The sequence below is a fragment of the Rhinolophus ferrumequinum genome, chromosome 9 (genome assembly GCF_004115265.2).
Source record: "Rhinolophus ferrumequinum isolate MPI-CBG mRhiFer1 chromosome 9, mRhiFer1_v1.p, whole genome shotgun sequence".
Classification (NCBI taxonomy): domain Eukaryota; kingdom Metazoa; phylum Chordata; class Mammalia; order Chiroptera; family Rhinolophidae; genus Rhinolophus; species Rhinolophus ferrumequinum.
The window spans coordinates 39684044-39756132 of record NC_046292.1 but is presented as its reverse complement, the minus strand read 5'-3'; positions in this window follow the sequence as shown (position 1 = coordinate 39756132).

Genomic DNA, 72089 nt, shown 5'->3' with positions numbered 1-72089 from the left:
CCTCTCTTGCCTAGTTCAGTGGTTCTCGAACTTAATCCTATATCGATAGACTGGTGAAAACACTGATTGCTGGGCTTCGATACCCAGAGCTTTGGATTCAGTAGGCCTGGCATGGGCCACAAAAATTTGCATTTCTCACAATTTCCCAGGCAATGCTAGTACTTCTAATCTAAGAACCACACTTTGAGAACTACGGCTCTAGATAACTCGGGCCTGCCTTTCAACTCAACTAAAGCTTCATTTCTTCCAGGAAGCCCACCCTCACTGGCCTCCTTCCATATTGTGTTAGGTTCCTCTTCTGAGCTCCCTCACCCCCGGTTATTTCCTCTGTCCTGGCATATAAAGGATTATCAATGTGTCTATATCCTCTCTCAGTTTTAAGTTCTTTGAGACTCCACCTCAACCATGCCTTATGCAACCCCATATTCCCAATACCTTACCAGGTGCTAAGTATATAGTAGAAGCTCATTAATGAGGGGGAATATTATCACCGTGGTCCCATCCTCTCTTACTTTAAGTACTGCCTCAATCTCCTCCCCAGTCTCCAGGCCTCGGTCTGAACACCTTCCTTCCATCCCCCACACTAACTCTGCCACACTCTTGCTTAAAACTCTTCCATGACCCCACATGGCCATCAGGAAAGACCAAATCCCTCATCATGGCAGTCAAACCCCCAGGTGTGTGCTCCAACATAATTTTCCAGCCCCATCCTCATACACACTATGTTTTCAATATCCAAAATTGCTTTATCGTTCTGTGCCAGTTTCTCTGCAAAGAATGCCCTTCACTTTTTTCTTCCTATTCATGCTTCAAAGCCCAGATCAAATATCACCATTTCTATAAAGCTTCTCCTTGATTACTAATGACTTATTCTCCTAGTCTGTACTTCCGTTTGTTAAAATACATATACAAGTAAACAACCCTCTCTGTGGCCCAGGAAACTGTCCCAAATGACTGTGTGTTCCTAAAAGACTGCTTCACATCTGTTTCTCTAGCCCCCACCCGACAGCCTGGTATATAGGAAGGTGCACAATGACTATTTTATCAATCTGACCCTGAGGAATATAAAAACAAATGGGTTTTACGGACTCCTTCAAAATTCCTTTAGAATCTCCACCTCACCAAAAAAACAGTTTATTTATATTTAAAAGTAGGACAGGTCTCCTTACAACCTGGGGGGTGGTGGGGGGGAGGGAATATGGTCCCTGCTTGTTCAATGCACAAACCCAGTAAGATCCAGTTCTCCTTTTCAGTGGGACCAAAATGTGTTTACATAATCAAATAATCAGAAGAGGAAAATCTTGTAAAACCCTCTAACAAGCAGGGTGGCCTCAGTGTCCTCCAATAGACTTGGGTGAAGAGTAGAAATTCCAGAGGTCTTTGTCACCCTCCACTTTGTGCACAAATGAGCAAACATTCTGTAAAGAGAATTTGAGAACAGAGGAAGACAGACATGTCTATACCAAGATACAGGGAGAGACAGAAGGAGAAACGAAAAGACAATAGCGAAGTGAGAAACGCTAAAAAAGAAAAAAAGACAGAAGAGCAAGTACAGTGAGAGACAAGGCAGACAAAAAAATAGAGAAAGGTGTAGAGATGAAGAAGAAGGAGAAGAATGGAGAAGGAAAAGAGAATGAAGAGAGATGTTGGCCAAGAAAAATAAAAAAGATACACACACATGCATACACATATGCAAATGAAAGACTCAATGAGAAAGAAGGAAACAAAAGCAGAAAGACAGATTTAAAAAAGTTTGACAAAGGCCGTCCGTGTCCCTGACTTGCTATACTGTGACAACTGGTCCACAGTAGGTTCTACCAAATGTTTTTGAATGGTGTGGAATGAAGATAGGGAGGAAGAGATACACAGATGGTCAAAGAGGAAATAGGATAGAGTTCAAACTTGGTGCCTGCTCTTTTCTTACCACATACCCTATAAGCAATGGAAAAATTACAAATCAGCCAAGAGCGCGTCTGAGCGTGAGGTCTCTAGTTTCGGCAATGGCCTCCAAAACTTTAAGGGCTCATCAGGGACCCAGTGTCTTCTAGGCCACGAAGGGCCAGGCCAACTCTGAAAAGAGGCTGAACAGATCATGAAATGCTTCTCTGAGAACAACATAGCAATTAGTTGTTTATTCAATCTTTGATTCCATCTGTGGAGCAGGAAAAAGCACGCTGCCCAGGGAGCCTGAGCACCTGGCTTCGGGGCTGGGCCTTGCAGCCAACTGAAGAATCAAGTTGGACAGGTCACTGGCCTTCCCTGGGCCTCAGTCTTCCCAATTATAAAGGGGGCAGGGGATGGTAATTGGACCGGATCACTTTTTCCATCTTTTTTTTTTTAAGAATTCTTTTTTTTCCCCTAACAAAGTCATAGGCAAAACTCCAATGTATAAAACTGATTAAAAATTAAAAATGGAATTTCTCTGGTTCAAGTTAGATGAAAGCTCAAAAGAGCAAAGACAAAGACAGTTCCACTGAACAACAAGGTACCACGGAACTCAAAAATCATCTAATCCAGAGGTTTTGAAAGGGGCGCTACTCTTCTCTGTGTTTCCATATGATTCTGTTGCGTAGAACCCATATGTCTTTTGTTCAAGAAGCCTCAACGACTGGTTTGCCTAGAACCACCCTTAATCCTGGGTGAGAGGGGTCCCAGGCATAGACCTATGGGTTAGAGGGTACACATGCCCTCTCTCTCTTCCCCTCTCTCTCTCTCTCTCTCTCTCTCTCTCTCTCTCTCTCTCTCTCTCTCTCTCACACACACACACACACACACACACACACACACACACACAAAACTCATTAAAGAACACACGGGCACCCTGTCATTGAGGGCTGGGCTCAGCACTGGCACAGTGCCACCTATAACACAGTGGTCTCCAGACTAAAACTGTCAGGCTCTAGAAAAGGCTTCCTCTCTTTCCCTCTGTCCTTGAATCAAAGAGAAACTGAGTCCAAACGCTGTAAGAGTTTGTGCTGCCGATACCGGAGATAACCCTGTTTCTGAGAATATTGAGAACTGAGGGGCAGAAGTGCCTAGATAAGAGCAAAAGACTCATTAACTGGTCAATTGCTTCCACTCAGGTACTAGGAATGCAGTCCATTCCTACGTAGCGAAGGATGGCTTTCCAGTAGTGCTAAGACCATTTTCTTACTACTTTTTTAACATTCCAATTCATAATTTCAAAGGTATTTACAAATGATCACCATATTCACAGTAGCTAAGAAACACTTTGTAATATTATACAATTCAATTGCTTAGAAATGTGTATATATGTAGGTCTAGATGAAACATGAGTGAAGTGTGATGACAATTCTATGAAAGCATAATTAGATGGTTGTTGAGTTTTAGAATTTTTAATAGTTATTTTCAAAAAGTATTTAAATATTCTTAATAAAAATTTCAAAAGCATAAGTAGAATTTTACCTTTAAATATTTTATAATTTTGATATTCATTGAATATAATTTGTATTTTGCCTTTTGATTTGAATATCTTACAAAAATAACTTTTTTGAAAAAAATACATGAAGAACATTAATTTTTATCTTTGCATTTAGTAATGAAAATGTTCAATTTATATATGCTTGAATACCATTTTATTTTTAATCCTTTAGAATAAATTACTGAGAAGGGATCAAGTTGTGATCATGAAAGAAATACAAAATATGAAAGTGAAATTCAGAAAAGAAAAATGGCTTAAAAAAAAACAAAGAAATAGGAAAACTTAAAAAGGAGGTCTACCAATTTTTTTTTTTTTAATTAGAAACAGTGGGGGGAAAAAAACTTTGAAATTCCTAAAACTGAAAATAAGGCTTATAAGGGCAAGATTTCTACAGTAACCAAAAGGGTAAGTGATACTGGATATTGGCATGATGTTTTAAAGAATAATGTTATTTGACTAATATTTAGCTGATCATAATGATATTTTACATGAGACTAAAAGCACAACAGTTACAAACCACAATGGAAAAATTTTAGAGTTAGTTTAAATGATTTTGATATTTGATGCTACAATAGCAGAACTTGCAAATTTCATTTTTTAAATAATGAGACAAATGATTACTCTGCAGTACGAAGAATTCAAAATAAAAATTGGAATTTAATGAGGAATAAAGTGGGAAGAAAGATTTTTCTAAGATTTAAAATAATATCAATATTATAACAATAAATACTATTACTCGGTTCAATTAGTTTGTAGCTGGTTTAAAAGTTATGTGAAACAACTGGAAAACAAAGTGATATTAATGAGTCAGATTAGTGTCACAGCTCTTCTAAAATGTACAGATTTTGACTTTATTAAAGAACCGAAAAAATCAACTTCGGTTTTAGGCATTGATTTAAACGACTGTGTCTCTTGTTGCACTGTAGTGGCTGCTTCAATGTCATGAAATCAATTCAAACCATGTACTTTTCATGGTCATTTTGACTTTGGGGAAGAGCCAGAGGTCACACGGTGCCAGATCCGATGAAAAAAGTGGATAAGGACACTGTAATGTTTTTATTTGAAAAAAATTGCTGTACCAGAAGCGATGTGTGACACAGAGCGTTGTCATGATGGAGGATGAAGTAAAGACACTCATGAAAGAGGACTTCCAGAACTGCTTCAGAAAGTGGCAAGAAAGATGGGATAAGTGGGTTCGAAGTGATGGTATTTTGAGGGAGATTAATGGCAATGTGTCTTTTACTGTAATTTTTTTTATTTAAACATTCACCGTATCTTTTGATCACACCTTGTATTCCTGGGATAAACACAGGATACTGCTGGAAAAGACTTGCTAATATTTTGCTAATGTTTTGCATCTATATTCATGAGGGATATTAATCTTGGATTTTCTTTTTTTGTAATACCTATGTCTGCTTTTAGCATCAGGGTTATGTTAGGCTCATAATATGGGTTGGAGAAGATTCTGTCTGCCTCTAAAGAGTGTAAGATTGGCATTATTTCTTTCTTTTTTTATTGGGGAAGGGGAGCAGGACTTTATTGGGGAACAGTGTGTACTTTCAGGACTTTTTTCCAACTCAAGTTGTTGTCCTTTCAATCTTAGTTGTGGAGGGTGCCATTCAGCTTTAAGTTGTCCTTTCAGTCTTAGTTGTGGAGGGCGCGGCTCAGCTCCAGGTCCAGTTGCCCGTTGCTCATTGCAGGGGGCGGAGCCCACCATCCCTTGCGGGACTCGAGGAATTGAACTGGCAACCTTGTGGTTGAGAGCCCGCTGGCCCATGTGGGAATCGAACGGGCATCCTTTGGAGTTAGGAGCATGGAGCTCCAACCGCCTGAGCCACCGGGCCGGCCCCGGCATTATTTCTTTCTTAAATATTTGGTAGAATTCACCAGTGAAGCCATATGGGCATTAATATGTTTTTTTGTTGTTGTTCTATGGGGACATTTATTTTTAACTTTTTATTTTGAGATAATTTTAGACTTACTGAACAATTGTAAAAAATAGTGCAGAGAATTCCCGTATATCCTTTACCCAGCATCTCCTAAGGTTAATATCGCAGGGGTTACTGAGGCTTTTCACATCACCATCTAAACTGTTTCAGCTTTCTTTCCCCAACTCAAAGTCTAGAGCCAAAATCTTCGTGACCCAGTTCAAAATTTCACTCATGTTCTGTCCTAGAATTAACAATTCCCAGAATGACTCATAATGGAATCAATTAGTCTCTTCAAGAGAAAACACTACCCTGCCTACCAGAATATAGCCTTGCTTATTTAGTCCCAATAACAAAATAACAAAATAACTTAATATTGTATAACCAAACCTTGGGAAATGTGAATCTTTTCCATGTTTACTTTGTTATAATTCTACATTAGAAAAGCCATTGGACGATTTTTTTAATTTTCTTTCTCCTGTCAGTGTCCTAATGCACCATTAAATATAGGTGCTTTGCAGACTGGCATTAGTCTGGCATTTCTGTTTCTCTTCCACAGTCATCAGACCACACCACCTCCTGTGGCCTGAAATTAGCCACTGAAGAGATGCTTCCTAACTTCAAGGAGGATGGAAATCTTGTAAAAATCATATCTACCATATTTGATGGTTGCAATAATTACACTTAAGAGCAACAGAGTAGATAGAGGGAATGAGAGCTGGGCTCTAATCCCAGCTTTGCCACTAACTAACTAGTGGTGTAGCCCAGAGGTATCACTTCACTCCCAGGCCTGCTTTTGCTCACTGGTCAAGTGGGGACCCAAACACCGGTTGTGTAGGGCTCTTAGGGGATTTATTGTAACCATATGTACTACAAAAGGACCGTATGTAATACAAAGAGCTGTGCAAACACTAGCTCTTTTCCTTATTACTAACCATGAAATAGATGTTATGGTCACTATAAAATTGGTGATATTATTTTTCATATAAATTTTTAAATATTATTTTTAATATAAAAGAGGTTGTGATATGCTGTCACAAATCACACTCTACTAGTAAGTGGCAGAGTCAAGATTTAAACTCAGAATCCAGTTCTGATTCTACACTCAGCAGGAAGAGAACACTTACAATCTTTTGGTATCTGGCGGATAGAAATAAGCACACTTTCTTCTTTTATTACATGAAGATTCTGCTACTTCTAATCTGCTGCATAGAACCTGAATGCTAAGCATATTAGAACTCTGCATAACAACAGGCTATGAATGAGGGTCTAAAAGGACACACGATTTTTTAAAATTTGTTTTACATTCACAGACCTTTTTTGGCCTATTTCCCAAGTTCCACATATTCATTCCAAAAATATTTATGTGATGATACAATAATAGTAGCCATAATAATAATTATTATTTTTACAATAGTTATCATTTATTGAACAGTTACTCTGTGCCAAGCAATGGAGAAAAAAGACATGGTGTAGCTGAAGGTTTTGAAGCTAGAGACTAAATTGTAGGCTGTCAGATAATGACCTCCAAACAAGTCAGGAAATAATTAAGAGTGTAACCCCTGTAGAAAATAAAGGCCTTGCTATGGCCTAGGTGTTTATACTCGTCACTAAGTGCACTGGATGGATTTTTCAGAATGGGGCTGTAGTCGGGGGATAAAGGTTTATAAGCAGCAACTCCCTCACCTAAAAGAAAAGGAAAGAGAAATCTGGATTGGAGAATTTAAAACACAGAACCCGCTGCTTTCAGCCGAGTGGGTGAGATGCCTAACGTATGCTTTTTCCCCTTTACTTGGTAAATGATATATTTTTATAATTAACACATTGCAAGGAAATCCTCACTATAGCTAAAAGAGGTTTGAAATACTAGCAAACTAACTTAAATTCTGTGTGGATTGTAAATTCTTATTTTTATTCTTTCCAGTGAACCTCTCAGAAAGGCAGGCTGGAATACAGGCAGGAATGGGTATTTGGGTGGTGCCATCATTTCTGAGCGGCATAGACACAATAAGACAGAAAAATGGCATTGCTGTTGAGACCTAAAACCAACTTTTCTCATTTTACCTAAACCAACTTTGCTTATTCTACCAACCAAATCTGAGCCTCTTCAAAGAACTGAGTGTCTCATTCATATTGTCCCGCTTGTGTTTTTTAAGAGTATAAACATTTCTGCTTGCTGAGCAAAAACAAAAAAAGATTTAGTAAATATACAATTCATTTGATCAACACAGTCCACGCAAGGCTCCAAGCTGGTTACTCAACATAGATTTGGTCTGGACAAAAATGCAGCGTTCAGATCCTCTGTAACTGGGACCCCCTCTATCTACCTGGTATAAAGAAGCAGCAGATGGAAATGACAGAGCCTAGACTGTATATAATGTCAATCTTAGACAGATATAATGTCAATCCCAATTCAACCGCTTATAGGCAGAAAATATCCTGTCTATATTAGTCAGGATATTTAGTCAGCATTCTCTAGAGAAACAGAGCAAGTAGGCTATACATGTAGACACATTGAGAGAGAGAGATCTAGCCTAAGGAACTGGTGCCCATGATTGTGAGGCTGGCAGGTCCAAAATCTGTAGGGCAGAAAATTCTATTAAGAGTTGATGTTGCAGTTGAGTCCAAAAGCAGTTTGAAGGCAGAATTCTCTCTTCCTTGGTGGCCTCAGTTTTTTCTATTAATGCCTTCGACTGATTGCAGAGACCCACTTGCATTATGGAGAGTAATCCCATTTACTCAAAGCTGACTGACTTAAATATTAATCACATCTAAAAATTGCCTTTATTGCACCTGGACTGATGTTTGACCAAACAACTAGGCACCTAGCCTAACCAGGTGGACACATTAAATTAACCACCATACTTTCCAAGCCTTGATTTCCTCATCCACAGATGAAAAGCATGCAAAGTGCCTAGAAAAGTGCCTGGCGTGTGGCAGGCAGCAGACAAATGCCATGCTAAGGAGCTGCACAGTTCTATAAATGTCGGTAGGACATCTACTCTCTGCCAGGCACTGTCCTGGATGCTGGCGATTCAGAGATGAGCAGGACCTAGCCCTTGAGGAGGTCACCATCTAGGGATGGGAACAAATGCTTCATCTATCTGTATGGGTGATGTGGGGGTCCAAAGACGTGGACCCAACACAGCTGGAAGAGACAGGGAAAGTCTCCTGGAGAAAGTAATGCCAGAGCTGAATCCATAGGAGTGAGAAAAATTTAGCCAAGTCCAGGAAAGTAGGAAAGACATTCCAGGCAGCAATAAGAACATAGCCGAAGGCTTGGAAACCTGAAACAGCACCGCATATGCAAGAACCAGAACTGAAGGAGAGGGAGGCTGGTGAGAGGTGTGAGATGAAGCTGGAAAGGTAGGCGACGCCCAGTCATGAAGAGCGTTGCTGCCATAACAAGGTGTAATAGTTTTCTTAGGGCTGTTGTAACGAATTAGCACAAACGCAGTGGCTTAAAGCAACAGAAACTTATCCTCTCACAGCTCTGGGGGCTAGACGTCTGACATCAAGGTGTCAGCAGGGTTGATTCTTTCTGGGGGCTCTGAGGGAGAATGTGGTCCCTTTCTCTTTCCTAGCTTTGGAACTCACATCACTTCTATCTCTGCCTTCATCTGCACAGGGCGCTCTCCCAGTGTGTGTCCGTGTTCAAACTTCCCCTTCTTATAAGGATATTATAAGTCATTGGATTAGAACTCACCCCAATCTAGTATGACTTCATTTTAATGTGATTACATCTGTAGAATCCTTTTTCCAAATAATGTCACATTCACAGGGACTAGGGGTTAAGACTTGACTTTATCTCCTAGGGGGACACAACTCAATCCACAACACAAGGTAATGGGAGTGATGGTAAGAGTTTTATTTAGGAGGATACTTTAAGCACTGATGGGAAGAAGAGATAAGACTAGAGATTTCTTCTGATGGTTCAATGACTTTGGTCATGAGGAAGATCAGGCTCAAATGTGTAATGCCTGCACGCACGCATCTTTTAGGGGAGGCACATGTACAAGGCACTACAATTTGTATTTCCTGTATGAACATCATTTCTGACTGCCTCTCATTTTTTTTCTATCCTTATGAATGTATTAGAGTCCTAACAGGAAACAGATGGTGCACTCAAATTAGGGTTATTCAAAAAGGGTTTATTTATAATGGGAGCCTTTATAGAAGTGTGGTCTGGAGGGACGGGAAATCCAAAATGACCAGGGGCCACTGACAATGGAGTCTATCAGTCCTAGTCTGGGGGTACGGAGCAGTACCTGTCTAGAAAGAGCCTTGTTGAGAAGGTCACCCTGAGGGGATTAGTGTCTTCTATGGAAAGACACAGTCTGCCCAAAGCAACCAACACCCTCCCACTCTGATCTGCTGGCCATCCCCACAGAGATCACCCAACAGGGATTTAGCGGTGGTTCACAAGGGCAGAGCCCCAGGGCAGGGAGCAGGATGGAGAAAAGCGCAGGCAGGATGGAGAAAAGCGCAGGCTGGGTCTGCAGGGGCAAACAGAAAACCCCCAGCAAACCTTATATTCACTTCATCCTGATTTCCTCATTTATTTTTTATTCTTTTCTTTTTATACCTTTTGTGTTTGGTTCAGCCATGTCAAACTTTTCTTTTTTATAATAAAAATGGGAATAATCACCAAAAAAATATAAAGTAGAGGCAGAGTTTCCTGCCCCCTTCACCAAGGTGCTCCCTGTCCCACAGGGTTTGCAAACTGCGTGCAGTCATTAGCTGAGTTACACTGAACCGTCACACGAGGCTGACCCACTGTGGAATCAGAGTACTTTGCGCACATTCTTCTGGCCACTCACGGAGTTACATAAACTCCGGCAAGCTCCCTTATCTCCAGGGCTTTCCAAGGACATACTTAAAGCAAGAATCATCCTGGCACCAAGTGCTCTGACAGATGTTGCAGACTGCCATGCGAGAGAGGTCCAGATGGAGACTGGAGGGGGCACAGCAAGCCCTGGGAGGGTACGCAGGCTCTTTGTCTCAAATGGAGAACACTTCAAATAATACTGTGCATGTGTTGGGAAGATCGTCTTTCCTCCCTGAGCCCCAGCTCACTTTAGGAGTATTTGGAAGCAGGCACAGATGTCAGAGCTGCAAGGAACCCTTGAGGCCACTGTGGTGCAAGCCCTTTGTAATACAGATATACATACAAAGGAGAGAGAGGGGTAGGGGAAACCTGTGGCATGGCTAGGGTTTGTTGAGTGCCTGCACTTCTACAGGCAGTGTGCTGTGTGCTGTGTTCATTCATTCATACTGCTACTCATCAGAGGTCTGCTGAGTACCCACCACATGCAAGGCACCATGCCAACAAATGGAGATACCTATGGGGCCAAGGCTGGCATTACCCTGTCTTCGTGGACTCTACAGAATAATAGGCTTTCTACCACTATTGCTCACCCTTACCACAACCGGGCAAGGTGTGGGCAGGTTTTGAAGACCAAAGTGACCCAGCCAAACACGTATCCCTTTCAAGTACTGGAAAAGTGAAAGAAAAGAAGTTTGCCCTTGTACGTTAAGTATTAACAACTTCATGGAGCATCATAGAGCTGGGGACAGTCATGGAAGGAGGTAGAAAAGGCTTCCAGAGCTGGGGGCCTTGATTGTAATCTAACTGAAGATACTGGTGTTTCTCAAGAAAGGGACTGTGCTCATCTTCAGGGATCTGGGTCAGACATGAAGGCAAGAAAATGGCTAACAGAGGCTTCGGTTTAGGAAAAGGTCAGCTTGTAATGCCACCGCTCTTTTGTGGGTTTTCTCCCTGTTTTTTATTGAAGGAAATAAGAAGAAAAACATGTTCTCCTCAACCTCAGGGAAAATTGGAGTTTCTTTTCAAATCAGCCCTCTGACAATTGACTAACAATCAAGTGACATCAGACTTAAAGCCAGCCCAAAACTTTGACCCATGTGGATTATGAGACAGGCTCATTTTGGAAGGGCTGCCCCATGAGATATTTCATGCTGTCCAGGAGGGAAGTGCATTCACCAATGGACTTCTAGGGGAAAGAACAGGGGAACTGACATCAAAGAAACCTAGTTCAAGCCCTGGCTCCACCAGTGAGAGTTCTGTGACTTTGAGCAAGCTGTTTGGAGTCTCAGTTTTCTCATCTATATAATGGGAATGATTATAATCCTCACTATAAATCTGTGTTGCAGGTAGCAATTGACATTATGAATATGTGTATAAGTCTTTAAATGCTTTGCATATAGTAAGTATTCAATAATTCCTATTATCATTATTATTACATATAGTAAGTACTCAATAATTACTCTTAGTATTCATAATAAACAGCTATTTACACTGCTCACTGGTTCACAATAATAAAGTTATGAAGGTTTTTTTCTGAATAGATTTAACATCAACTTGCTATTAAGTTTATTTTATGATTCTAAAGGGGAATACACATTCCTCATGGAAAAAGGAGAAAATACAGAAAAGAATATATAGATATCATAATAACTTTGCACCATGACAGATGATTATTAGACTTATCATGGTGATCATTGTAAGGGACATAAATATCAAATCACTGTGTTGTACAGCTGAAACTAATATAATTTTGTATGCCAACTATAATAAAAAAAAATTTTACAGGAAACTTTTTAAAAAGCTATCTGGGTAGCTAAAGGGTACTCTATATTAAGCAAAGGAAAATCAGTTCAGAAACTAGTTAACGGACACAAGTGCATTTTTAAAAATAAATTTAGAGCTAAAACAAGTGTATGACATTTCAGACCAAAAAAAAAGAATAAAGAGAAAAAATGTTTAAATCCATAATCCCACAATCCAAAGATAACCACAGTTAATATGCTGGTGTATTTCTTTCCATTGTTTTTTGCTGTATGTGTATGTGTAGAGAGAGGAAGAGATAGATTTTACATAAATGAAATCATACTTTACATATATGACAATTTTCCACAGAAAATGGTTCTATAATATTATATCTGTGTATGCACCATAATTTACACAACCATTCTCTTATTATTAGGCTTTTGGGATTTTCCCCAACATATTTGCTCTTATAATTTGTGCTATAATGAGAATCTTTATATAGAAATCTTTTCCATGGCTCTCATAATTCCTTAGATTCTCTTGGAATTTTTGGATTGAAAGATGTAAACTCTTTACGTCCCTATACATTTTGTCAAATTAATTTCCAATAGGGTTATACTGAATCACCCTGCCTTCAGCAGAACATGAATACCCATTTTTAAAATTTTTATCTCATAGGTGAAAATAGTATTTTCCTATTTTCATTATTTTGATTACTAGTAAGCTTAACAACTATTGTTTGCTCTTTTTCTAGGAACTACATATTCACAACTTTGACCCACTTTTCTGCTTTATTTCCTGATTTTTTTAAATCACTATATAGGAGCTCTTTATATAATAAAGATATTTTTAAAATGTCACATCTGTGGCAAATAAATTTCATAGTTTATTGTTTGTCTTTTAACTTTTAATGATATTTTGACATACAAGTTTTAAATTTTACAGTTTGAAAACTTAATACACATTATAATTAACACTGCTCTTATATTTACAACCAGATCAAACTCCTAACTCTTAAACCTCAGTAGAGCTATGTAGCTCTTGTATATGTAAACTAACAGTGTAAATAAAGCATTTTATACTGTTCTGTATATTGATGATTTGCTGAAACTCGGCTAATGGGTACACAGAGGTGTGTGATACTATTTTCTCTTTTGGGGCATGCTTTTATAAATTTCCCATAATAAAAGTCTAAAACATTACTTTGTGGTCTTGACTTTTTAGGCACGCAAAGACTTATGACTTATTTTCTGCTGCCTTTCAAGCTTCATGGACATAAATTCCTAATTTGTGACCTCGGACAAATTTTGAAATCTGTGTAAGCTTTGGTTACCTTCTCTACTAAAAACAAAAACAAAACAAAACTCAGAAGTAAAAAATATACCAAACTTGTCAGATTGTTGAAAGAAGGAAATGAAATAATGCATGTTTGGCATATAACATGGTGCCTGGCACACAGTACGCACTCAATAAAGGTTTTCCTTTATTATTATTACTACTATTCCAGTTTCTATATGTCAGACTTTCTGCAAGAATCAGAAGCTGATCCCTGGCTGATTAAGTAGAAGAGAAGTTTATTTCAAAGATACTGGGAGGGCTAGAGGACAAGTTCAAGGAAAGCTTAAGAGTGATGCCCAAAAGCCTGGCCTCAGGAGAAACCTACTGTGGCTGCTTCAGCCCTGCTGAGCAATTAGAAACTGCCCTCCCCTCCATCACCCTAATGGTACCCTTTCTGCCCTAGAGCTGGACACCCTGCCACCACAATGGCCAGCCGAGTGTTTCTGAACGGACCCTGCTTCTGCAGGCTGCTCCTTGGATGACTTGTCAGTGAAACCCTGAGGACCCATAAGGCTAAAAACTCTTCAAACAGGAGTTTAAAAAATGCTGAAAATCAGGTAGAAAACATACTGATGTCCTGTACTGTCCCTCCTTAGTGACCTAACTTTTACATACGAAGTTCTGACAATTAAGTTCGTGAACTTGTTGCAATGATATTGCTAACCTTTTTTGATATCAGACGGATTATTCATTAAAAATTTGTACCAACTCGACAAACAATTAACCAAGCTTACTGTTTGGAAGTGCTGAAAAGGCTGCGTGAAAAAGTGAGACGACCTGAACTTTTTGCCATCAATTCACGGCTCTTGCATCACGACAATGCACCAGCTCACACATCGCTGGCTGTGAGGGAGTTTTTAGCCAGTAAACAAATAACTGTATTGGAACATCCTCCCTACTCACCTGGTCTGGCCCCCAATGACTTCTTTCTTTACCTGAAGATAAAGAAAATATTGAAAGGAAGACATTTTGATGACATTCAGGACATCAAGTGTAATACGATGACAGCTCTGATGGCCATTCCAGAAAAAGAGTTCCCAAATGGCTTTGAAGGGTGGACTAGGTGCTGGCATCAGTACTTAGCTTTCCCAAAGGGAGTACTTCAAAGGTAACTGTAGTGATATTCAGCAATGGGGTACGTAGCTCTTTTTCTAGGATGAGTTCGTAAACTTAATTGTCATACCTCATACACCTTTCTTCCATACTGGAATTTGACAGTAACAACAATTATTACAACAACAAAAATCTGACACAACAAGGCTATCCACCCATGGAGCATGTTTGTCCTCTGCATAAAGGAAGCCAACTCAAAGTCTCATCAGATATTGCGCTGGGCAACAATTCTAGGATCTCTGGGTGATGTTTATCCCTCCTCTAGTTCCATCACAATTTTATCTTAATATGCTGTAGCCTATGGACAGAACTGTAAAGTCCACCACCACCACTACACACAAGTCAAATAGTAAAAGAACAAGGAAAGAAAAGGAAAATTTGTCATAACATGGTAACGAGGGTATTTTACAGATACCCTGTAGTATATCACAAAACCATAGTCAGAGTGATGGAGAAAGAGAGACTTAAATACCATGTTTGTTCTGCCCTCAGCCAACATTTCAGCTGATCAGAAATCTTAACTTTGTGGGGTGACCCCAACCAAATCGTCATTCCTGAGGGATCTGAGCCACTCGTGGTCTTACTAGAATAGAGGCTTAATCGTCTTCCTTTTTTTTTTTAACGCATGAATATTTTTTTTAAAAAAGAAAAGAAAATGTAGAAGACTCTCCAAAGGAACTTGTTAATTCCAGATCTACTGCTCCCTGCCCTACCCAATTTTGTTAGCAGCAACCCTCTTGCCCCTTGGTCATCAGGAGGAATCATCTCGAAAGCATAGTAACCTCCTTTTTTTTTGCCTATCCATCAAACGCATGAAGGAGACTGAAAGTAGCCAGATGGTAGGCAGTTCAACTTCTTACCCCAGAGAACCATTGTTGTGCACCCTAGTGAAACACCTCACTTGACTATGGAGACCTCCACATGAGCAGAACCCAGAGCCAGAGATGGAAAGTAAAATTCCACAAGTGGGGTCATTAGGGATGGCTGCGTTGGGAGGTAATCTGAAGAGAAGGCTACCCTAACAACTCAAACATCGGGGAGCCCGATTTCAGACTGCTGGGCATAAAATGGAGAGTTGTGGGGTGGCTGGAGCCTTTCCCTGTAAACCCCAGTGACTTCATGCCACTGAGTCCCAAAGGGTACATGGTTGCCATAGAAAATGCTCTGGGAAGTCCTGCTTGATTTGGGGGAATGTGGGATTAAACACGTGTGTTCAATCACGTATCTACTAAACTTGGGCAGAAGAGTGTTCCAGGCGAAAGGGGGTGTTCCAACACACAGCTGGGGGAATGTTGCTCTACAGAAACCCAGGGTTGAGGCCAGAATGTTGTCTCACCTTATAACCACACAGGACTGTTCTGAGGATTCGATTAAATAACAGATATAAAGTGAGTGTCACATAGGTATTCAATGAAAATGAACATGTGTTCCCTCCACACTTGTAAACCATTCTACGGGGTGAGTAGGCGGGGTATTAATGTAGCCATTTTACAGATTAAAAAGCTGGGGCTCAGGAAGGATAGATTGCCTGTTAATAAGGACACAGCTAGGAAGTGGGAGCGGCAACGGCGGGAATTAACGTTGGCCTTCCTGCTCTAATTCCAATTAACTAGAGTCACCACTTCGCAAGACACACAGCCTGTCTGGTCTTACTCACCTCGCAAGTTAACATTTCACAAACAGTGAGTCACAGCTTCCCCTTCTCTTAGGCTACGTGAGAATCACGCATGTTCCCTCCTGAGCTTGGCAGATCCCACCGTCCTCTGGGACCCCTGATGGGAATGCACAAGGCCAAGACTGCCAGGAACTGAAAGTAGGTGAGGTATCCACTCCCATTGAGCAACCCAACCTGCGTGAGCTGGAGGGGTCCGTAGCACTGCCAAGGACCACATCAGAAAGACAATATTTGAAGAGTGAAAGGTTCCCCAAAGAATGTACAATCCTTCAAGTGAGCAAGCGCCTAAAGTGCTTTAGGCGTGACTCATGCAGAATGTGAACTGTAGATAGTAAAATAGGTCATAAGTTAGCAAATTGTCAGAGCTGGAAGGGATTGGGGAGATTATCTATCCCTTTAGCAATGAAGAAATTGTGGTTCAAAGTGAAAGATTGACCTTTCCAAGGTCAGCCATAAGGGGCAGCCATAGGGCCTGAATCCAGATTTCCTCATTCAGTCATTTATTTATTCATTCATTCAATATTTACTGAGCACCTACTACGGGCCTGGGGGGAAATTAAGTACTGAAAATGTATTCTCAGGAAACACAACAAACCAAACAGGTTTCCTGTCTTCCCAGAGCTAACTTTCTAAAGAGGAGGACAGATAACTAAACACAGAGCTATGGAAAATGATAAGCAATGCCAGGATGAGGGAGGTACAGAGTTCTATGGCAGCACTCTATACAGAGGACGGTGGTCTTATCCAATCTATGGGGACAAGAAAGGCCTCCTGGATTAAGTGATGGTTCATCTGAGACCCAAAAACTAATCAAGTGAAAGGGGATTAGGTGAAAGGAAGAATACTCAAGACAAAGGGAATCTGTACATATCAGGCACAGTACCAGACCCTTGTTTTAAAGAAATGTGAAAGATATGGATGCTCCCACACTCAAGGAGCCCATAAGGTGTGCTCAGGGAGCACAGGAAGGAAGCTTCCATCTGCCAAGAGGTGATATCTGGCCTGGATCGTAAAAGATGAGTAGGACTTCAACAGGTACAGAAAATGCAGGTGGATAGTCCAAGGCCAAGGAGATTGTATGGGAAATGGCATAGAAGAGGAAAAGCCTATAGGCAGTGACCTTTGTGGAGAAGGTGAAATACTAAACCTTAGGACTAACAGTAATTGGTGGGACTCAGAGAAGCACAGGGGGAGCCTCCTGGTTTCCAGTGGCTGTTAGTGAAATCCTCCCAGCTCCAGATTTGTTGCTTCAGCGCAACACAAATGGGGTGACCCAGTGCCACGGCCCTCACTCACTGCCCCATGCTGCACAGCCACAGCAGTCAAGGGCCTAGTGTCCGTGGGCTGCCAGCATCCCCCAACCCAGAGGGCCCTAGTTGTACGGGGAAATAGTCAAGAGGAATACAATCTCAGCTAGTTAATTTTACTCTGATACAAGAAATAACAGGTGTTGGAAAAAATGTGGTGAAAAAGTCCCCTCATACCCTGCTGGTGGGAATGTAAATTGGTGCAGCCCCTATGGAAAACAGTATGGAAGGCCCTCCAAAAATTAAGAACAGAGCTACCCTATGGTTCAACAATCCTTCTTTCGTGCATCCACACGAAGTATTTGAAAATATTGATTTGTAAAGCTATATGTACCCCTATGTTCACTGCAGCATTATAGACGGTGGCCAAGACATGGAAACAACTGAAGTGTCCTTCGATGGATGATCGGATAAAGAAGATGTAGTATATATACACAATGGAATACCACTCTGCCATAAGAAAAGATGAAATACTGCCATGTACAACAACAACATGGATGGATCTTGAGAATATAATGCTAAGCGAAATAAGTCAGACCAAAAATGAGAAGAACCATATGATTTAACTTACATGTGGGATATAAAACAGAAAGCAACAAATGAACAACCAAAACAAACAAACAAACTCAGACACAGACAACAGAAGGGTGGTTACCAGAGGGTCAGGGAGGTGGGGGAAGGACGAAGAGGGTAGAGGAGGTCAAGTAGATGGTGACAGAAGGAGAACTGACTCTGGGTGGTGAACACACAATGCAATATACAGATGATATAGAATTGTACACTTGAAACTTATATAATATGATTAACCAGTCACCCCAGTAAATTTAATTTTAAGAAAATTTACTCTGATAAAAGGGATAAATGAAGCAGACAAACTCATGTCTAATAGAAGGACAAAAACTCCTGACAGCCCATCCAGGCTCCCATATAAATAATCCCATTAAAGAAAGCAATGCTACAAATATCAGCCTCCACAGTGAAAAATCCAGGTAGCACTGTGCCCCAAAGGGATCAACGATGCCATTGCTTGGAGTTTATCACCTCTCCACGTGCTTCCACAAGGGCGGAGGTGAGAGAGCTGAACTGATCCACACCTTTAATTGAATACTTTGTTCAGTTGACCTAGACGTGGCATCATTCATGTTTACAGCAGCCCTGTGAGTTGGCCTTCCAGTTGTATCCATGAGGCCTAGACAGGCGTAGTAACAGGTCTCTAGCTCCATAGCCGATGCTCTTTCCATTCGGCAGAAGAGGACAAGGAAATGGGCAGAGGGACTGCTGCCCGGGACACACAGAGTAGTCAGGTTCATTGACATGTGAAGCACTGAATGGGGAGAAGGGAGGGATGTGCCTCGAAAGGCAGACGAAGGCCTGGTCGAGGCCTCCACAACCCCATGGAAGCTGTTGCAGAGACAAAAAGAGAATGCAGAGCCTCTCCCCGAAAAGCTCATGGACTCCAAAGGAGAGAGACAAGGAGCCCCGTAACCCAGCCTTCAGGCTGAGGCTAAGGGCTCCCTTCAGGGAAGGACAAGCAGGTCCTTTCTAAGCCACCCAGTCAGCCACAGTGCGAATGATTGGCAGGCAGGATCAGCCACTCCCTGTTCCCTACTTCCCACATCATCACAGCCCTGATCAGACTTGATTGCACCCCTTGGTTTCCTTGTCCTTGGGTCACTGCTCTTTCACTCTGCTCATCTCCTGATTTCAAACACTCCCAGGAAAGTGGGGGTGTGGTCCTGCAGCACTGGCCATAGCCTTCCTGTCAGCCAAGGACTTTGGGATCCCCTTAGTTCTGGGTTTCCAGTTCTGCATCTGGCCTGACTGGACAGACACTCTTTATCTGAAAAATAGAGGAAAGGGCAGAGCAGCGGGTCTCAGGGGCCTGTCAGTGCTCACTGCCCTGTGGAAAATGACTGTTAAAATTTTAGAACTCAGCATCTGCCCAGGAGCCGTGTGTGAGAATTACAGTTTGCGCCTGGATACAATTTAGTGATCCATTTATGTAGTCATTCACCTGTGGTGCTTTAAGCCCCATGTTGACACAGGGGACAGGCAGGTGTTGGGCACATTCACTGTTCTCAAGTTTTTCCCGACTCCCCTCTTCCCTGGAAGCAGAGTTTAATGGCTTCCCGCCCCGTTTCCCAAAACCCCCATGCTTCCCCCTACTCACCTTGACTGGGAATTTGCTATGTATGTGGTGTCCTTTGCTAAGGGCCTTCCACTGTTTATCTTAGTTCATCTTTACCATAACCATGAGGTACATATTACTGTTAGCCCATTTTATAGATGAGGAAACTGAGACACACCTATTCATTTATTAATAGAAAACCTGTTCAAGGCACAGAATAGCCTTCTGAGGAAAATAGGAAAGGGAATGAATTAGCATTTTTAGAGCATCTACTCATGTTTTCCAAATGTTACCTCATTTAATCCTCCCAACAAAGCTGGAAAGTGGGTTTTGATTTCCTGGTTTTTGCAAATGGGCCAAGGATTTCACAATGAACTAAACAGATAAACTCCCTTCCCCGTGGAATGGACAATTCTAGCTAAGGATGAAAACAACCAATCCATAAGGCAACCATTAATAAGCACTGGAAAGAAGTATGCAGAAGACACAGGGACAGAGATTGGCAGAGGGGTAGTCAGGGAAGGCCTCTCTGAGGAGGTGATTCTTGAGCAGAGACTTGAATGAAGTGAGAGAGCCAGTACTTTGAGTCTTTGTAGAGAGCTGTCAATGTCCAAAGCGCTTGCTTTTCACATTTCTATCTTACCATCTCCCCTATCCACCCCCCATTGGTAAGCTCAGCAGGGCCTTCGTAAACCAACCTCCATGGGGGATGTATTCTAGAGCAGAACTAGCACTCGAATTCCTTCTCAGGCCTGTTCTCTCTGCCTCAGGCTGCTTTAAACACATTGTGGAAAAGGCTTCTGGAGACCCGCTAGCCACAGCAGCAGAGCAAGCTGTGATCCACCTGATGATGTGTGTAGGCTAGAGCATTTAATGGTAGTAACTACAAAAGTTTGTGGCCCCTGCCTTGTTAGAGTCCCTGACAGCCAATTGGTTATCCAGCCACTGTATAACCACCTCCGGGACCAAGGAGACGATCTCCCAGAGCTGCCTGCTGTGCTGTGGTCCTTTAACACAGTGGGGAATACCCTACCAAGCACGTGATGGCCCTTCTCATCTTATCAGCTTCCAATGTGGGTGGGAAACTCCTTGAGAGCAGGGCCCACATCTTACTTATTTCCGCACCCCCAGTGCCTGCATTCTAGGCCTGACATTTGATAGATGTCTCGTAAATATTTGTTGGATAGAATTGAAAATTCACCCTGATAATGAACCAAAATGCACCTCTCTGAAACTCCACTTTTTAGTCTGTGGGAACCATGTAACAAAATTCTTCTTCCACACATCAAGTCTTTGGGGGAAAAGGAAAGGAGTGGGGTGGGAATTATATGTAAATATTTATTGAACACTTACTATGTGTCAGGCCTACATGGTTTCCAAGTATGGCTTCATTTAATCCTCCCAACAACGCTGCAAAGTAGTTGTTATTTTCCCTTTTATGAATGCAGAAATAAATCTCAGCCTCTAGTTACAATTCTGGCTGTACCATTTATTATTTGTGTGCCTTGAGGGGTGCTTCTAGTCTCTCAGACCCAGTAGTCTTGGCATTTCATCACTCTACTTCCCAGGGATTTGAAGACAGCCATTACCTCCCCTCTGAGTCTTCTGTTTTTCATCTCCAGGTTAAACATCTCCAATTATTTTCAATGTCTCTCATGGTACAGTAGTCAAGAGCACTGGAATTTGAATAACCGGGATTTGTCCCCAAATGTGTCACCTTGTGCACAAGTAATTTAACCTCTCTGAATGTTCGTGTTCCTATCTGTGTGATATGGGAATACTCACAGTACCATCCCATAGAGTTGTCGTAAAGATTAAATAAGATAACAAATGTAGCACCTCATGCCACAGCACACAGTAGGTCCTAAAAATGCTGCTGCTGGTGGTTTTGAATGTCTCCCTCCACATTTTAACCGAACTCATGCCAGTTTGGCTAGTGTCCTGATTCTCATCATGTGACATTCAGAACTGAACATTATCTGGGCCCCTTCATTTTCCAGGGAACATTGTAATCTGCCCTGCCAGCCCAGATCCTGCCTTTTGGAAGAAATTAAGAAACTGGGGCGTGTGAACAGGATCAGGTCATACCACTTCCAGGAACGCAGGCAAGTGGTGCTGACAAATCACAACTCAAGAACTGGTGATAAATAAACTGGTGGTTACCCTGAGTAAAAGAGGAAAGACAATGATCGGATCTAAGCACTTGGCTTTTCATTCCATTAACTATTTCAGATCAGTCATCAGGAAAACCTTCTCCATCCCACCAGAACTATTGGCTGTAACACCCAGGAGCAGATCACTATCCCAGGATATTTCCTTACGCCCCAGAGGCACGTTTGTCCCATGTAAATGTTTCTAAAATCAGAATGCATCTGATAATCAATAGGCAATAATAATCAATTAAAATAGTGCCAGGGGATCCTCCTCCCAAAAAACTATAAACAAATTGATGGTGAACATTAGAATAGAGGAGGCTTGACTAATTGAGAAACTACTATCTGCTAGACACAGTGACGGATGCTAGAAACTTTCATTTTCCTTCCTTTCTTTTCTACTCTTTTAGTGTTTTTCCCCCTTTATAAAAAGTATTCATCATTAAAGAAAACTTTCAAAATACAAGCAACTCAATATCCCCAACTTCCCCAGACTAAAGGGTATTCTAAGGAGCCACTTCAGAATCTAAGGGGCCATAATACAATGGAAACCTCATTTGCATAATAGTAGGAGCAAAAGCAAACTTCACCCACATCACTCCAGGTACTTCTGAGGATCCCAGGATATCTTATATTCTCATGATAGCCACTTCTCCCTCCAGACCTCTGCTCCAAGCTCCTCTACCATTTATTTCTACCCATTCAAGCTTCCCCAAGCTGCCATAACATCTTCTTTGGTCTTCCCACATGTAGACATTGGCCTTCCCATAATTCCCCAAAGCACAAGTGACACTAGTGTTTAGCCAACTCTACTCAGTTCCTAAGAGGACTACAAGGCACTATAGGGTACACACAGAAAAGTAAAATGAAAAAAAAAATGGATCCCAGATGACACTGATCCCAAAGACCAACAGTATTTGCACAAAGCACCTCCATCCTTAATCAAAGCAGGGCACCATTTTTCTCAATTTGAGTTAAACTCACAACAGAGAATCCCTCTCACCCCTTCTTCTCCAGGTTTCAGGACCCTAATCTTTTAGCTCCAGGCCCTGCTGAGGAAGCCCAAAGTTTGGTATTATATTAGTTAAGATAACACTGGCTGCCATAAGAGTAAAACTTTGAAATTTCAGAGGCATAAAAGAATACTTTAGTCTACTCTTACAAAGTCCTGTCAGTGGGAAGGCAGGGACCTGTGGAGCTCTGCTCCACAGAGTCACTCAGGGATCCAGGCTCACAGAGGATCTGCCATCTTCTACATGTGGCTGCCAGTTTGCCCTGAGCATCCACATCCAGACTGCAGACAGAGAAAGAGAAGGAATCATATGTAGATTTTTTGTGGTCCGAGCCTGCAAGTGGCATATGAAATTTCCACCTGTGTTCCATTGGCTGGGACATATGGCCATGCCTCATGGCAAGAAAGGCTGGGCAACATAGGATAACATGCCCAACAGTAAAAGAAAACAGATTTGTCAAATAACTAGTCATCTCTGCCACAGGAACCATCATGATGCCCTCTGTACCCAGGGAGACAGCACTTCCTAGTTTATTATACGAAACAATTTAGCACACACTTCCTTTTCTTCAACCTCTCTTTCCAGACTATATTCCATGCCTCTCCATAACCAAAATCCTATTTAAACATTTACCTTCCTTGAACCTGGGGCTCAAGAGGTTAAGTAACTTGCCAGAGGTCACACATCTAGGAAATAAATAGTAGAGCCAGACTTTTCATTGCAATCTAATGCCAGAGCCACGGCTCTTGCCAATGTACCATTGTGCCCCTCATCCATCATTCCTTGTAAATTTCCCTGGCCTCTTATTCACCCCTATCTGCTAGATGGTAATTATCTATGTCTACAGTATACAGTGACCCATCTGTGACATACCCTTATTGCGTTTATTAGAGTGTCAACTCTGAGTAGGCAAGAGCTATATTTGATTCCTCTTTGCAATCACAACATCTAGCCCATAATAGCTGTTTAATAATCTACCACCCAAAGAAGCAAACATTTATTGGTCAAACTGGAAGCTACCTAAAAGGCTTCCGGTCCAGACCACTGTTTAATTCACAGACCCCCCCCTTACCCCCACCTTCCTATTTCACATAGTAATCAAAGCACAGATCCAGGTTCACTTTTGCCTCTATGACCGTGTGACTTTGGACAAGCTACTGAACTTCTCTTTTTGTGAAACCCAAATAAGTTAATGCACCACACATTTGATAAACAGTATTGATTATATTATTATTATTATTATTATTATTATTATTATTATTATTCCTCCAACTTTTCCAAATTATTTACCATAGAAAGAAGTGAGCAAAACTTTTAAGACCTGGCAACAAAAAGGAGGTAGGATTTTGAGTGGCTTCTTATGACCCTAGGAGAGCAGAGTGGAGTAACTACTCTTTGGGGGAATTCTCGACCCTTCTAAAATCCCATTAAACCTAAACACACATCTGTTAGCACACACCAAGCATGCAGTGTCTGCTTTCACCCAGCGTTGAGTAGTACAAGGAGGAATATTATATCCAGTTATTCATATGGAACTGTTTATCCCCAATCACTTTGTGCTTTTCCTTAAACTTTTCCATAGTCTTTGGTTTCAAAGGCCATTTTAGAACGACTGAATTTCCTTGCGAAGTAAGCCTCTGCCCCTGCCTCCACAAAAGAAAAAAAAAAATTTGTTTTAGGAAAATCTCCTCGGGGCATAGAGGCTGTGAGTTTCCCAACTTGCTTTCTCCTACCCTCCTTTTTTCTTTTAAATAAAAATTGCCCAGGAAACCAAGATTCATTAAGAGTGAAGCGGGGAAAATATGGCTGAGTTGAAAGGAGTTGGTGGCTTACTGCTTAGCAGGAACTTACAAGGGTGTTTTAGGAGAATCTCATAGGATCAGAGAATACGAGGACCAGGAAGGAACTAAGAGATCATATACAGTTGACCCTTAAACAACGCAGAGGTTAGGGGCACCAACCCCTTCACAGTCAAAATTCCATGTATAACTTTTGACTTCCCAGTCCTCCCACAGGAGCCAGGGGGGATTGGTTCCAGGGTCCCCTGCAGATACCCAAATCCAAGATTGCTCAAGTTCCTTATATAAAATGGTATAGGACAATGCATACAATCACCTCTCCACATCCATGGATTCCCAACTACAGACCAAAAATACTGTTTTCAATCCACAATCGGTTAACTCTGAGGATAAGAGAGTTATGCCAGGGATACAGAGGCGCCACTGTACATTTATTGAAAAACATACATGTATAAATGGACCTGAACAGTTCAAACCCATGTTGTTCAAGGGTCATTGTCTAATCTCCTCATTTGGAGGTGAGAAAACTGAGGCCTGGAAGAGAAAAATAATTACAATTTTCAAGGTGACACAGAAGGTCAGCCAAAGAACTAAGACTTGAACTTGGGCCTCCTAACTCCTGGCTGAATTAGGCCAGCTCCTCTAGAAAGCAGAGCCTGAGGCAGGGATTACGTTGCTGATGCTTTATTTTGGAGGTGCAAGCCCAGGAAATGAGAGTGAACAAAGGGGAAGTGAGGTGAGGAAAGTTGGGAAGCCAAACGATGCAGGGAGAAGCACTCTTGCACTCGCTCCTGTTTCACAGAGATAGCATGACAATCAACAGCCTGGTTGACTCAGCACTGAGGACTTCTCCAAAACTGCAAGGAGAAACTGTATCTCTCATTCACGATCTAAACATTGTATCAGCTCTGACCAATCAGATGGTGAGTTGGTGGATAAAGAACCCAATTTCCTCACCCCTCCATTGGGATAACTTCAGGCACATGCACTACCCTGACTCCCAGACTGGGTGATCAATGCATCCTGATTCACCTGAGACTTCCCTGGATTTTGCACTGAAAGTCCCTCATTTCACGAAAGCCTTTGGTCCCAGGTAAACAATGTCAGTTGGTCACACTACCCTGGAGGACCCCAGTTATTCACAGGGTAACATGCTTGATAACATACTTTTTACTGATTTCCTTCCTTTTCCTGTCTCATTTCCCAATGGATGTTTCCTGGGATCATTGCCCAGTTAAACTATAATACTATAAAGAGCCTTGCAGTCTCTGTCTCAGGGTCAGCTTCTGGGGAAACCCCAGCGCCTGGCACATGGTATGCTCTCCATAGATGCTATGAGTAATAATAGTAAAACAACATAACAAAGTCCTATCCCTCTTTCTTCCAGCTGCTCTGGGACCTTAAGAAAAGTAGTAAACCCTCAGACTATTCCTCAGCCATCTGAAAATGGGCGATCTGAATGGAAACTGAGATAGTCAGGATCTACCTGATATATATATATAGATAGATAGATAGATAGATAGATATCCAAAAATATGTATACACATTTTAAGAAAGAAAAACACTATTAAAATTGTAATACTCAATACATGCCGATAACAAAAGATGAATACAAGTCACATTTGACTTCTGCAGTTACAAGAGGTGCTCAGAGTGATTACCATCGGTGTCCAGACACTTCTGATTATGGCGAACTGCTACTTGAGCAACGCTGACCATCGTGTCCACTTGTATACATTGTTTTGGCATCCTCAGTACACACACACACACACACACACACACACACACACACACACTTCAAAGTAATTTTGGGGGGCCAGCCCGGTGGCTCAGGCGGTTGGAGCTCCGTGCTCCTAACTCTGAAGGCTGCCGGTTCGATTCCCACATGGGCCAGTGGGCTCTCAACCACAAGGTTGCCAGTTCAATTCCTCGGGTCTTGCAAGGGATGGTGGCCTCCGCCCCCTGCAACTAATATTGAACATGGCACCTTGAGCTGAGCTGCCTCCCGGATGGCTCAGTTGGTTGGAGCACGGGCTCTCAACCACAAGGTTGCCAGTTCAATTCCTCGACTCCCTCAAGGGATGGTGGGCTCCACCCCCTGCAACTAAGATTGAACACAGCACCTTGAGCTGAGCTGCCTCCCGGATGGCTCAGTTGGTTGGAGCACGGGCTCTCAACCACAAGGTTGCCAGTTCAATTCCTCGACTCCCTCAAGGGATGGTGGGCTCCGCCCCCTGCAACTAAGATTGAACACATGGCACCTTGAGCTGAGCTGCCGCTGAGCTCCCAGATGGCTCAGTTGGTTGGAGTGCATCCTCTCAACCACAAGGTTGCCGGTTCAACTCCCGCAAGGGAAGGTGGGCTGTGCCCCCTGCAACTAGCAACGGCAACTGGACCTGGAGCTGAGCTGCGCCCGATACAGCTAGGACTGAAAGGACAACGACTTGAAGCTGAACGGCACCCTCCACAACTAAGATTGAAAGGACAACAACTTGACTTGGAAAACAGGCCTGGAAGTACACACTGTTCCCCAATAAAGTCCTGTTCCCCTTCCCCAATAAAATAAAATAAAATTAAATTAAAAATAAAAATTAAAAAAAAACCCAGCTGGATTTAAAAAAAAAAAAGCAATTTGGGAACTCTTTTTCTGGAATGGCCATCAGAGCTGTCATCCTATTACCCTGATGTCCTGAATGTCATCAAAGTGTCTTCCTTTCAATATTTCCTTTATCTTCAGGTAAAGAAAGAAGTCACTGGGGGCCAGATCAGGTGAGTAGGGAGGGTGTTCCAATACAGTTATTTGTTTACTGGCTAAAAACTCCCTCACAGACAGTGCCTTGTGAGCTGATGCATTGTCATGATGCAAGAGCCGTGAATTGTTGGCTAAAAGTTCGGGTCATTTTCATCTAACTTTTTCACTCAGCCTTTTCAGCACTTCCAAATAGTCAACATGTCTGTCCAGTTGGACAAATTCATAATGAATAATCCCTCTGATATCAAAAAAAAATGTTTAACAACATGGTTGCAACAAGTTCACGAACTTAACTGTCTGAACTTCACATAACAATATTTGCACATAGGGCTTTTGTGACCCAAAAGAATTAGTTGAGAAGGACTAAAATACTCATAGACTAGAATACTATATACATTTTATCATACAGTTAATTCAAGACCTATTGGTATTTAATAACACCGAAGTCCTCAAAGTGTCATCAACAATCCCCCCTCCTACATCTGTGGGCATAGACCAACGTCTACATGTACACGTACATCCAAAACATGTTGGGAGGAGACAGGGTGGCTTGTTCAGAATGCTGATTCCAGGTTCCCACCACAGTCCCCTCTACTGAACGCTGCCAAGTGAGGCCCAAACATCTGCATGTGTAACAGTCTTTCCAAGAGAATCTTGGGCCCATTAAGCTTTGAGAGTATCTGCCCTAACCACTGACAGAGGCTTTGCTCCTTCTCCTTGGGAAACAGTCCCAATTTGACCCCGGTGGATTTCTCCCTTGTTCCACCTGGTTTATGTAGTCCCCTTCTGGGCCCCTTACTGCTCGTGTTCTACCAGTCAGGGCTCACATAATTGTTTTCGAGGGGGCCTGTGTTTTCAGTCTCTGCTTCAGAACTTATTCAAGGGTCACTATAGGTACAAGCCTTTAGCCACCATGGTGCCCATAGTAAATGCCTACTGCTAATGACAAATTAACCCAGATGGTCCCTTGCCAGTCTTCTCTGATCTGAGCCTCTGTGTCTACCTGGCCTCAGGTTCAGAGAAAAGTCAGGACACAGAGTGCTGTGTCTGGGCTGCCATCACCAAAGAATATTTTGTTCCACTCCCTTTGGTGGCAAAAGAATTTCATCTCTGGGACCCAAGATGGAAACAGATTTTCCCCGCTGAGTAGAACCCAAAGACCTACATGATGCCAGTGAACAGCCCACCACGGCCACCTCCCCTCGCCAAGCTGACACAGCTCCTGTGTCCCTGATTAACTATTTAAATCCCACTGGGGGTTCTCCTCATACATTTCCTTGTGTGCACATAGGTTTCTACATTGTGACCGTTTTGCAGGCAAGGATCACGTCTGATGGACCTTTTGATCCCCCACAACAAACCCAAATCCTGGTTTATAAAAGGCATTCCAACAAATTTGCCAATATTGTATATATTTGCTATCATATGTAATACATAATATATGATACACAATAATGAGTGGGCAAGTGCTATGCCATTATCTTGTTTGGATTTTCTTCAGAACACTTATTATTATCTGAAATTACCAGTGTGTTTATTGATATAGTCATTCATTGCCTGCTCACCCCAATACACATCAGAAGTAAACCCTCTGCAAGTGTTCTGAACTGAATCATGTTCCCCCCGAATTTATATGCTGAAGTCCTCTACCGCAGTTCTTCTGAATGGGACTGTATTTGTAGATAGAATTCCCCAAGAGGTAATTAAGTTAAAAATGAGGTCATTAGGGTGGGTCCTAGTGCCATACGGCTGATGTCCTTATAAGAAGAGTAAATTAAGACACAGACACATATAGAGGGAAGACCATGTGAAAATACAGGGAGAAGATGGCTATTTACAAGCCAAGAAGAGACGCCTCAAAAGAAACAAACCCTGTCAACACCTTGATCTCGGACTTGTAGCCTCCAGAGCCGTGAGAAAATAATTTTTGCTTGTTCAAGCCACCCAGACTGTGGTACTTTGTTAGGGCAGCCTGAGCAGATTAACGCAGCAAGAAAGAAATGAGTCTGCCTTGGATACTCTTGTATCTTCAGCACCTGGACCAGTTCCTACCACATAGCAGGTACTTAATAATTACTGAATGAATGCTCTGAAAATACAAACTACATATATTAATAGTTCCCCCAAATGCACGTGCTGTTTCATACGTCTGAGCCTTTGAATATGCTGCTCCGCAGCCTAAACCCCCTTCCCCATCCAGCCAAAGAAATCCTATTTTTCCTTTAAAACTCAGTGTAGACTCACATTCTCCTGGGATGTCCTTGAGCTCACTGAACAAAATTGATCACGCTCTTCCCTGTGCTATTGTGAACTTTGTACACACGTTTCCACACCATAACTGCTAGGCTATGAGCTTGACTACAGAAACAATTTTCAACTCTGATCCTTGCCACCTAGCACCAGGCCGGAGCAAAGGAACTGATCAATCATTAAACCACCAAGCTCTTTTAATCTGTGTCTAGCTGCTGCAAGTGAATTACTGCCTGATGGAGGACAGATCCATAAACACACATGTCTGGCACATATCATCATTAAAATACATTTCAGGGCCCAAGATGGAGCCGCTCCTGCCCAAGGTGCCACATCAGCAAACCAAAACTTAGATGATTTTTGTGTCCCTGTAAATGCTCTGCTTGACCAGAAACACAGTCAGCAAATCCCCAAACACTAAGCCAACTCTGGGCTCTATACTTATTTCTTTGTCCCTCTGACCCCAAACAACGTGTGTCCCCAGACAATCAGATATTTTCTATTTTTCCTTCTTTGTATTTCATTTCGTATCCTAGAAAAAATCCTGCCTTCTGCCCCACTTTGCAGTTTTCCAAATGGAGACTGCCCACGCCATGAAGTATTAAATAAGTTTGTTTGTGTCACCTAAATTGTCTTTTAAATCACTTTTTAACAGTAGGTACTCAACAAAAATCTATTGCATCAAAATTTATTTCAATCCAAATTGTTTCCGCCATATTCACATTATTTTGCTTGCTTAGAATGCCCACCTCTGTATCTTCTCCTTCCAAACAAACCACCCCCATATTTCAAAGTAAAACTTAAGTCCTAACTCTCCTAGAATTCTCTATCTGGCTACTCCAGAACTCACTGAGTTCCTAGTTATTTCAGAACATGATTCACTGTAAGAAACATGAACTCAGCCAAGACGTGAGGCTGATCACACTTCTTCCATCCTGGACCCCAGAGCACTTCTTGCCGCAGAAGCCAGCAACAGCCAGGTGTCTTCCTGCCATGCACTGACCCAGCCTGGGAGGGCCACTCCACCCCCCAGGGTTGATGTAAAGCTAACTTGGGTATTCACAGCCTGCATTTTGCCTGAAGGAACAAAATCTGCATGTAAAGAAAACACTGACAGGAACCATCTGCCCTCCCCTATAGCTTGAAAGAAGCTGCATGTGGACTCCCTAATCCTTCCTCTTTCCCCTCAGCCAGGAATGAATTTCATTTGGAGGCAGAATTAGGGGGGTTATGAGGGAGAGGAAGCCGAGAGAGGTAGGCCAGCCACATCTGGACGGCTTTTCTCTGTAAATTCAGAAGACTGCAGGGAATCACTTTCTCCCCTTGACAAAGGAAATGGCCCGTGGTCAGGGATTGATGACTTGCAAATCTCATGCAGGCGAAGAGGTTATTGTGCCTCAAGGTCTTAGGGGCTTAGAAAAACATACAGAGCAAATAATTTAAATGGGGCAGCTGTTTATGGGACTAGAAACCCCACCACTAGCACCGGTCAGCAGAGAGAGCAGTTCTGGAGGCTTGGTGTCTTCAACACAGTCTGGGGTCCCCCATGGTATATATCCATGTATTCTATCTGGTTATTCAGCAAAAATATCTTAAGATATGCTTAGGATTCTTTGCCAGGCAAAACGCTTGGTGCTGGGGAACTAGCCACGGGCTTACATTCATCTTCATCTCTAACAGCCTCACAGGGGAAACAGTCACATAAACAATAATTTGCAGACTAACAGTCACGAGCAATCATCTGGAAACAAGGACAGATCGGGTGTTAAGTACTATAAATGGGGTATTTGAAAAAACTATTCACTTGACTAGTACCTTGACTTTAGGGGGGGCGGAGGGTGGGTGGTATGAAACAAAGCTTTGGAGAACAGGGCACAAAGCTGGCTCCTGAAGAGTATGATTCTGCCTGAAAGAAACAAACCTTCTAAGAAATAATGCAAAAGCAAAGCAGTGTGGAAGTCAGTGGCACATTTGGGCTAAAGAAGCTGGATCTACTTTTGGAGATAACCTAATCTAAGAGAGTTGCAGTAAGAAGTGTTCCTGGAAAGCAGACCTTCCAGGTGGGATTCTGGAACTGTCCTACGCACGGGTCACATGCTGATAAGGAACCCATTGCTGGTGGTGAGTGGGGTGGTGATAACCCCTAGAAGTACCAAGTGCTAAGACAGAGATGGGTTAGAAGGTGAAGCATGGACACATGGAATGATATGAGGGCCACGATAATCATAAGGACTGTCGATTTGGCTAGCTGTGGTTAACAGTTTAGAACTCTTCACAAAAGGAAGAGATAGCTCAGTTAGCCATCTACCTATTCAAGATTTGCTGTAAAAATCAGGAGGCCTCCATGGCAGTTGGGATGGCTCTTTGAAGCTTGGATGCAAATTTGGCCTATGATAAATGAGGAAGAGGTACCCAAACTGCCTCGGCAGGGTCCTGAGGGAAGGATTAGAAGGCTCCAGAAGGTAAGAACATTGGCATGGTGTTCTCATGTGAGACCATTCAGAATCTCAGTTTACTGCAGACACATCAAGCCCTATTGTTTGTATAGGTCAAAGGATTTCATTGAAGAACACCAGGCTGCATCCTGGAAGAGCGAGAGTTCCTTCTTTTGATCTGGGCCTCTCTTGAACCTGCCGGTTTATTTAGGTTATCAGCAAATGGGTAAGAACAGTACATCCACATGTGGTATCCACTGGCTCCAAATTTTTAAGAAGCCCAGTGAGCATCATGCCTCCTTCGGAGTGGAAAAGAGAACAGAAGAGACCATTTTGTCTGTGGAGGAAACATTTGACATGCTCTGGATCAGGAGTCTGCAAATTAAGGCCTGCAGGCCCAAACCAAGCCCTCAGTCTGTTTGTATAAACAAAAGTTTACTGGAACAGAATCGTGCTCATTGGTTTGCATATTGTCTGTGGCTGCTTTCTCCCTGCAACAGCAGAGTTAAGCAGTTGCAAGAGAGACCATGCCCTCAAAGCTAAAATTATTTCTTAACTGGCTCTCTACAGAGAATGCAGACTAACTCTGCTCTGGATCACTGGAGCGCTAGCAATTCACAGCATGTGTAGCTCACCATCTGCACCTGTGTATCTTGCCAAACATCGATGGAATCTCTCTTTCTAGCTCTTATCTACTGTAGGGCAAGAAAAAGTTTTCCTCAACCAACTTAGGGTCTCCGGCTGGGTCTGAAAATTAAACTGACAAAGACATATTAACAGAGGAAAAGCATACAAGTTTTATTGAATTTTTATATATACACGGGAACCTTCATAAGAGAATGAAGACCTGAAGAAGTGACCAGAGCAGGAAGCTTTGATCTCTTTTAGAAAAAAACAAAAACAACAAACTTGACAACACAAAGGGATCGGGCTTGAGTAGTAAACTGTGAAGAGGTAACACAGAAGGTAAAGATTAATTTAGAAAGGTTTGTTTATAGGGGTTTCTCAACTCCAAACTCCCCATTTCTGGTAGTAAGAATGCCTCCCTTCCTCGGGTACAAGGAGAATACCCCTCACATGGGAGTTTCATAACAGGTTTCAGGGAAGAAGGGCAAGGAGGGGTGGTGACAATGACCTTCCTGCTTCTTCCATTTTCTCAAGCTCCTTCAGCCTAAGATAGTCAATATGCCAAGGTGCCATGTTTGGGGGTAGCATGTCCCACAGCCTATCATTATTACATAATGTCATCAAGCTAGTGGACATGCGTGCTATCCTGTAAGATGGTGAGGCCATCAGGATCCTGGAGAATAGACTGGAGCACAGATCTGGAGAATTTACAGCTCAGTGAATTAGAGTAGTATATTCCCGCCTAACCGACTCGATAAGAGCAAATTGCCTCTGATAGTCACTGTGGCTCAGAATGGAGAAAATGCATTTGCTGGGTCACGCGCTACATAGCTAAAGTCAGTGCCAGCGTTGCTTAGCTGCAGAAGGAGACCACATCGGAAACGGCAGCTGCCATTGGAGCCTCCACCTAATTACAGTTGTGATAAACCATTATCCTCTCAAGGATCCTTTTGCCCTGGCAAGTAAAAACTTCAGTGGGGGTGAGCAAGGAAGCACCCTGATTATATCTGCCAAGTTTTTGCCAGTTGTGATGCTGTCTTCTACTCTCCTCAGAAATGTTACTTCTTTTGATTTTTTTTGCTTTGTGTGTGTGTGTCACAGGTGACTGTTAACGACTTCTAGGTGATCCCTTCTCCACGGGAGGCCTTAGTAGGTCAGGAAGCTATGTGGGAATTCTGCCAATTGCTGAAGACATCCATCCCAGCTATTATCCCCACTGGGGTAATAATGACAAGGAGACTTAGTACCCTGTTGTCCTTCTGTGAAGGGAACTACTTATTTTCTGACCTTCCAAAGTCCTCCCTTACCCCCCATGGTAAGGGGTGAACCACAGTGCAGGTCTGAGTTCCTAGCTTTAGCATGGAGCCAATATCAAATCTAATTCTAAAAGATTAGCCACTTCTCTTTCCTTGATGTGTTGCTACTGAGTTTTAGTGGCAACGGGTTCCTTTGGGGAAGACTGAGAAGATATTCACTGAGACATTTAGGCGAGTATGGAGAGATCCATTGTCAAGGGTTCCAGGCCTCCCCTCCAACTCAGGAGCTCAGGGACTGAATGCTGAGTCAGATGCAGGATTGGAGAGACATGGCGGGTAGTGTGTGGCTCACGTCTCCACGCTTGCTCAAGTTACAGTCCAGCAGGAGAGACAAAAATTATACGTGGAAATGTTAACTGTCTCACTGTATTACGATACATCATGATATGAATACAGGCTACTGTGAGAGCATGGAGTAGGGGGATCTGTTCTGGTTCCATCAAAAAAGCTTCCAAGGAAATGACATTTAAACTAAAATCAGAAGGATAAATAGCTGAGCAATCAGGGTGCAAAACGCATAATCGTATACGCCCAATTTTGTTGCAATTTTATTTTAAAAATTAGATGTTTATGTCTATAAGTGGAGTATCCCTCTACTTTGTTGGGACATACTATTTATATTCTGGGAACTGACCAGGGTACAATGTGATAATTTATATGCAGTGTGTATGTACGCATACACAGAGAAATGTCTGGAAGGCTATATAACAAAGTGTTAATGGTGGTATCGCGGCAAGGCTGAGCTATAAGTGAGTTTTTCCCCTTATAAATAATTCTCCATATGATTATTTTCCAAATACACACACAAAAAAGGAGTTACTATTTTTGTAATAAGGAAAAAACAATGACTGATTTGTTTGCTTAAAGAGAAAAAAGGCTGTGCATCGATACTTAAGCATTCGACCTCTTGACTCACCTCTGGCTAGCTGTACACATCTCTGCATCACACCTGTCATCATGGACTTCCAGAACTGAAATCTAAAGATCAGGGAGGAGTGTCAGACTTGCTCACCACTGCAGCATGTAGGACCCCAGTCCTGAGCCAAGGGCAACAGCTCTGGCACTAGGCAGACACTCAGCACTGTCTTCCTGGCACATCTGGGGCCAAATACCCCTGGGCGAGACAGGCCGTCAGAGTCCCCGTATGCATCTCCCACCAACACCTAGAACTGATGCAGGCTGCTGTTAGTCAAAACTTCATTGGCCTCAAGGAGAACAAATGGTTGGGCCAACAGCTTAACCACCTTTGCACTGGGGATCATCAAAACATCTTGAACTCTTTCCCTAATATTTTGGGTTTGTCAAAACTCTCAGTCATGCTTGGCTGATTAATTCTAAATGCAAGCTTAAAAAGAAGCAGGGGGAAGCAAATGGGATCCTTATGTTTTTGGTTCATTCACACCTAATTCGGCCAGATGTGGGGGGAGGGAGTGGGGGAGGGGCACCAGATGCTCCGCATTTGATCATGGAGAATTCTCTCAAGACAGGAGGCTGACGGGGACCCGGGTGCCAACAGGAGCCAGAAAACCTAGATTTTTGTCCCATCTTTATGAAGTTCCTTCCCTGTGCCAAGCTCTGTACTGGACCCTGCAGACACAAAGATGAGCCAGACAGATGCCCCGCCCTCGAAGGATCCAAAGTGCAACGTGAGAGATGAATACAGAAGCACATAACTCCCCTAAACATTCTCAGGGATACACAGGGTATAGTGGGGCTTCAAGGAGGACAAATCAGTTCTGCCCAGAGTGTAAAAGGAGGCTTTCTAGACAATCATGCCTACCGTCCATTAAGTACCTGTCATGCGCATTAGCTTCCTAGGGCTGCCTTAACAAAGTGCCACAAAGTGGGTAGCTTCAAACAACCGCTCAGGATGCCGGAAATCTAGGCATCAGCAGGGTTGCTTCCGTCTAAAGGCTCTGAGGGAGAATCTGCTCCATGCCTCCCCCTGGCTTCTGCTGGCTCCCAGCAATCCTTGGTGTCCTGTGGTCAATAGCCGCCTCCCTCCAACCTCTCCCTCCTCCATCACATGGCCTTCTCTGTCTCTGTGTCTTTTCATCCTAGAAGGACACCAGTTACAGGATTGAGGATACACCTAAATCCCACATGAGTTCATCGCAAGAGCTGATTTCCGAATATGTTTAAATTCCCAGTACAGGGAGTTTACTAGGACCTGAACATGTCCTTTTGGAGGACACAGACAGTGCATCATGCTTCAGCCCCTGCATACATGATACGGTCTGATTCTTACCACAACCCTGAGGCACATACTATCATTAGCTGTCTATCATAGAGGAGGAAACGGAAACTTAAAAAGGCAAATGCTTTACCAAAGCTCACACAGCCAGTAAGGCAAAAAGCAGGCTTTGAACACAGATCACACAGACTCCAGAGCCTTGTTCTTACCCAGGGAGTTACTCTCATGAGCTGAGTCTTGAATGGACGGTAGCTGTTTGCCAGGCCGATGACAAAGTACCAGGAAGTTACTCATTTCAAGAAGGAGCGACAAAGGCAAAGGCTTGGAGGAGGGAGTCCCTATTTTAGGGAGTCTGTCACTGTCACTAATTCATTGTATGATTTGGGGCACACCACTTTTCGTCTCTGAGGTGCCGTGCCTGCCTTCTGTTCTTTGCACACCACTGCTGGAGCCACATGGCTCACCTTGAAAGATTCGGCTGCAACCCAGACTCTAGAACCTCTCCTGTCCCTCATCCAGGGGACTTTAACTGAGGACATTAAATCAGTCTGTCTCCTAACCCCACTCCAGCAGTACGCCCTGTGTGGGTGAACCTCTTCCTTATCATAACGATCACTAAAATGTAAGGGGAAGTTTCCATACACCAGGGCTATGCTAAGTGCTCTACATGCACTGCCTTATTTAACACTGACAACAATCTTAGGAGGAAAGTGCTACTACTATCCCCAGTCCACAGATGGAGAAAGTGAGGCTTAGGGAATTTGCCACTTGCCCATGATCGTATAGCGATGAAGTGACAGAACGGAAGTTCAAGCTCATGAGACCTGCCCATGATGTACACTCTTGATGACGAACCATCACCTTAGGCACTTGTCTAAGTCATCTCTCCCTCCAGCACTCAGCACAGATCATCGCCAGATCTTCTTGCCCTGTGGCCAATTTTTCTACATCACCCATCGCCCATCACCATGACCTTCGGAGACCAGCCTTCCCTGTGGACCTGCACTGTATGCATTCCTGTAGTTGAGCTCACTTCTGAAAGCTTGGAACTCCCACATTTGGTCTCTTTTCCAACGCCAGGACCCTATTTCTCAGGCCCATTCCTCTACAAACCCAATAATAATGCCTCGCTCAAAAATGCACCTCAGATTCTTCTCTTGGGAAAAGAGGGTGTTGCATCTGGTGGGCTTCTAGTTTAAATTCTATTCGAAGTCATGGTTTACACATGCCAGTCCAAATGGATCACTTCTCCAGCCCGATGGATGTATCTCATAGAGATCCTCTAACTAGAGGATCTTCTTTGTCTCTGGGTTGCATGGCGCAGGGATGGGGTGGCATTATTGCAGCTGTCTCGCATGTGTGTTGAATGTTCAGTGGAGCCTGACGTAGTGAAAAAGAGCAGTGGATTTGGAATCAGACCTATTTGGGTTCAAACAAAGGTATAGTTACTAAGCGGTGGGACTTCAGGCAAGTCGTTTCATCCCAGTGGGTTTTAAATTTTTCGTGTATGAAATAAAGACATCAATATTCTGAGAAGGGTGCCTGCCAAATAGCAGATACCCAACCCAGAGTATTGGAAGCACCAAGTAAAAAGGAGAGGAACACCCACACACATATTAGAGTGGCTGAAATCTAAAACACTGACAACACCAAATTCTAGCAAGGATGTGGCGCCACAGGAACGCTCATACATTGCTGGTAGGAATGCAAAATGGTACAGCAACTCTGGAAGTCAGCCTGGGGGTTTCTTACAAAATTAAACATAGTCTTACCATGCTCCGAGGTATTTCTCCAAATCAGCGGAAAACTTAGGATCACACAAAAACCTGCACATGAATATTTATAGCAGCTCTATTCGTAACTATTAAAACTTGGAAGTAATCACGATATCCCACAATAGATTCATGGATAAACAAAACGGTGGTACATCCATATAATGGAATATTATTCGGCGAAAAAAAGAAATAAGCTATTAAACCACCAGAAGACACGGGAGACACTTAAATGCATATTGCTAAAGGAAAGAAGCCAGTCTGAAAAGGCTACAGAGTGTATGATCCCAACCATAATACATTCTGGAAAATGCAAAAGTATAGGGACAATCAAAAGATCAGTGGTGGCCAGGGGTTCAGAGAGAGGGGGCGAAGGATCAATTGGAGGAATACAGGGAATTTTTAGGTCAGTGAAACTATTCTGTATGATACTGTAATGTTAGATATGTGGTATTTGTCAAAACTTATAAAAGTCATAGAACTGTGATACACAGCACAGGCTGCAAGGAAATGAGACGGAGCTTGGGAGGCTGTGAGGGCAGAGGGGGGATCCAGAGAGCTCAGGCTTCCCAGCGTGGGGCCAGATACAAGTGGGGGATGAAAAAACATACAGGCTGAGTTCAAAGTCCAGTGGGACCCCTCTCCTCCACATACACAGCTCAGGGGAGAGGATTTGGCAAGGTAAGGGGGAGTTCTGGGTGGGACAAGTGCCAGGATGGGAGCCATGATGCAGTTCCTGCAGCTCGGGTGGTGCCCAGGGCTTTCTCAGAGAGCCACGGCTGCCATGGGGCTCTGTTCATGGTGGCCGCATCTTTGCTTGGAGTCAGGACAGTAGATTGCAGGTGCATGGAGCCTGTCTTCCCCTTTGGTGCCCTTCTGCCTGCCTCACCACCCTTCTCCCTCTTTCCCTAGTCTACTCTCCTTAGAGAACGTTTGATCAATTCTGTCTTAGAGGAAGCCGCGGCAGCGCTGAGGGGAGACTTTGCTGCCTTGACTCTTGGCTGTTATTCTCACTGGAGCACATGTCAGGCCGTCCTATGGTGGTGCCTCTCTCACCCCCAATACTGCAGCCCTGTGGGCTCCTGCAGTGCGCCAGCCACATCTTCCATACTTACACCCACCCAGCTTTTTCCGCTGGCCACTGAGCTCTTCATGCTTGGTTGATGGGACCACCCACGAGAAGAAGTGAAAAATGCTGTCTCCTTCTCAGTGGTCAGTATCTTCTGCTGTTTCACAGGAGACACTGTGGTTGTGACTCTACAGAGGGTAAGTCCAGGTGCCGGAACACCTGTCACTGTGGCCTCCTTTCCTTCTACTTCCATTCCTCAGGACTGTCCTATGTTCTTACCACAGGGAGCCAACTTGGCCCTGTTCCCTAGATGGGACACACCCTTGCCATCCTCTGGCCCTTTGTTCATGCTATTTCCTCTCCAAGGAATGCCTTACTTCACCTTCAAGCTCCTACTTATCCTTTAAGACTCACTTAAATGTTGTCTTTTCTGCAAATCTCTCCCAGTTCTCCCAGAGTGGCTCATCCCTGGTTCTGGGTTTTTAGAGGTCTTATGGAAAGCACTTTGCATCCCATTTGTTTCCATTCCCATCTCCCCCAAATAGTCTCATTGCTTCATTTCTATTTCCCCAGCATAGTGCAGCATAACTGGCACATAGTAGGTGCTCAGTACATGTGTTTCTGACATGGATGAGTGAGCAGGATACAGTTAAATGTGATTCCATCCCAAGGGTATGGATGCTGCCAGAGCAGATGGAAACCATTTAGGAAATGCAGCTCTTCCTCTCTGGCCCCAACCCTCTCCAGCCAGGGCTCCACCTCCCCAGTGTCTCGCCTGAGGTTAAAACACCCTACACGGGCAATAATGCCCACCTTAAAGCAGATGTGGTGGCTTATCCTCTGAAAACCAAAACACGTTCTCTGAGCTCTCTGGTGTGTTTCCCATCGCTGATCGGATTTCCAACATTGAATACCTTTGGGCTAAGGAAAGGCATTTAGCTCATGAATTCCTGGAGGCTGTCTTCCCTCCAACAGAGATGGAAAATTGAGTGCTCACTCATCATCAGCCAGCATCAGGAAGCCCTGGGCCAGGCTGGGACATGGAGGTAAACTGGACCCAAGCTCTACCCACCACCACAAGCTCACATTCAAGTAGTGTTGGTAGACCAGTGAATGAACCTGCACGATACAGTATGCTCAGGATGAAAAGGAAAAGCTCCCAGGGCGGGGGAGAGTGGGTGAAAGTGGAGGACCAAAGAAAGGACATCAGACCAAACTTAGAGCATCCAAGGAAGGCATCCTGGCAGAAGCAATACTTAAGCTGCAATCTTAAGCACGTGCAATCACAGGACCTTAGACACTTTCAGACCATGTGGTGTCTGGGAACTCCCCAAGGCAATGTCAGGAACAGGAACGAGATGCTGTCATCCACAGCCCCCCAGAACCTGCCGTTTCTAATAGGCAGGAGAGGCCCATGGCTGAAAACTCTTCAACAGTTACCTGGGCTTATGCTGTCCTTGCTCTGATGCAGCTCAGGCCCCATGGCTCAAAGTCTCAGGATTCAGAGATCTTTAGTTCTCGGTCATATTTCTCACTTTTAGCCTTTTCAAAGGGCCAGACCACGGAAGCTTTGTCAGGTATAGCACGTGTTTTAGAATCAGCATAGGCAAGGGAGTCAATCCACTGGGTTTAAATTAACTTCTGGGTGTGTAATTTTGGGCAAGCCACCTGACCTAGCCTCAGTTTCCTGCTATTAATGGAGGATAATAGTAATAATACCTCCCTTATAGGTTGTTGAGGGGATAAAATGAGATAGAGACAAAAAACTCTTTCACTCCGTTTCGAGCCTCTTTCACTCCCTTTATCACACCAGGCTCTTTCCTGTCTTCTCACATGTTTTCCCTGGGCTGGAAGGTTCTACCCCAATTTGCCTAGATAGCTGTCCCCTGCAGTCACTCCCTAGGAGAGCTTCCCGGACACCCCAGACCCAAGTCCCTTGTATCACAAAGGCTCACAGCACCTGGAACTTCTGTTACCTCATACTCAATGAACTTGAACGCTGAACAGGTCATGACATCTTTTGTCAGGCAACTGTAATAGCAGAGATCTTATCTCTCTTGTTCAATGCTGTATCTATCTAACCGACAGTGTCTGGCATACAGCAGTTTCTCAATCAACATCTATTGAATGAATGCATAAATAAACAAATAAATGGGAACTCAATGTTGATGGGTATTACTAATATTATATTCTCAGTCCACCACTTACTAGCTATATAACATTGTTGCCTCACCTGTAAAATGGGAAGAATGAATACTCAAAATGATCCTGTAAAAAAGTTACAGTAGAGAAAATGCTTATCTCATAGGAGTGTTCAGACCCAAACTGGAGTCACTTATGCTAAGTCCCACATCACCAAACCAAGACTTAATTTAATTGCAGTTTCAGCTTTCCCAGAAATGGGATCTTAAGCCAGTCAATCAAGAACCAGCTGATCAGCACTAGTTAGGTAACATGCCTGACAAACCCCTGCCATTGCCCGAAGGAAAGTACCCTTGTACTAGTACTAGTCCGCTTTCTGCATAGTAGTGTGTAACTTCCTTCTTCTTACTCCCTCTGCCTATAAAAATCTTTCATTTCATACATCTCCTTGGACCTCCTTTCTATCTGCTAGGTTGGATGCTTGGCCTGATTCAAATCGATTCTTGCTTAATCTCGTCAAATGTTTAATATGCCTCAGTTTATCTTTTAACAGAGGAGAATCAACAAGTGATAGTGACTATTCTTATGAGCAAAACAGAAGTCAGCCTTTGTTTCTGAACCCACAGAGATCCTTCCCCACGTTTCCAAAGGTCAGAAAAATATTGTGTGAGCCTCACCCCCATCCTGCCTAGAACCCTCCCAGAGATACTGGGAGGAAAGCATGACTGTGGCTAGACCAGGCCTGCTGCCCTGACCACTGAGGCTGTCCCGGTCAGGGGGCTGCAGCGATCTGCACCTCCTGCTCCTGACCAGAGCAGCAAGGCAGAGAGGAGACGTTGCCAACAGCCTCGCACAGATTCATCATTTTGAATCCTCATTCTTAACATATGTTTTCGATCTCACTCAAAACATGGCTTTCTGGTTTCCATTACCTTTGTTTCATTTTAAAATATAATGTTTTTTATAGCTGGGGGAAGGGAGGGCTATGCAAGCGAGTCAGTAAGAGTGTGAGCTTGTACACTTTTTATGTTTCCATCAGAAGAAAGAGGGATGGGAGAGCCCGTGATAGTAGCTTGCCTTCGACTCCTGCAAGGCAATCATTGATTCATCAAGCATTTATTGAGCACCTGCTCTGGGCAGATACATAGGATAAAAAGATGACCCACACATGGTCCCTGCAGTCAAGTAATTTGCAATTGAATGAAGCAGATAAACTGGCTCATGGCATCATAATTCAAGACAGATTTTTCTTCTGGAAGGCAAGAGGAGGAAACAGGGAGGGGATAAAGGAAGGGAAAGAAGAAAGAAAAGAATGAAGAAAGAATGAAGGCATAGTAAGAATAAGGGAAGGAAACTAATGTGTATTCATGATTTCCTATGTGCCAGACACTGTGCTAAGTACCTTACATCTTGTATTTTGTTTAATCTTTCTAACAGCTCGTTAAGGAAAGCCCATTTACCATTTTACAGGTGAGAAAACAGAGACTTAGGTGACGCCCAAGGTCTCACAGCTGGCAGAGCAATCTGGAGGTGTTGCACAGGCCACCTAGCTGGTGGTGCCAGCTTGGCTCTGCTGTGCAGACAGAACCCTCCTTCTTGCATGTGCAAGGGGCCCGGAGCTCAGGGAGTCCTCTGACTTCTTGAAGGCTGTCCAGAAGCATAGAAAGTTAAAATCGATGGACCTTAGATCATTAATCCAACCCACTCGAGAAGAAACTGAGATCCAGAGACAAGTGGAGACTTGCCTGGGGTCTTGTGGCGGGGTCACAGGAGACCTGAGGTCCAGTCCTTCCCACCGGAGCCCACCGCGAGGTCAACGGAACGAATAGCCATGGCATTAACTGTTTCCAGACCATGGAAGACTGCAGTCCACCCTCCCCTCCGTCTCATTATGGCTGAAGCATTCCCAGGTCAGCTGAGCAGAAAGGTTTGTTTTGGCAGAAATCTGGGTGCTGTCCAGCTCGATAATCGCCCGTGTTAACACACCATTATGTGTGTCGTTAACAGACTTGGCAACTGGGACTTCACTTTTTTTCTTTACATTTTCTTTTTATTTTCAAAAAAATAGACAAATAAAATGTAACCCCCGTGTGTGAATCAGAAAGACCAGCCACACAGGTGCATGCTGACTCTGCCTGGAAAAGGAGGTTTTACCAAAACTACGTCATTTTTGTTCAGGAAGTATCTCAAGACTTTGTTCTTCAAGGAGGCTCTGTCTGTCATCACAGGTGGGGTTCCCTGCTCATGGCCAGGGCTGGCTTCCAGCCTTTTCTCCTGTGGCTCCCCAACACCCACTCTGTACCAGCCCAGATGATGGAATTGAAAAGCTAAAGCCTAGGGGGTCAGATAGACTTGAGATTAAAGATTGGCTTCATCACTCTTTGGTTTGTGAAAACGTAATTGAGATTTAACTTCTCTGAACCTCAGTTTCCTCATCTGGAAAATGAGGTTAACAATGAGATATCATATATCATCCTTCTATCATTTATATCATGCTCAGATACTCACCTATTTAAAAAAAAGATTTTAAAATAATATTTTACATCTATGAGTTAGCAGGCCTTATTCTAAGACTTAGGATATAGATAAATCAAACACAGCTTTTGCCTTCCAAAAGCTTACAGGCTCATAGGGGAGCTAGATATAAAGAAACTGAATTCAGTCGTTATACCACAAATACACACTAAGCCAATGTGAACCCAATTCCAGTGTTAACACCCTGGTCCAGGCCACATGTTCTCTTGCCTTTACCACCAAGTTACCTCCTAATTGGTCTCTAGTTCCCTCCCTCGCTCCTGTACAGTCTATTCTCAACAGAGCCGCCAGCATGAGCCCCTTAAAACACCAATCTGATCAGGTCATTCTCCTGTTCAAAACCTCCCAACAGCTTCCCTAGATATACATGGAGAGAGAGTCAAAGTTTACATAGGCCTAGCATGTCCTGTGATCTGGGACCTCTTTTTGTCTTACTCCCTTCTCTACTTGCTCTGCTCCAGACACAGTGGTCTGCTTGCTATTCTTTGAGTATACCTAGAAAGCTCCCACTTGAAATTCTTTATTCTCTCCCCTAGAATGCTCTACCCCTAGATATCTGGGGAGCTCCTTCCTTTACTTCATTCAGGTCTCTCCTCAAATGTCACCTGATCAGAGAGATACTCTATCCAAAATAGCACCTCTATTGTTTGTTTTGCACTTACTTTGCTTTATTTTTCTTCACAAACTTATCACTTCCTAAACTATATTATGTATCTATTTGTTTGCTTCTGCCTTTCTCACCAGACTACAAACTCCCATAGGGCAGAGGTTTTGGAACAATGTGCCTGTATATATTAAGTACTCGATAAACATTTATTAGGTAGATAAATGTATGCACAAATTAACACATACTGTGTGCCAGGTGCTACACTAAGCATTGGTGAGACCGACAGAGTCCTACTCTCCTAGTCTGTGTGGGAAGGTAGGCAGCAGAGAGCTTAGTAGGAGCCCTGAGGAGGTATCTCATCTAACCATGGAAGGTCAGAGCCAGGGGATCCTTTCAGAAGAAAAACCTTTCTAAGCTCAGTCTGAAAGACTGAGTTGGGATAGCCAGATAAAGATGCAAAAGTTGGGGGTGAGGGGAGGGCATTCCAGATAGAGGAAATAGGAACAGAGGAAAGAAATAGCTTAGTGTGTTTTGAGACCACAAAGATTCCAGTTTTACAGGAGGTGTGTGTGTGTGTACGCACGTGCACGTGTGTGGGTTGGGGCGGGTGCAGAATAAGAAGAGATGAAGCTGGAGACATAGAAAGGAACAGTTCATGGAAGGACTTCTATGTCAGTTGAGGATATGGGATCCTAGTCTATATGTTAGGGAAAGCCATTAAAGAGTGACATAGTCAGATTTGTGTTTTGGAAAGATCCTTCTGACCAGTGGGTACGGTCTAGATTTGAGGAAGATCAGAGTGAAAAGCATGGAGATGAGTTAGCTAATAATACAATAACAATAAAAATTAGAACAGAAAAAAATTGTTTTGCTTTATATAACTATACCCATCTTCTAAAGAAGGCAGGTCCGGTTAAATGGGAGAAGGGCTTTTTTCTGCTAAGAATTTTTATGACTTTGGTTATATACTTTTGACAATGGGAGCTGCAGAGAGATGAATTTTCTGCATGATAGAAGGAAAGAATTTAGAGTTTCCCAGAGAATCTCAATGGGAGAAAAACAATCGGAACAAAGGAAGAGGAACCAGCAAGACAATGTGATGCTAGCTATTGAGCAGAGTGAATTGTCAATGAGAAAAACCCAGTAGCAAAGGAACTTTTAAAAAACAGGTGTAGTTAATTCATGATTTTAAGATGCTTGCTAATTAATGGGATTCTATTTCAGGATATGATGCAATCACTGCTATGAAGCATGCCTGCCACCATTAAGACAAAACAAACATAAAGCTGGACAAAATACAGAAGGCAACAGTTTTCTGGAATTGGACAATAAGCAGCACAAGACTGGGATCCCTGAAAGAAGGGGAGTTCACCTGGTGAGCTCCACAATTGCCTCAGCTCTCTGTCTGGGAATAATTTCCCCCACTGCAGAGTAGAGAGCTAGAGTCTATGCACAACACAATTGGTCTGATGAGCAGAGGAGGTAGACATCAGAGATCAGAACAGCTGAAATGGCTGAAATTGAGAGGCAGGGTGCCAGAGAGCAGTAAACTGCACAGACAGTGGTCCCCAGAAGTTTGTGACAATTACTTGCTACACGTAGCTATCAAGCACTCAAAATATGGCTAATGCAGCTATAGAAATAATTTTTTAAATTTATTTTATTTTATATAAATTTAAATTTAAATAGCTACACGTGGCTACCATATTTTACAATACAGCTTTAGTTCCACCACAAAAAAGCCTAAAGCCAACATCTCACAAAATCCATGAGCGACAGATTTGGATGTTGGCCCCATCAAGTTAGAGGAGCTTGAGAACGACGTTGGGCTTTCCATAGATCCTCCACATGAAAGCAGAAAATAAGCTTACAAAAATTCAAGGCAATAAGCCAGTAATTGAACTCTTTACTGTGTGCTGGAATAAAAGTCATACTTTTTCAGAAGGAAGATAACAGGATCTAAGGTCTCAACAACATATCACCGACAATGTCGGGTACACAATAGAAAATGATTAGGTATGCAAAGAATAAGAAAACGTGACCCATAGTCAAGAAACCAATCCCATGATAACTCAGATGTTGGGTTTAACAATTACTTTAAAATAATAGTTTTAAACATTTTCAAAGAATTAAAGAAAGATGCTCTTAATGAGTGAAGAAATAAGACACCTCAAAACGGACATTGAAACTATTTAAGAAAGCTGAAAACTGAAATGTACAACTAAACTTTAAAATTGATTGGATTGATAGATTTAATATGAGATGCTGGAGACAGAAGTATAATAAACTTGAAGACAAATCAATAGAAATTACCTGAAGAAAATATAATGATTGAAGGAAAATGAACAAAAGCTCAGGGATCTTCAGAATAATATCAAACGATCAAAATACATGTAATAGGAGTCCCAGAGAGAGAAGAGAGTGAAAATGGGGAAGAAAAAAATATCTGGAAAAATATGGCTGAAATTTTTCTATATTTGTTAAAGACATAGATTTACAGATTCAAAAAACTCAGTAACCACAAAGTAGGACAAACTCAAAGAAAACTATACCTAGGAATCTTAAGGTCAAACTATGAAAACAAAAGGAAAAGAATCTCAACAGTAATCCAAAAACAGACACTAATATATAGGGAAACAATGATAACAATTATTACTAACTTCTCACCAGAAAGAGTGGAGGCAAGAAGACAATGGAACAACATTTTAAAGTCCTGAAAGAAAAATAATTATCACCTTAGAATTCTATATTCATCAACAATATTCTTCAAAAACTGGGATGAAATAAAGACATTTTTGAAGAAAGCAAACAGAGAATCTGATGTCAGTAGAGCTGCACTACAAGAAACACTGAAGGATGTTCTTTAGGCTGAAAAGCATTGATATCAGATGGAAACTCAGATCTATAGGCAGGAAAAAAATAGCACCACAAAAATTTTTTTTAAAAAAGAAGTTAAACATAAAAGATTATTTTTTTCTCATAATTTCCTTAAAAGACAACTGACCAGTTAAAGTGAAAATAATAACATCATAAGACAGGGTTTGTAACTTATTTAGAAATAAAAGATATGACAGCAAAGTACAAAGTATAAGACGTGGGTAAACAGAATTATACTGTTATTCCATTTGTGAAGTGAGAAATGAAAAAAAAAGTGTGAAGAATCAGGTGTGCAGTGACTGATAGTGTAACATTGAGTATAAATAAATTTATTTTCATAAGTTAAAGGTACATGTTGTCAGAACTAGAGCAACCACTAAAATTTAATAAAAGGAAGTGTTGATGAGAAGTCAAAATAGAGGAAATAAAATGGAATTCCAAAAATATATATAATTAGGAAATAAAAAAGGACCATTAGAGGAACAACAACAGCAAACAAAGAATAAATGAAAACAAATAGCAAGGCAGTTGACGTAAGCCCAACCATACTGATAATCTTACTAAATGTGAAAGGAAGAAACTCCCCAACTAAAAAAATTAAAAAATAAAAAAACAGAGAATGGCAGACTGGATAAAGAAACAAGAGTCAAGAGTATTCTGTCTACAAGGGATGCACTATTAATTTTAAAAGACAAATATGTTGAAAGTGTAAGGATGGAAAGAGACCTATTATGTATTATAGACTGAATTGTGTTCCCCTCATCAAATACATGTTGAAGCCTTAATGCCCAATGCGGCTATATTTGGAGATAGCGCCTATAGGGAGGTAATGAAGGCTAAATGAGGTCATCAGGATGGGGCCCTAGTCCAATAGGAACAGTGTCCTTATCAGAGGAAGAGACACTAGAAATCTCTCTTTCTCCGTACCTGCACAGAGAAGAGGCCATGTGAAGACACAGCAACAAAGATAGCTGTCTACAAGCCAAGAAGAGAGGCTGCATCAGAAATCAACCTTGACAGCACCTTGGTCTTGAACTTCCAGCCTCCGGACCTATGAGAAAATAAGTATCTGTTGTTTAAGCATCCCCAGTCTGTGGTAGTTTAAGGCAGCCCAAGAAGACTAATACACTATAGAAAGAATAAACATAAGAAAAGTGGCATGGTTTATATTGATACAAAGTTGTTTGCTCTTTGTGCTGTGTGATCCCATTGAGTGACAGCTAAGTCTTCAGTGAAATCTACCTTTATGAAAGCTTTGTGCAAATGAGTTTACTTTATGGATATCAAGAAAGAGCTTGAGTTTCACGCCTTGGTCTAGAGATTGCAGAACAGAGAGAGCATACACTAACATAGAAACCTAAAGCACAGATGATCATGGAAACCTCAGCCCACTTGAAAATTTTTAGAACCTTAAGAAAGATATTAGATGTCCACAGGTCATGAAATAATGGTTTGATCTGATATCTCAGGATGTTAAAGACTTCAGACAATATCTGGGTTTAACAATTTTAAAAAGCATCAGAATCATATGATGATGATGGTGATGGTGATGATAGAAATTTTAAAAGCCTAGATCTCGTATTTCCAAGTCCAGGATACTTTCCACTAATACACAGCACTTTCTGTTTATTAGTGGCAAACTACATAATGGATATTCATATGAAATAATGTAGGAGTTCAGGTTACTAGAGGGATCTGGAAAAGCTTCTTACAAGAGGAAACTTTTACACTGGATCTTAAAGAAAGAGCACAATTGGGAAATCTGGAGATGTGCTTCCATGTTTCTGAAGAATAGTCATGGACAATAATGAGAGAGGTGTTGTGTGGCCCCAAGGACAGAGCTATCCCAATGAATGTGCACCACTGTGGATATTGGGCCCTTCTGGCCTGGGAGAAATTGCCAGCTTTATTTTGACCTTTCTTATCCTTTTCTTGTGTAGAAAGAAACGAACTACTTAACCAAGGGTTGTAACACCGATACCATAGCGTGGTTGGGACGGTTCAGTGGCATAATAGAGTGATTCTTTTAAAATGTCATCACTTCTTTGCTCAAAATCCTCAAATGGCAAGATGAACGTGGAGGGATGAGGGAGGGAGGAGGAGAGAGCATTGGAGTGAGGGGTGGAATCAAGGACAAGGTTTTATAGCCAGAGTTTCCTGGGCGAGGAACAAGAATGCTTCTTGAGAAAGGTGAAGATAAGAAAAGTTTTGTGAAATAAAAATCTGGTTAAAGAAAAACAAACAAACAGAAAAGCACCCATTTCAGAGGCTTCTCATCTCAGAGAAAAAGCAGAGGTTCTAGAACTGGCTAACCAGGTGGCACCCTGTCACAGAGCCTGCACTCCAATTCCAGCTCTTCTCCCTCTGCTCCCCCTGCTACAGTCGCAGGGGCTTCCAGCTTCCCCGCTGGTCCTTGAACCAACAGGCACATTCCCACTTCAGGGCTTTTGCACCTGCTCTTCCCCCTGCTTCTCCCCAGATGTAGATGCTCCCTCCCTCACCTCCTTCACACTTTTTAAAATCGCACATACAGGCCCTATCCCCTTCCATGCTTTATTTTTATTTATAGCACTCAACATCTACCGTACTATGCACATTACTTATTTCCTGATAGAATACAAGTGCAGAGGCACCGAATTTTGTCTATTCTGTTCATTGACAGATCTTGGTGCCTAGAACAGTGCCTAGCCCATAGTAGGTGCTGGATATATACAGAGGGTGCCAAAAAAAATGTATACACGTTTTAAGAAAGGAGAAAACTGCATTAAAATTGTAATACAACGAATGACGCTAGCATTGATTTGATTAACGCCATCTTTTCAGCGAATGTTACACATGGCGACCGTCATTCAATTCAACTTGGAAAAGTGATACATAGATAACATCTCTTAAAATGTGTACATTGTTTTGGCACCCCTGGTATTTGTTAGGAAGGAAGGACGGACTAAAGAAAGGAAGGGAGGGATAAAGCATTTTTCATAGTTCTTAGCACATAAGCCTCCAGTAAATTTTTATTACTAGATATGAGAAAGCCTAGAAAGAAAAAAATGTCTTGATCAAGGGCCACGGAAAGTTTTTTGATAGGATCAATGCTAGCTAGGATCCAGATCCCCAACTTATAGCATATAGTTAAAACAATAAAACTATAAAAAGAAGACAAAAAAGCTTTGACTTCCTATTATATGGCTGGCAGTCACACATTTAATCTGCATATTAGTTATTGGAGCTGAAGGTATTATTTCAATTTTAATTCTGAGAATAGTGATGCTCAGAGAGGTTGAGTGACCTTCTCAAGATCACACAGCAGGTAAGTGTTTGAATCAGGATTCATACCCAGGCCTATAATTTGAAGTCCAGTGGTCTTTTTTATTTTTTTTAATAATGCAAGAGAAGGGTGTGGCAAAAGGTGCCAACAGCTTGGAATGAAAATCTATCACACACAGGCCCAAATACAAACCTCCCCTCATTTAGCCTCAGGCAAGTTTTCATCTCCGCCTTGACCTTGAGAGGAACCTGCTGACACTTTGGCGGCTGCCTTTGAAAATCAGCTGCCTGTTTTTCAGACTCATAAATTGCCTGTAAGAAGTGTTTCATTATTCTATCCAGGCGACATCAAATACCTGGGGCCTGTTTCATGAAAGTTCCCCTTCAGGCCCAGGCCACAGGGCAGGTAGCATTTCTGTCTCCAGGAAACTCCTGAAACCACCTTCTGGATTATTCCATCGGAGACAAATTAGAAGTGAAAGCGGCTGCCTGCACTCTTTCATGTTCATGGGGGAGTCAGGTGGGTGTGGGCTACCAGACACTAAAGAATTCTTTATTCTCCCATCACAGGGGAAATTGAGGAAAGAAAGTAAATATGGCGCCTTCCACCCATACATCAGTCATGGGGCACTGAGTGGGAGGGAGCCTGAAATCTGTCATTGCCAAGGCAGAAAGCAACCAAAAGGGCTGGGACTTTCTCACCCAGGCCTGGTCAAAAATATAAATTTGATAGAGGTAAGTGGTACTTAGCAGGGATCAAAAAGTCAGGAGGCCTCAATTCAAAACTCAGCTTGGCCGTTACATGGCTTTGTCTTTCCACAAGTCACTACCCCTCTCTACGTAGCCACTCCATGACCTGTGAACCCTTACTAGTCCTATCAACACAGGTCAAGTCACTTGAACTAATAATGTATTTACTGTATAAATGAAAAATGAATGAATACACAACCAAGGGTATCAAGTCTATCAGCTGATTTTTCATTATGGCACCAAATCTTTCTTGATCCCTACAACGTGTAAAGCGTACCATTCTCCCCAAGTGTTTATATGTGCTCGTTTCCTTCCCAGAGGAAGTGCTAAAGCCAACAAAGCTAGAGGTGATGGGAGAAGGATCGGGGTGCTGCCCTCACCAAGCTGGCAACAGTAAGGAGGGAGGGAAACTCACTTTTATTGAAGGACTTCTCTCTTTGCCAAGCACACGTGTTATTTCATTAAATCCCCAGGACACCCCTAACAGGTGGGTATTGTTATTCCTATGCTAAAGTAAGCAAACTGACGCTCGAGATCATCAGCTCTTAAATAAGGATGGTGGGAGTCAAATACTGTTCAGCATTTCTCCAGTCTGCGTTGCTTTCACACTTTGCAAGACCTCGTAGAACACTGGGTGGAAAGCCATGAGTACCAAAAGAGTGTATTTACTTCCAGCTAAGGGGCTCTGGGAAAGCTTCCTGAAGGAGGAGGCATTTTTAAATAGGGCCTAAGGCGAGTCCGGGTTTGGTCATTCCATTCTATCGCACGTACACACACATATGCAGTCACACTCACACACTTACATGCACGCACACACTCCTCTGCATGGACCCCGGGTGGCCCTCAGCCACTGAGCAGACTGGAAGAATGCATACACACTCAAAAGAAAGCTGTTGATTTAGTGCTGGCGATTCTCCAACCATGGAAGTGGGGGGTCCTAGCACAGTTATTATTTCTTTTTCCACCAGCAGAAAACATCCGTCCCGTGAAAATTATATTCACGAAGAGACCATGGCATACCTCCTGGGAGCCCCACAGCCCTCCCCGCCAAGCTTCCTGTAGGCAGAGGCTACAGCTCTGGGGGGTTTGACCATGGACCCCCCAAAGGCTCTCAGCACCCTAAGCTGACCAGGAGATAGGGTGTCCTCGGATGGGGCATCCCTAGGAACCACTGAAATGGAACTCATGACTCTCCTGAACAGAACTTTGATTCCACCTAAATGAACTGTCTCTTGGATCTCTTAACGGGCACTTGCACCTAAACAGAATTCATTTCACAGAATCCAAAACACGGTAGGAGGAAAGAAGGGTGAAGAGGACTAAATTTCAAAAACACTAATATGTCCCCGCACTGTGCAAGGTTCTCTCTCTCCCACCCTTCCCCCAACACACTGTGACCCTCTTCATATCTTTCTACCATTTGGGGGAGGTCTTTAGGAGATCCGAGAAGCAGCATGTTGTCCTAGAAACAGCTTAGGTTTTGGAGCAATGAGTCCAAGGCCACCCAGGTAAGCAGGTAAGACTGCCGTGATGCAGGTGTGGAGCTGCAAGGCCTGTGTGCCTTATAAACTCACCCTATTACTTCCTCCAGCAAGTAACCCCCGTGGACTGTGATGTCAAGGATATTGAGGGGTGTAGTGGAAAGATAAGCAGCACCCAGGAAAGGTACTGAGAGTAAGGATGAGTTGCGCTTAGTTCCAGAGGCCCTGGGGAGCCACTGAAGGTTCTTGAGAGGGAGGGAGAGTTTAGCAGGTTTGTACTTTAGAGATGCATGTATGATCCATTATAAAAAATACTCACACGGAATCTACAGCACATAAGATCGTTTTTGACCCTGGCTCCCTTAGACATGCTAGCTTACAGACAGGCCCACGGAGACCAACCCGATCAGCAGCCGTTGTCAGTCACCTTTGTGAGGACTCTAAAGGGGCAGCATACAGGCCATGGTGCCACTGGTGGAGGAGGAAAGGACTGCGCATGCATGAAGTGGGGGCACTGCCAATGACATGCCTGTGGGGACAGAGCCCCAGAAAGCAGTTTCCAGGCTCTCGGCCTCATGTGGAAAGGGGCTGGCTCAGGTAGTAGATGGCCATCAGCTGTGGCTAGTTGGCCGTCAGCTGTAATTGGCCACTAATATAACTGCCGCGGCTACGGAGGGAAGTGGAGGAGAGAGGAAGAGACTGAAGGAGAGCGGAGGAGAGTCGGTCGGTTGGCAGCAAAGCGGACAGCAGGTCGCACGTCGTGTAAACCCAGCCTCCAGTGAGAATATAGTGGTGTGACTCCCCTACCTAGGGCTCCGTGGGTGTTCCTTTTTGGCCTCACCATATCCTGCGTTCTTGTGTGGGGAGTGGGACCAGAGACCCCGCAGGCCGCCCCACATGACAACTGGTCCAGCGAGCAGAGTCCCCCGCACGACAATGCCTGTCTCAGAAACAGAATATACTTCTAGCCTTCGAACATAGTTCTCCACGATGAGGAAAAAAGGTACCTGGGCCCAAAACTGAGCATGCCCTGTGACTTTAACGTCTTGTTTCCCCTCTGGGACCTGCTTCACCCCTGAGTGGACAGGGTAGTCTGAACAGAAGTCGTAATCCCTCATCTGTTCATTATGTGAGTTAAGCGGGTACCTCGCCCCTATTTGGGTCCAGGCTGTGTGCTGACTACAGTGTTATACACCAGCCTTGTTGCTGTTTGCACAGACCAGGATCTCTTTTGGTAGGAGCCATGCCTGGCTCAGCTCTATGACCTCAAAACATTAGGTGTGTCATCTCTGTGGTTAGACTCTGGGTCCACGTCCAAGCTCCACCATTCACTAGCTGTGTGACTTTGGACGAGTTACATCATAGTCCCTAACTTTTTTTTTTTTAATCTATAAAGTAGTATAATAATCACCCACATTGGAACGTGGTTGTGAGCCACCAAGTTAATCCTTAAAGTACTTAGAGCAGTGTGGGGACTGGTGCATGATAAACAGCTGATACGGATTATCTGATTATAATGTGACGTAGAGCTACGCCTCACAGATCTGCTCCAGTGCAGTCTTGGAGGACGGAAAGAGAGACGGTCAGGACAATCTTACAGGAGAAGTGGCTTTTGATCCAGCCAGGCGCGAAGACTGTTACAAATAGGAACCCAGGGAAGAGCAATAGGACAGTGCAGGGAGGCGAGTGACAGGTGGGCAGTCAAGGTAGATGGGTCCCAGACAGCATCACAGAACAGACTAAAGATTTAGACTTCATAAGAGGCAGTGGGGATCCATCAAAGGGTAGGGACTTAAACAGGCATGGACTGGCCTGAGCAGTGGGAAGAGAATGGACTAAAGGGACCATCGCAGCTGCAGAGAGGCCAGACCCACCAGGAGAAAGCAAACGAGGCTGGATGGGGCAGTGGTAGAGAGAAAGGGAGGAAAAGCTAAGCGGCCACCAGAGGGCTTCACGAGGGTTCTCACAGCTCCCTTCAGCTCTGACATTCCAGAGTTACGGTATTCCTCCTGTGGAGGAAGCTGGGCAGCCCACAATTCAGGCATCTTGTTCTAGTTCCCAGGAGCTCAGAAGGCAAGAAGCCCTGCTGGCGGGGGGGGGGGGGGGGGGGAGATGGAAGCTCCACACTGGCTGCACTGTCCCTCCCATCTTTCACCTAAGAATAGAGGGAATCACAGAGCTGGAGCCAGTCCTAGCCAGGAATGCAGAGGGCTGGGGGCCATCCTCTGAGCCCGAGGGGATCTGCATACCCACAGGGACAGCTCTGTTCTCTCAGCTTCCATCAATCACCCCAATGGCCTTCATCCCAGCTTCATGCAGCTGTCTCTGCTATAGACACTCTGTTTACTGCTCCAAGAGGTTTGTCATACTTGGAGTGGCTCTGCCACGAAGCACTCTGGGACCAAGGGGAAGATGAAGGAGAAAGGACTACGCAGCTTGGGGCCTGGGCATAGAATGGGTCCGAGATGCTATTTCTACTGGGGAAGGCCTGCCGGCTAAAGGAGTCAAGCAGAGGGGAGCTCATGTTTAATAAGAGCTTTCTCCTGGCTGGGTGCTTTGTCAGTGTCCTCTCAGCTCATCACCCCAACAAGGCAGCAAGGGAGCTTTGTTACCACCGTTTTACCAAAGATAAAATTGAGAATTAGAATGTTTAATGATTTGCCTAAGTTTACACAGCTGCTGAAAGGCAGACATGGATTCAGGCCCAAATTCTCCGGCCTCTGAATCCTATTTATTCATGTATTCATTCATTGATTAATTCACTCAACAAAGATGTATGGAAGGCCTACTATGTGCCAGGCACTGTACCAGACATCAAAGCTAGGAGTCAGACACATGTCCCACCCTTCAGTGGGAGAGACCAACAGTACCAAGTGCGTAAATGTACAAGATAATTCCAGATGGTGAAAAATTATGAAGCAAATAAAACAAAGTGATGATGTAGAGCAAAAGTTACTAAAATACAGTCCAGGGCTAATCTCACCCACAGTCTTGGCATGGAACTGCAAGCTAAGAACAGTTTATACATTTACAAAGGTTATAATGAAAACAAAGGAGAATATGCAACAGAGACAGCTTGTGCCCTGCAAAGCCTAAAATGTTTACCACCCTGGTTAAGAGAGAGCCTGGAGGGACATCGGTAGTAGTGGTCAGGGAAGGTCTCTCTGTGGTGGTGACTTTGAATTGAGACCTAATAATGGAAAAGAACCGCCAGGCAAAGAGACACAGGCAGAGGGAACAGCAAGTTTATGCAAAAGCCTTGGGTTAAAAACAAGCTTAGCAGGTTCAAGAAACAAAAAGAAGGCCAACATTTCTCAAGTGCAGGAAATGAGAAGGAAAGTGGTACTGGATGAGCTTGGGGAGGCAAGCAGGAGACAGATCTCATAGAGCTTTCTGGGCCAAAGCTAGGAGTGTCCTGTCCACTTGACTTTTGCCTACAGTATGGCAAAATCAAAGCAGAAAGCAGCAGGTGTCAGCGTGGGTGGGGTCTAATCCAGTGTTCCAACCACAATGATGAGACTCCAAGTAAAAGGGACACTTGAGTTAGACACATGGTAGCAACAGCTCCCAGGCAGCACGGTCACCCCGTGGTCAGAGGACACCAGGGAGATGACCCAGGATGGACAGGACTATAAGAGCTTGGCAGGCAGTCAGACCCTTGCTGCGCAAGCTGGAACTCAAAGAAAGCCTTGAGCTCCAACAGGAAATGGAGGAACAAATATGAAGAACCCAGGGTGAGTGATGATGTACTGAGGGTGACAGTAAAAACAGTGACTTCTCAAGCATTTGGCTCCCCAGGCCTCACCACTGCACACCAAAATTTGAGACCATGGCCACAGGACTTGTACTGGCCCCCACCCATCCTCGTACTCCCTATCCTAGTCCGACAAGGTTCAGGAACTGACCGGGCTAAACCAGACAGAGGAGAGGACCCGTGACTCCTTCTGGAGGGCGCTAGTGAGATGGATGCTGGCTGGACTACGCGGAAAGTGAGTGTGCATGGTTCACGGCCATGGCACACGTGGTGTAGCCAACTGTGCGAGTATAGGAGAGGGAGCTGAACCACACTCAGGGTGAATTCTCTGCCCATGAGAGTGGGAAGAGGGAACTGTCCGTGGGGATCGGCTGTAACAGTTTGTCCTTTGGTGACCACCTAGTTCAAAATGGCTATGCTCCTAAGCATGTCCTCAGGCAAAATGTGTTCTATAATTGGATTTTTTTATAAACAACTTTTATTGTTTTTTTTCTTATTGTAAGAGCAACACATGTTCTTTTCAAGAGAATCAGAAAATACAGGGATACCAAAAACAAGAAAATAAAAAATACTCATCCATCCACCCAGAGACAGCCATTGTTAATAGCTTGATGGCTATTGTTCCAGGCTTTTCTTTGTGCGTATACAGTTTATTAAACAAAGATCCTCCAGGTCTGACCAGGTGGTGGACTCCGCTGAGGTCTGATGGATGGTTCCACTGCTGACTGACTTGGCTTCTACCTGCCTGTCACCAGGACCCCCAGTACATTTTTCAAGGTTCCCTCCCCCGCCCCCCGATATCCCTGGGCATTTTTAGGGAGTCTCACACACACACACCCAACAGTTCGAGCCTTTGCCTGTGCCTCTGTCACTACTCACTCCAAGTTATCCTGTGGCTGCCTGGTGGCTCCTCCCAGGCCACCCCCCCATGTCTACCCATCCAGCTGGCCCCATAGCTCATCTGCCTTGGACCACCCTAGCTCCCCTGGCGCCATTCTGCTTTGTCATTCCTGACTCTCAACCACTTCTACTTCCCTCGGTCACACAGATGTTCCTGGTTCCTCATAGGAGAAATTCCTTCCCCACCTGTGCTCTTCTAATAGGCTCCTGCGGGGTTTAAATACTCAGTCCTTCCCATCCCTGGGGGGAAGGACTCCTCCACTACCCAGATCAGGTACAAGTAAAAGACCAAGCCTATATCTGGAACCATTACTCTGCTCCCAGTCTTCTCAGAATGACCCTCAGGTCCCTTCCCCCACGATGAGTCACGTCCTCCTCTGTGACCTCCCACTCCCAGGCCCACCCCCGGCGGACTTCTCCAGATCAAGTCACCTGAAGGGAAGAAGAGAGAGAATCACCTACACTCACCTGCCACCAGACTCCCTCAACACTAAGAGGTCATACATTAAGAGGGCTATGACATACATATAGTCTTACAAACTCCTTATTTACCTGTCAATATATTGTAGACATCTCTCTTTATCAATAAGTGTGTTTCAGCATCACGTTTCATGGTTGCCTAGTATTCCAATATATAAACTATGCTTAATTTATGTAAACAAACCCCTATTATAGACATCCAGATTGTGGCCCACATTTTCTACTACAAGTAAAACAAGCAATCTTAGTTCTAAGTGAACAATGTCCCTTGGCAGAATTCCTTATCAACTCTAGAACTTTAGAGGAAAATGTCCTCGTCATCTACCGAATTCACTTGGGATGAAGCACCTGCTTAACGTGAGACGCATGCCAGTGTGCTCCACACTGCAGGGTCTGCATCCTGGAAGAACTCACAGTCTGGTAAGAGACAGGAAATGACAGCAATGACCCCGATAGGAGGCAGAGCTGTGCTCGTTGTAATAAGTTGGCCACATGGAGTGGGTTTGGGGAACATTATGGCAGGGCAGGCATTTGGCCTTGGTTTCAGGAGAAGGCAGTATTTCACATCTCAGGGGATGACTGAGAGTTTACTCAGGAGGGAGCAGAAAGACATGTGAGCTAGGAGACTGGTCAGAGCCAAGGTGTGGAGCAGGGCGAGGCAGGGCTTGCAAGACACAGGGAGGAGCCTGACTGTAGAACAGAGCAGTGAAGGAGAGCGAGTAATGGAAGCAAGTCTAGAAAAATACATTGGGACCAGGTCATGAAGCAGTGCAGTGCCCTTGATGATGTCAAGGTCAGACATCAAGGGGCAGAATGAAAAATGAAAGAGGAAAACTCAATTTTGAGAGTATAGTCCTCAAATAATTATTCCTAAAAATGAATTTTTTTCCACTATCTCATTATCCTTTTGCCAAATATAATCATCATATGAGCATTGAAAATTACACCAAATATATTTTTATGATCTAAAGCTAACCTTGTTGATTTTGATTTACAATGAATACTAAAAAATGAAATTCTGTACTTTCAATCTACCTAATATTTCAGTGATTGTTTTTTCTCATAGATAGAAAAGCGATGAACATTCTATGTCTATGTACACTGACTTTCCTTGTTACCCTTGCACCTCGGAGCCTTTGCACCTGCTATTCCCAATGACTGGAATTGTTTTCCCTCTTTCACTTCTCCTACCTAACCCCCAACCATTTTTAAGATTTCATTTCAAACATCACATTTCTCCAATCCTCCAAATCTGGGTTAGGTCTCCCTGTCCTATGTTCGTGAGGTAGTCAGTCTTTCTTTTCTAGCCCTCACCACAATTAAAATTCAATAATTTAATGGTACACTCTTCACGTGTGTTTAAACTCAATCAGCCAAAGCCTACATCCCCCACTTGAATGTAATTCCATCCCCTCCATGAGGGCAGGAATTGTGTCCAAAGTGTCTTTGCACATAGAAGATAATTATTAGGTATTTCTCAAGTGAATGAATATCACAGTCCAAGTTTGTTTCCAAAAATGTTTTGATAATTCCAAGACGAAAAAAAAATGTGTTAGAACAACTGGTAAAATTTAACAATCATCGCTTTTAGTTGTATTTGCTTTTTCATAGCCCACCTATTTCTACAAAGGATTTAAAGGAAATTTGCTTAAAAGACGATACACTTCAGGAGACATTGAAACTCAAGTGGGCCCATATTTGATGGACAAAGTGACTTAAAACCACAATCACCTATTGTCTCCAAACCACGTGAGAAATTTTTGTGAGGTGGGGATTATCATCCCTAATTAGATGAGGAAACTGCAGCCCAGAGAAATTGAATGAACTTGTCCAACTTACAAAACCAAGCGGAACAAAAATGGGCTTCTCTGGCAAAGGTAGACTGTCCAGCTAGTTTACTGCTCTCTGCTGCCTCCTGTTGGTGGGAAGAGAAAAGAGCAAGCCCCTCTGGGTTGGCTAGAGAAACCAGCTCCTCTTCCTTAGGTGGACCAGTGGTACCAAGCAACCTGGCAAGCTTCCCTTCTACTCCCATCCTCCCACCAGGCCGGATTCTCAGGATGCCTCATTGTTCCAGTTTACATATGATTAACAAAATCCAAGAATTGAGCTGACGGCCTTCAGAGCCAGCAGTGGTTCCAAAGTGGCTGCATGGTCTCCTCTTTTCAGCCCGGTGCCTCATCAGCCCTCTGAGTTTTAGGTGCAGCCCTAGGAGATGCCCAGAGACTGACAGAAGTCTGATATCTACCGGCTATGTATCTTCACACCAGGGCCTCACTCCTCTGGCCTCAGTTTCCTTCTCTTCAACAGAATCAGGATATTTGTGGCTTTCCTACGATATTGTGAAATTGACATAATGTTCAGAGTTGAGCACGCAGAAAATGTCCGCTTCCCTTGCTTCCCTTTCTGCTTCTGCTGGCAGCTTTAGCAATGACTGAAATATTGATTGCTTTCCTTCCCTGTGCTTTGGCCAGGGCCTTGGGGCCAATTTCCCAGCAGTGAAGTCACTATGTGCTGAGCCAGGAGGATGAGTAACTGCCTCCCTCTCCAGTTGAACTTTCTCTTATACAGGTGTCTGGGGTGAGGCAGCCCAGGCAACTCTGCCCAAGCCCAAATCAGGTCATTACACCAGGCACGTGCTATGAGCTAACAAAGCAAGCACCGCCAATCCGGGCTATAAATCCAGAGTGTTTATATCATCTTTTGTGCACCGCTAAACTCCAATAACCCCAAGTCCCACTGGACTGGAGAAAACAAGCTGCAATTGTTGTTTACTCATCAAAACCTCATTCTTCAGAGAAATGAGGAGCCAGGACACAGATGTCACTCAGTAAATCATCCAGCAGCAACAGGGGAATGATTGCAATGGGTGAAAAAATCTGATCAAGTAATGGAATGAAGGAAAGAGCAAGGCTTGAAACGAAGAAATCAGCCTGGACTGGCCTGGAACCCAGAAGATTCCTTCTCCCTGTGCTATTTGCAAATGTGCTTCTTTGGGGTGGACATTCAGAATGATTCGCCTTAAAGTACCATGGGGAGAAGGGCAGGGCTTCATTAACCTCAGGTCCAGGAGGTTATGAAAGCACGCTCTCAGTTTGAATCTGTGGGATGAATTGTTCTTTCGGTAAAGACAGATAAAAACAAAGTTGGCAACTAACAGATGGAACCAACATGGCAAGGATCAGAGCCGGCTGGGATTCAGAGAGCTCACCCCAGACACATGCTGGCCTAAGGCAGCAAGCCGATAGACTCAGAGGTGGCCTCCTCCAAATAGATAGGTATTAAGTCTTACTGGCCCTGCCCAGGCATGGCTCCGGGCCAGCTGGGGTGAAATTCCAGGGGGCTCTTGCTGAAAGGGATGGGAATGGCAGTGAGGAAGGGCCCTTTGAGAGGATATCTGATGACAAGATCAATCCCTTCACTTTAAAAAAGAGTAAACCGAGGACAAGAGTGGAGAAGAGCATTGGCCACTCTTGCCATTCATTTGATTGGTATTTTTCATGCTGAAAGTACAATGCATAGCCCTCTTGAATTTCAGTGCAATACCATTTATTTTGAGCCATTTACACATAAGAATAGAATCTAAGAGTTGTAAGATGATCTAATCCTGTGACGAAGAATGAGTGGCCTGTGTAATGCCAATCTGCTTCCCACACATAAAGCTTGTGCTAGTACCTAGCTACAACATTTGTTCTGTCCAAATGGCTTTCCCACCCCCTTCTGCTGAGAAAAGCTCCTTGGTTTTCTTTGAAAGAAAGACTTCCCCATTCTATGAGGTCTAGGTAGGGCTGTTAATCACAGTGCTCCATCCCCTAGCCACAAAACTGAGGGCATGTGACCCAGGACTATCCAATCAACATACCTTCTCTCGGCCATACTGATTGGTTTAGACGTGGACAAATTACCCAGACCTAGCCAATCAGAAACCATCCAAGACCTGTCTACCAAAGTGAACTGGAAAAATGGTTTCTTTCCCTGGAAGTGGCTAAGATGAAAGCATATGAGTTGTCTGGGACTGCCAGCAGCCATATTATCCACCCAATAAAAAGAGCCTATCTGGAAACGGAAGCCCACCAAAGTTAGACAGAGCCAAGGGATGGATTGGAGCAAGAAAAGTCCTAACAGCATTATGTGTGCCCTTGTCTCTAGCTATGCCTGAAGGCTGTTCTTCCTATAGGCACTCTTGATAATGAGCTAATACATTCCCTCTGTATTTATAGTAGTTCAATTTGGATTTCTGTCACTTGCTAATAATACTAATCACTCACAAAGCTCTTTATTGTTGAGCCCCGTCATAGTCTCGTATTTCTTTTCAACATGATGCTTCATGCAATTGAAAGGTTTATGTGATGAAACCAGTCGGCCTTCTCAGATTCTAATCCAACACTTCCATTTGGCAAATGAGGAAATAGAAGTCCAGATAAGGAAAAAAGGCTTGGCTCAAGGTCATGCCCAGCTAGTAACAGAACAGTATTCACATCCCAGTGATTGTTTGATATTCCTTGATCAACCCATTCTCCAGTGGCAAGACAGTTGAATGAGAGCTCATGAAAAGTTCTGATCTTTGGTCGGGATGTAGAATCTTCCCCCACCACCTCATAGTTCCCTGACCCCTGTATCCCTATACAGCCTTGAAGCTGCCCGGGTTTTCCTTGTGATATTTCATGTGCCCTCTCAAAATACAGTTCTGAAGGGTAGTCTGGAGAAAGCTTCCAGATCACTTCATAATCTCAGAGCTAAATCTTTGGTTCCAGAGGTGTCATGACCAGAGGAAAATTTTCCTCTCCTTTAATTCAGACACTATACTTCTTTTAATGCAATGTGAGATATCATTAGCTTTGGGTGGAGAGGGCAACTGCAGGATTGACTGCAAAGAATCAAAAAGCAAGGGGAAAATAAGCAATCGAACGAATAATTTTTAGCCTGAAAATAAGAATATTCAGGAAAAGCAGATAATTTTCATATTTTTAAAGGATTGTCATAGCTCAAAAAAAAATTAGATTTCTGTAAGATTCCAAAGGGAAGAATAGGGGTGGATGGATACAACCTACAAGAAAAAAGATCTACAGATCCAGAAACTGAGGCTCATAGAGGTTAAGTTACTCACCTGCGCCCACACAGCACACTGTTTTACCAAATAAGAATGTCAATTGAGACCTCCTGAGGAATCAACAGCCTGAAACAACTGAGAGGGACAAATCCTAGTTAAAATTAAGTGTCCACCACTTCCTCCCTTGAGCAAGAAGCCCCTTACTTCTCTGCACCTTCTCATATATATATATATATATATACGTAGGGGATCAAACTGCTGAGGTTCCAAAAATTATGTGACACAATGTGAATAATGCTCACCTCGTACTGGCACTCAACAAATTTACTTCTCTCCCCTTTCCCTGTCCACTGCACCTCTTCTTTCACATCACCTCTTCTTTTCCTATAATTTGAACAGCACAGGATCCACTTTAACCCACACCAGAAGTGAGATTTTCTTGCTTTCATCAAAGGCCAGTTCCACTGGGCTCAACCATTTCCTGGTCCCATCAGAGATTCAAGTCACAGCCACATCTGGTGGGAGGGTCGATGCCCAGAAAGAATCTGGCAGAACTGTGGGATGTGGAAGATGGTGCATCTGCCACAACAGGACTTTGCTAGATTCCTCCCTGGGCACCCCAAACATAACCTTTCCAGCAAAAGCTTCAACTGTCTGCTCCCTTCTCTTGCCAGAGCTGGTGCTCCATTTTGCCTCAGCCCTGCCCAACTGAGTTCCCATAATCCACTTTTACAGGTCCAACTTTCAAACCTTTGCCTATGCTGTTCCCTTTGCCTGGAAATTTTTTTTCTCATCCATTGTTCAAAATGTCAATGATTACACATCAACTTCTGGGGTCTTCCCTGGGATGTCCAGACTTGTTTGTCTTAGGGTTTTTGTTTGTTTGTTTGTTTAAAATGAATTGACAAGCATGGAAGAATCAGTCAAATTTACCTTTCATTATCATTGCCAGCATTGTCATCACTGGCTGGAGTGTAGTCTGCCTCCGGGGACAGCTAGAGAAAGGTTTAGAGGACTGGAATGGCAACTGAAGAAGTGAGCACAGTGTGGTTCTCTCACTTTTTAAAAGTGGTCAGGACACTAACAGGGAAAGAAGATTGACGGCCCAGAGGCCTCACATTGGGCTTTCCCTTCCCTTGGTGGATGTGCCAACACATGAGAGAAGACCTCGCTGACCAAGCCCATGAGACTGATGTATAAACCCTAATACCCTGGACCTGATTCACAGTGGAAATGGAACTGCTAAAGGGCTGGAGAGCTCTGCTCACTCCTCTCATCCACCTCTGCCTGATGTGCAGACGATCAGAACCACAGAGAACAGCAGCTGTATGATTCAGATGCCCTCTCCTCAGTCTTCCCCCTAGAAAAACAGTCCCCTTAAAGACCACACAGACCATGGCCCTGAGCAGTTGGATTCCTACAGTCTTAGTCTGCTTAGGCTGCCATTAACAAAATACCACAGACTGTGCGGCTGAGGCAACAGGAATGTATGTGTCACAGTTCTGGAAGCTGGGAGGTCCACGACCAAGGTGACAGCTGATTCATTTCCCTGATGAGGACTCTCTTACTGACTTGCAGATGACTGCCTTCTTGTGTCCTCACATGGTGGAGAGAGAAAGGAAGCTCTCTGGTGTCTCTTCTAAGGACACTAATCCCATCACCGGGGTCCTACCCTAATGATCTCATCCAGACCCTATTGCTTCCGAAGGCCCCATCTCCAAGTGCCATCACATTGGGGGTTAGGGCTGCAGCATACAAATTGGGGGAAACACAATTTAGTCCATAGCACCCACTATTCATCAAGAAGCCATCCTGTTCTATCTCCTTTGGGTATTATACTCAGATACCCATCTTCTTTTGCTCTGTGTTTAGATACAAACATTAAATAATATTAGCTCTTACAGTAATTCAATGAAAATAATACAAAGAGAGGAATTCATAAAAATTCAAACGTCTAACCCCAATTGAACATTTTCCCCCAGAGTACTGTGTTCCTAAAGCCCTTCCTTCTGTGCCCTTCCCCCTGCAAACTTAGCTTTTCAGCATGGCGCGTGATCGAGAGTAATAATTACCAAATGGATGGAGAAAGAGCCATAATGGACAGTGGGAAGTGAACCCACCTACTTTAAAGGCTGTTCCCAAGCAGTGGGAAGCCAGACATTCTGGTACACAGGTGGACATTCCAGCCTTGCACCGTGGTACTGTTTTTGAGGTCAAAGTAAGTTATTTCTCAACCTCATCCCATTAGTGCTGTGGTCAGAGAAAATTCCTCCCAGAGATCTGAGAGTTATTCATAGAAGTCATTCCTTCCAGACTGTTGCAACTCTAACTCTTATTGTGTGTTTGGGAGTATTTCTATGGAAAAGTGGGATAGTGAAATCCAGAGGGCACTGGCTGAGAAGCCACCATCATAACCCCAAAACCCCTAATTCTTAACCATTAAAAATGCTGCTTTCCTTGGTTTTCATCTAGCTGGTGATATGGATCTGACATGTTTCTGGTCAGCTTGCTGTCCAAAGCTCTTACAGGAAGTCTTGTTTTTGTCTTTTATTTTGCCACCAACATTCTTCCAACCCTAATAGATGAGACGTGACTGGTAAGGCTTTTTCCAGTCATGAGATTTCTCCAGAGTTCATCCATTCACTCAGCAAATCTCAGTTAAAAACCGGCCATGTTCCAGGCCTTGAGTTGGCCCTGGGATTCAAAGATAATGAAGTACAACCATCCCCATTTCTCTTCATGCTGTAGAAGACTTATCTTGTTTATGGCCTCTGTTTTATTTTGTCTTCTAATGGAACACCTGGCCAGCATCATCTATCTATGTGATAATTCATCATTCCCTTCGTTTCTGTGCAGAAGTCTGTCCCTAGATAATCTTTAAGGAGCGATCTACTGGGATTCTGTCCAATATCCAGATGAGTGAGGACATTTAGAAGGGTCACCAGACCTTTGGAACCAAACTTTACTTTAACTTGATTCAACTACAGAAACCTTTCTTAGACCCTGTTCCAGTTTAATATTGCTTTCCTGAGGCTTGTCTGTTTTCCAGTCCCTCTTATCTTAGGTTTTTCCAAGCCACCTGCTGCAGCTGACCCAGTTTCACTACCTCAGAACGGGAGAGTCATTTCCTGTTTCAAGTACTGGAAGAGATTTTAATAAGATGATACAGTGCAGCTGTTTTCTCAAGCCACAGAATGTGGAACAAAAGCGAGAGCACTGGCCTGGAATGCAGAAATTGGGTTCTCATCTACCCAGTCCCCAACTTGCTGAGTGGTGGTTGGAAGTTTTCTTCATTCTGGACCCATCACTGTGATCTCCTTCTAAACCCCACTCCTCCCCTCCACCTACCTCACCCCTACCCCTTTCCAAGAGTGTCTTTTCCCGTGTCTTAACCAAGTCTTACAAAGGCGCACAGGAGCTAATTCGCACTGAAATGTTACTTTATGATCAGGTGAGCCATTACTAGACACCAGTAGGGCTGAGAGGGATTTGAACAAACCTTCTAGTTTATACCTTCTTGCTCAAACAGAACTTACCCTTCCTAAACACTTATTCTTACTCAGGCACTTTGCTGGGGGCTGGACAGACAAAATTAAGTAAGGTTATGACACAGCTATCAAAGGGAGTTCTGAGAACTCAGAGGAGAATTTAACTCATTCAGAGGGAACAACGAAAACTTCCTAAGAGAAAGCACTGCCATTGCTGGCTCTGGAAGGGAGAGCATGGGTTAGCCAGAAAGAAAGTGGGGTGAAAGATGTCCCAAGCATGGGAAACCATGGGCGATTGCACTGAGGTGTAAAGTAGAATAGTGTAAGTAGGAGCCTACCAGAAGTGTGAAGTTACTAGAAGAAAAATCAAAGCTGGAACAGACAGATGTGGTTGGGAAAGGAAGAAAGAGGCAAGTCCCAAAAGTCCTTGCAAGCCAAGAAATGAGATCATTCCTCAGTTTACAACCTTTCAGTGGCTTTCTCTGCACCCAAATTAAGATCCAAATTCCAATAAAGAACGCATACACTGGACTGACTCTCCAAAAGGGTCAACTCCTTGCGTTTGTTTGTTTTTTAATCAAGTTTTTTAGAGGTTCTTTAGAGAACTGCGATATTTTCTAATGGAGAGGGTCTTTTTTTCTATTTTAAAACACAGGAAAATGATATACAAGTATTTCATCATGGTTGTGATTGTTATCACTATTATTTCAGGCATATAAAAAATATCGAAATAGTATAATAAACATCTGCATATCCCTCACTTTTATTAAATTTTAAACTGTTACAGTTCCAGTTACACCCCCTAATCTCCTTCCCTTCCCTGCACGCCAAATGGAAACACTGTCCTGAAGTTCGCATGCCATTCTCTTTCCTATTTTTACACTTGTATCACATATGTACTTGTAAAACAGTACTACTGCTTTTGCATGTTTTAAAGCTTTCACAAGTTGCACTGCTTCTTCTACAACTTGCTTCTGTCACGTAACATAGTTCTTGAGATTTATCCATATTGACACCTGTAACGCAACTTCATTCATTTTCGTGCAGTGTAGTATTCCATTGTATGAATACAGAAATAAACTACAATTTGTTTTATCCATTCCCCCAGTGATGGACATTTCGTTCAGTTCCAATAATGTGTCATGACAAACAAGGCTACCGTGATCATTTTTGTACATATCATCCTATGCACGTGTACAAGAGTTTCTCTGGGAAATGTACCTAAGAGTAGATTTTCTGGTCATAAGGTATACACATCTTCAACGTTACTAGCTATTGCCAAATTTCTCTCCAAAGTGATATTATCAGTTTAAACTCCTACCACCATGTCTGAGAATTCCTGGGACTCTATAGTCTTGCTAATGCTTGACTTTTAAATTTTTACCAATTTTATCTGGGGGGCATGAAATGGTATCTCCTTGTAGTTTTAAGTTGCATTTTTTGATTACTAATGAGGTTGAGCATCTTTTCATTTTCAATGAATGTTTTATGAACTGCATGTTTAACATCCTTTGCCCATTTTTCTTTTGGGGCAGTTGTCTCTTTCTCAGTGAGAAGTTCTATATACCTCATGGATAAAAACCTTTTGCATTGCACTTATTAAAAAAGGTATCAGGAAATTTTGTCAAAGACTGGAAATGGGCAAAAGACATTACTGGGTGCTCTTTCAGTTGAACTCTGAATATTGTCTAGAGGTCCAAGGTTTATCAGATTCTATAGACCTTTGATTGCTTTCAATTGACTAAGTTATTTTACTCTGTGAGAGAAAAAACTTAACTTGTAGAAAACAAATAGCAATGCAAATGCTTCCTGTTCAAGACCATGCAAATAATTCCTGCTCATAGCTATCAAAGCGTATTTTGTCTGAAAGAGAATATAAATCTCTGTAAATCAAATTCTCATTTAATGTCTTATTAGTTCCCTCATTAATTAATAAGTTAAAATAAAATATTTTACACTTATTTATGTTCTATTCGTATGAGACAGTGATTTTACCGTGTTGAAAATTATATTTTAGTAAGGGAGATATTTTCAAAGAATAAAAAAGAGTGATCAAGGAAAGCTGACACTTTCAGACAGAGTCTGTGGTTGGCCAGACAGCATAACTGAGTCAGGAGACTGAGGGCCTGAGGCCATCCTGCAGTGTGAATCACTGATTCTGAAGCCCAGAAAGTTTAATTTGAATGAAGATGGACAGAGTTGAGCCCTGGGGGCAACAGAAGGCTGCGTGGCTGGTTTGCGAGCCAGCACCACCATTTTACAGGAGTGTTTGGGCAATGGATTGAACCTTTCCACACCTCATCTCCTCATCTGCAAAACTGGAATAATTAGATGTACCTTGAGGCCTACCTTGAGAATTAAATAATACATGTAAACCACTTAAGTTATGATATAAGCATATTATTATAACAATAGTAACAATAGCAGCTAACATTTATTGAAAGTTTATTTATTGGACAAGGCAAAACGCTACAAGTGAGGAAACTGAAGCTTAGAGACTGCAAAGCCCAGGCGCATAACCAAGGAGATAATTGACAGCTATTGTTGTTGTCCTAGTAGAGCAAACCCAGAGACAAGTTCAAGAGCAGACTCTGTTCTCCAACAACCCTGGGACCCTGTGCAAATTCACACTCCTTCTCTGAGCCACAGCCATTCATTCGCTCGTTCCTTTGATAAACTCACTACCTCTGCCGAGTCTTGTACTAAATTATTGATACTGGAGAAATGACGAGGCCTCGGGGCTCCAGTTTCTGAACGTTTAAAATGAAGATGAACTGTCTATTCACTGAAAACCTTAGTAGTGTCCTAGGGCTGCCATAACAAAGCACCACAACTGGGTGGCTTAAAAACAACAGCTATTGATTGTCTCATAGTTCTAGCAGTTAGAAGTCCAAAATCAAGGTGTCCACAGCTCCCTTTTCCCTCTGAAACCTGTGGGGGACAATCTCTCCCGACCTCCTCCCAGCTTCTGATGCTCTCTATAAATTCTTGGCATTGTTTGGCTTGCAGCTACAGCACTCCAACCACTGCCTCTTTTGTCACATGGTGTTCTCTTCAGTCTTCTTATAAGGACACCAGCCACATGCTGTTAAAGGCCTACCTATTCCAATATAAGCTCCTCTTAACTAATTACATCTGTTTCCAAATATGGTCACATTCTGAGGTACATGAGGTTAAGACTTCAGCATAATTTTTAGGGGCACAATTCAACCCATAACAATACCCCAGATGGGAATCCTGAGTAGTACAGGCCTTCAGGGCCCAAGGCCAACCTGGCACGGCCTTCTATGTCAGCTTTGGCTTACCAGTTCCAGAGAAAACGGATGCCCAAATCCTAACAGAAAGCAGTCATAGTTCCCAGTGCAGACTTTTCTTTGATGCAGCCTTATGAATTAAGTCCAGCTAGCAATGGGATGGCTTTGATAAAATGGAGGGGAAAGAGGCCATCCCCCTCTTTCATCCTGAAAGATTAGGTAATCAAAGTGTCAAGAGTGTTATACTAGATTAGTGCTCCCTTTTCAGCGAGTACAGACCGATCCTAGAAGCCATAATCGGCCATCATTTTTATCTTTAAAAAAAGTTCTCTAGGATACAGGAAGGGAAGAGAGCCAGCATTTTTATTTAGAGCCTCCTCTGCGCCAAGCCATATGTGAAATGGTTTATAAACATCATCTCTTTCAGTCCTCACGAAGATTATTTGATTATTAACCACCCTTGACAGATAAGGAAGCAGGTTCAGAGAACTTAACTGAATTTTGCCCAAGTCCCACCGTGAAAAGGTAACGGTATTGGCATTTAAACTAGGTTTGTCTGACAATCAAGTTTATAATTCTTCTACTGTGTTGTCTCTTTGTTATTTCATATCAGATAATGTATGTGAAAACATGAAGCATTATATCTGGCAGACAGAGAGTAGTCAAGATGCATTTACATGCTTCCTTCCTCCAGAGAATGTTTCTGCAACAAACAAATGAATGAGTGAATAAGTGAATGAATAACAATAGATGATCATACAGCACCCTCTGATTCTCCCATCCTCGTGTGAACTCTCCCTCCTCTGAACTCCCAGGACTTTGTTCCTCCCTCTCTCAAGTGAAACTTATTTCCTCCCTACCCTCTACCTCTACCCCATGGCTTGTCTTTGTCCTTGAGAAGGGTCTAACTCATCTTTGTATGCCCTCTGGCCTCCTGCACTGGCCTTATACACTGCAAATGCTCAATCTCTGTCTGCAGAGTGAATGAATAAGTGAAAACTCCTATACAGCAAACAGCTCTGTATTGGTTAAAATCTGCAGTTTTAATCTGACAGCATCCTGGGAAGTTTAGAGAAAAACCCAAGCTGAAACTCAACTGGGCTCTAGGCCGGGAATTGTCATTAATGTACTGTGCAAACTTGGGCTCATTTTAGCCTTCTCTCACTCTGTCCATCAAACGAGGGGCTAGCTCGCATGATCTGGAAAGCTAATCCCATTGTCTAGGTCTTGGTATCTCCAAAGAAGGCTACAAGGCATCCAGATGTCAGCAGGGCCTAAGCTATGGAGGGATGAACAATTCTTTCCCAGGTTCCACTTTTCCTGAACCAAGAAAATCAGCATTTGAGTGCTTTGCCTACTTCTAGAGCATCTTAACTTTTACCCTGACTAGTACTCAGTGTGACCTTGAACAAATCCTTTGACATCCCTAAGCCTGTTTCTACATCTAGAAATCCCTCATAAAGATTAAAGAGAAGGCAAACTGAACACCTAGTATGGTACTTGGCACGTGATGAAAGCTCAATAAAAGGCTCTCTGGGCCTGAGTTTCCCCATCTGTAAAATGGGTATATTCATCATTCCTTTGTAAAACCTAAATGACACAGAGGACTACACAATCAGTACCTAATTACCAGCCACCTGAAATATAGTGCACTTTACACAGATGGCCAGGAGAGGTTTAACCTCCTCTGTCCAGGTGAGTTTGGGCACGTGCCCTGCATTGGACTCAATGTGGGAGCTCATTTGGATCACGGGCAAAGGAGACCTCTGTGTCCGCAGTCCAAAGAAGCCGAGGCCATGGAAGAGGAAGCCTATCTAAGGTCTCTACCACACAATGCCTGCTGACAGAAGTGTGAACAAATCAGAGGCGCGTGGGTCCCATCACCGTTTTGTGCACACATGGATTTTAAAAATAAATGTGTGCCAGCAAGAAGGGTACGGAGCAATAAAAAAGCAGTGATTTCTCAAGATCACACTTTATTCTTTACACTCAAACAAAAGGGCGTAAAGGTCAGTTTTTAAAGTTTTTGTTAACTAGAGAACCCTATGTTTATTAGATTCCTATAATATGTGCCAGGTCCAGTACTCGATGCACTGTATGTTCTCTGCTGATGCTCACAAAAGCCCCAGGCAGGATTCACGATCACCACCTTACAAACGCAAAGACCAGAGAACTGAAGTGCCCACCCCAAAGTCACACAGCTAATAAGCGGCTGAGCAGGATTTGAACACAGACATGCCTGATTCCAAAACCACACTCTTTGATTCCACAGTACTAATATTAAATCCCTATTATGTTCCCAGCTAGGGCGAAGTTGCCTAGAGAATAACAAGATAAATCAGACACAGACTTTCTGTTTGCTAGGTAATGTCAAGACCTTTACTTCCTCATGGAAAGCAAAGCAATGGAAAGGGTGTCAGACCTAGAGTCAGAAAGCATGGGTTGCTCTTCCCCTAGCTACCTCTGTGTACTTTTGCACATTTTTTTTTTAATTTTGTTTGGGTACAGTGTGTTTCTCCAGGGCCCATCAGCTCCAAGTCATTGTCCTTCAATCTAGTTGTGGAGGGCGCGGCTCAGCTGCAAGTCCAGTAGCCGTTTCCAGTCTTTACTTGCAGGGGGCGCAGCCCA